Raw genomic sequence first — 70,697 nt, 5'->3', positions numbered from 1 at the left:
CTCGCCCTTGAGATGAGGATTTCTCAAGGGGCCTCCATAGTGGAAGATGAATGTGCACGATGGCTGTCTGTCTGCTGGGAGTTGCTGATTTACACAGGTTTGGTTGACTAATGAGACTCCCACAAATCATAATATTAAGAACATCATCAAAACACTGATGACTGCTTTTTTTCACATGATTGCAAGACATGGGTGCCTTGGAGAACATTTGGTTTTGCCCTTGCCTTTCATCAGTGGAGATTAGCCCTGAGGCCCAGAGAGGTTGGTTGACTTGCCCAAGGCCACACAGCATGTTAGTGGCAGAGAGAAGCCCAGAATCTAAGCACCTGTTACCCAGCCCAACACCACCAGTTTCTGTAGGAGCATTGTTCCAGTAGATATTTCCAACAGGAAGTGTATCTCTAAGCCTAGCTTCCCACCTTTTGGCAGTACCAGCTATCAGTTCATCATGGCTTGGAAAAAAAATGCTGGGATGGGAGTATGAAATCGGGCTTCTGTCCCAGCTGTGTGACTTTGGGTAATACTATCTCTCTCTGGACTTCAGTTTCCCCATGTCAGGTGAGGGACTGAAGAATCCTTGAAATCATATAAAAAGGCTAGAATGTTCCCCACCAATCACTGTTGATTTCAATGCATTTAAGTGCCACTCATCTTTTAAGAAAAGCAGGTGGACAGCCGGGTAGACATGGCCAACCCGGGATTGTACTGTCCTGTGGGTTAAGTTACAACCTCGTGGGCTTGGCTAGGTGTGGAAGAATGGAGGCCTGACGCGAATACTAGAGTGTCATTTGAAGACCCTAATGACTAACCGTGGATTTTAGTGTCAGCAATAACAATAAAGCATTTTGCAAACACTGGATGTCATTGTCCTTCTGGAGGCAGTGCTGGGAATGGTGACATTCCTAGCTTACCATGTTCTAGGACCAATGCTGGCTGCTTCACCTGGATCGTTAGACTTACCCTTCACAATATCCTGTACCAGGCAGGCACTCCTCTTACTTCCATTTTACAGACAGGGAAGGTGAGCCTTGTTGGGAACAGGTAATCTCTCCAGTCACACAGCTCCTTGGTGGTAGAGGCAGGATTGGACCCTGGGAGTGTGGCCTCAGGACCTCCCTCTCAGCCTTGGGCTCTGCTGCAGAGCAGACATGACCTGGAAACAGAAGCCCAGGTCAAGTGCATCAGGGCACCAGCTCCGCTGTCATCCAGGTAGGCTCAGTCTCCTCCTTCATGAGTCCCATCACGCTTCCCCATCTGTCAAATGAAGGGGATCAGGCACATTCCAGCATCAAGGAATGAATGAGTGAAGGAGTCCTTCACTTAGTCTCAGACGGTCCCCTAATTCGCTGCCCCCAGGTCTGACCCGTGAGTGCCTGTCACCCCACTCTGCATGCCCATGGCTTGCTTCTCATGAGCCTGTGCTCAGGAGACCCTTGCCTGTGTGGCAGGTGTGTGCCCCTTAGAACTAAGGTCAGAACCCCGAGCTTTGACCATCCCCTGAGGTAGGAGCACTTACTATGTGCCGGCCACACTTTGCATCTGTGATCTCTGATCCTTCGACAACCCTGCATGCCTATCAGAGTCCCCATCTCACAGAGGACAGCCTGAGCGCGTGCCCAGAGCCCTCCAGTGAGAGGCCCAGGCTCGGGGGCCCAGATGGCACGAGTATGGGCTGGCGGCAGGGCAGACGCTGCAAGCAGCACCAGGCGGCTTGTCCTCGCGTGTGCGCCTCGGGCTTGGGAAGCTGGGGAGGATGGGGCCTCTTCATGGGGCCTGACTCACTCCTGGGTGCCTTTTCCTTTCGTAACACCTGGTCTTTTTTTTTTTGGCAAATATTTCTCTCAGCGTTGACTCAGCCAGTCCAAGGTCAGGGGAGGCCCTGACTGTACCACGTGTGTCTGGCCAAGGTCCAGCGCTGTCTAAAGTTCACTCAGCAAATAGTCACTAAATGCCCCCATGTGGGGAACCAGCCCGGGCTCGGGGCAGCTGATTTGGGGGGGGGCCTGGAGGGAAACTCTGAGCTGGGAGTCAGCACCGCTCACGTGAGTCAATTGTCTCACCATCCTGGGATGAACAGATCGATAGAGCCACTCAGACAGAGAGAGAAGGAGGGTTACATTCTGAGGGAGCAGGTGAGATTTTTGCCAAAGAAGTGACCTAAAGTGAGCAGATAGGGCTTCATGGGCAGCAGATTTGGGTACAGGGCTGGGCCGTCTGGCCGGGGGAACAGCTGAAGCAGAGTGTGGCTGAGGAAGCTGCAGTGTGCACGGGAGATGGTGGTGGCTTCAGTGTGGGCCAGGGCCACGTGGGGAGGAGAGCAAGGAGGGAAGAGGGGGCGATGCTTGTGGTCCAGTGACAGGGACCCTGGACACTTCTCTCTCATCCTGAGCTTCAGCGTAGTTTGACCATCCTCACCACACCTAAGTCACTCCCTGGACCCCTTCCAGGCCCTCGCTCTTCCACCTGTGTGTCCGTAGATGCCTCACACAGCCCTTTAGCGGGGGCTTTCACACCCATCCACACCTGCTCCTCCATCGACCCCACCAGACCTGTCTTATAGGTGCCTGCATTATAGGCATGGCTGTCCCCATCCGGGGCCTTCCCAGCTGGCACTAGTGGTAAAGAACCCGCCTGCCAGTGCAGGAGATATAAGAGACACAGGTTCAATCCCTGGTTCAGGAAGATCCCTTGGAGGAGGGCATGGCAACCCACTCCAGTATTCTTGCCTGGAGAATCCCATGGACAGAGGAGCCTTTTGGGCTACAGTCCACAGGATCACAAAGAATCAGACACGAATGAAGCGACTAGGCATGCACACACACCCACCTCTGGACCTTCTTTCTTAGCCCTTATATTCATTTTCTAGGGTTGCCATAACGAAATTCCACAGATGGGGCAGCTTGACAACAGACATGTATTATCTCACAGTCCTGGAGGCTGGAAGTCTGAGATCAGGTGTCTCCAGGGCTGTTTCTCTCTGAGGGCTGTCTTTGGTGTCTGCAGATGGCAGTCGTCTCTCTGTGTCCTCACGTGGGCTTCCCTCTTGATCTTCTCCCTCTGGATCCCCTCCCCTTCCAATCTTCATCAGTCGAGTCGGATGGTAGTAGTGCTAGTCGCTCAGTTGTGTCCGACTCTTTGCAACCCCATGGTCTGTCCATGGGGCTCTCCAGGCAAGAATACTGGAGTGGATAGCCTTTCCCTTCTCCAGAGGATCTTCCTGACCCAGGGATTGAACCCAGGTCTCCTTCGCTGTAGGCATTTTCTTTACCATCTGAGCTACCAGGGAAGCCCATGTTGGATGGGGACCCACCTTAATTTTAACTTAATCACCCTTTTAAAGATGCCACCTTTGAATATAGCCACATTCTGAGGTACTGGGGTTAGGACTTTAACATATGGATTTGGTGAGGACATAGCTCAAAGTCACCCATCTTTGAGTTCCTTGGAAGCTATTACCAGATTCACTGCTGTTCTTAGGCACCCATCTTCGCTTCCCTCTCTGACTACATGCACTCTGAGGCCCTCCCCACTGTGGACTTCAGAGAGCAGAGGAATGGTTCAAGGGCCCAGGATTCCTTCCCCCACCATTCCCAGCAGAAACCCAGACCAGAAAGAATGACCTTGGTCTCCAGAGAAAGCGCTTCACACCCCATGGAACAACCTTGGCTAGCCTACCCTTGTTTATTTAACTCTATCATTTGAAGGCTACTGTTTAAGTGGTTCCTACAGGGAATCAGGCAGGGAGCTAGGACAAAGATGTAAACGGTGAGCCTAGCAGATGCAGGCTTAGGCAATAACCAGGCATGCACACAAATACACAAAATTACAGACTGTAATGAGGGCTATCCTTTTGTTCCCAGATGTTTATTAAATATCCCTTGGAACTGCTCCAGGTGCTGGAGATAAATGAAAAAATGAGCAAAGATCTCTGCTCTGGGCAAGCTATATTCTAGCATGGAAAGATAACAACAAAAAAGAGAGAAAAAAAATCAAAAAGTAAAATATGTCACATTGTCAGTTGATGATAAAGTGCTATGAAGTGTGAGTTTGACAGTCGAGCATAGGAAGTACAGAATACAGGACAGAGACTTGACATCCGTGAACTTGACTGTATGATCAAGGTCAGCTTCACCAGTGGTGTGGCATGTCATCATCTTGGGTTCTCTGATATGGAGTGACCAGAAAGGAGCATTGCCTCGGTGGGATCTTCCCCCAAACACGTCACCTCCTCACTCCGATCATGAGAAAACACCATATAGACCACAGCTGAGAGACCTTCAACAAAATACCTGGCCAGCCCTACTCTTCAAAAATGTCAAGGTCACACAAAGCAAGGAAAGCCTGATGCTATGGACCAAAGGTTTGTGTTCCTTCAAAATTCACATGTTGAGGTCCTCACCCTGCAATGTGATCGTGTTAGAAGGTGGTGCTATCGGGAGGTGACTAGGTCATGAGGGTGGAGCCCTCATGAATGGGATTAGTGCCCTTGAAAGAGACACAAGAGCTCGCTCTTGTCCTTCCTCACATGAGGACTTAAGCAGAAGAGAGTCCTCACCTGACTATGCTGGTTCCTGATCTCAGCCTGGATGTTCAGCCTCCCAAACTATGAAGAGTAAATTTCTACTGTGTATAAGTCACTAAGCCTGTGGTATTCTGTTATGGCAGCAGGACAGTTTCAGAGACCTAAAAACTGTCACAGGCCAGGTGAAACTAAGGAGACCTGGAAACAGTATAATGTGGTTTCCTGGATAGGATACTGGAGGAGAAAAAGGACATTAGTGGAAAAAGTGAAATCCAAAAGAGTCTATACCATGCCAAAGTTCGCTCCTTAGTTTTCAGAAATATGCCACGGCTACATAAGATGTTTATGTCTCAAGAGCTCTCTTCACTGTCATCACAACTTCTCTGTACATCTAAAATTGTTTCAAACTAGAAAATTGACTTTTTCCAGTGAGATGTTAAAACAAATGTAGAGAAGAGAGTAGGTATGGGGTTGGGTGGGGCAGAAGCAGGGGACTAGTTAAGGAGGAGAATGAGCACCAAGAGACAGGCAAGGACCTTCTACTGCTCAAGACAGAGAGCTGTAGGTGGTGGAATTGAAGCCAAGAGCTGAGGGGCAAGCAGGGATGAATGGGGAGACTGTTGCTTGTACAGAACGTGAGTGAAGGCCCAGCGATGGGAGAGTGTGTCCTGTTCATGGAACTGACAGGGGCCGAAAGATACAGGCGGCTGGAACCCAGGAGGCTCAGTCTTCACCAGCACCAGTTAGACTATGCAGGGTGCCAGGGCGGTGGTGGGGGTGGCAGCGCTCCTAACAGTGGGTGGCACTTGGATGCCACCTCCTGAGCACCTGCACCACTCAGAGTCCTCTGCATATATTGTCTCAGTTAATGAAGAGGCAGAGAGGCGCCTGCACAAGGGGTTGGGAGGGCAAGTGGGTGACATCAATGACATTCTCCCATTTTCTATAGAGCCCCACTCCAGAGCTGACCATCCACCACCTTTCCCCAAGGAATGAGGTGGGGATGAGATGACCCCCACCTGGCAACAGCTACAGACACAAAAGTGTTTTGCCCAACTGAGAGAATCCAGTGTGAGAGACCACATGCCATTCCTGATGATCATTTTCCATGAAGACATAAAGAGTACTGACAAAAAAAAAAAAATAATAATGCTCCTACACATGTCCAGATGTGCTTGCTACTTGCTCATATGTGCACACATAGGCATAGTCTTCTGGGGATATGTGGCTGCTAATTCTCTGGTTGAACTAGAAGCTGAGCATTCATTGTATACCTGGGGGGTTGGATGCGGGAGGTGGTCCCAGAGCCTTCCCCTATCTGGGTCCTTGCTTCTCCATCCCTCCCCCAGAGAGGCTGTGCTATGAACCACTCATGGCTCTGAGCAGGAGGTACGTGTTGCTTCTGATGTTATGGACCTGGGCTGGGTTGGGGTGGGGCAGGCTGGAGGTTTGGGAAGGCCAGTCCGGCAGGTCTGGTGGGTGTGTGGTGAAAGAGTATGAGACGGGCCCAGCCTCTGCTCCCAGGTACTCAGAGCCAAACACACAGTATGTCCATTTTCCCCACTGCCATGTAGGGTGATGGTAAGGAGGCTTGGAGGAAACCAGGCAGGGGCATATTGAAATTACCAGCAGACTAAAAATCAGGGACTTTACTTTTCCATCAAAGGTCTGTCTAGTCAAAGCTATGGTTTTTCCAGCAGTCATGTATGGATGTGAGAGTTGGACCATAAAGAAGGCTGAGCACTGAAGAATTAATGCCTTTGAACTGCGGTGTTGGAGAAGACTCTTGAGAGTCCCTTCGACAGCAAAGAGATCCAACCAGTCCACCCTAAAGGAAATCAGTCCTGAATATTCATTGGAAGGACTAATGCTGAAGCTGAAACTCCAATACTTTGGCCACCTGATGGGAAGAACTGACTCATTTGAAAAGACCCTGATGCTGGGAAAGATTGAAGGTGGGAGGAGAAGGGGACAACAGAGGATGAGATGGTTGGATGACATCACCGACTCAATGGGCATGAGTTTGAGTAAGCTCCAGGAGTTGATGATGGACAGGAAGGCGTAGCCTGGTGCACTCCATGGGGTCGCAAAAAGTCGGACACGACTGAGCCACTGAACTGAACTGACCCGAACTGAAGGCAGGGGCAGGGCCCTGACCTTACACCTGACACCGGTGTTTCTCAGTCTGTGATCAGTATCACCAGAGACTGGGGGGAGAGGTGGGTGTTTGTTAAAGAAGCCTCTTCCTGGCCCCTACGGGAGGAATCAGTCAGTGTGTTTAACAAGCCCCCCTCACCCTCGGGATTCTGATGCACAAGCAGAGCACAGAGTTATCCAGTTTGGCTCAGATCCCAGTGAATCCACACCCCCTCCTCTCTGCAGCTGCCACTACCAAGCTTCAGTGCCCGGGGACTCTCATACACTCACACTCTATGCCCCAAGGGCCTGGATACTCTTCAGTTTTAGCACTTTCTCAGAAGGCAATGGCACCCCACTCCAGTACTCTTGCCTGGAAAATCCCATGGATGGAGGAGCCTGGTAGGCTGCAGTCCATGGGGTTGCTAAGAGTCGGACTGAGCGACTTCCCTTTCACTTTTCACTTTCATGCATTGGAGAAGGAAATGGCAACCCACTCCAGTGTTCTTGCCTGGAGAATCCCAGGGACAGGGGAGCTTGATGGGCTGCCGTCTATGGGGTCGCACAGAGTCGGACATGACTGAAGTGACTTAGCAGCAGCAGCAGCAGCAGCAGCTAATCCTTGCAGAGCCACTGCTGGGTGATAAACACAAGCACCGGCACATCCTCAGGACTCTTCCCAGAGGCACCTTCCTGACTTCCCCAGATTCATCTCTGGACCCCCACCCTCCACCCCTTCCTCCATGACTTCCCACACTCTATACTGCCCATCTCTCTACATGTCTGTGTCTCTCACATACCAGGAAATCCCCGAGGGCTGGCCCCAGTGCCTGGCATGGTCCTTGGCCCAAAGTGGGCCCTCAACAAATGTTGGGTGAATGAATTAAGGAGCTACATAATGGAGATTCCAGAAGATTCCATGCCTCTGCCAGTCCTCAGTCCACTGCCTAAAACCCCTATTCCTTGAGCCCTGGATGCCTACCTGAGTGCACTGTGCAGATGGGGCTGCTGATAACACAGATAAATACGAATTCCAGATAATGAATCCCTTTTTAGCATAAATATGTCCCAGGGATTGTGGGGTGGGTCCCAGGAATTTGTTTGCCAAATCTGACAGCTCTGTCTGTAGAGAACAAGGGGGAGAGAGAAGCGGCCATCCCCACAGCCAAAAGCCAGCAGTGTTCCCTAAAGAGCTAAGGGGGAAGTCATATCACAGGGACAGCAGACAAAGGCTTTTCCTGTAAGAGGGCGGGAACAGGTTTCAAAGAGTCAGAGGAGGGTCTATTCCACCAGGAAGGACCAGGAAGGGCTCCCTGCCACATGTTGTGCAGCCCGAGATAACACAAAGGGGTGGACTTATGTGTGATTGCATCAAGCTGAAGCCCAAGACAGAACTTCTCAGAGGTCCCCTTGTTTGTGAAGGGAGTTGAAATTCTCCCTTGTCCTGGGATGAACTGAGAGATCTGAGGATTCCCAGGTGGTGCTAGTGGTAAAGAACCCGCCTGTCAACGTAAGAGATGCAGGTTTGACCCCTGGGTTGGGAAGATCCCCTGGAGAAGGGCATGCAACCCACGCCAGTATTCTTGCCTGGAGAATTCCATGGACAGAGGAGCCTGGCGTGCTAAAGTCCATGGGGTCTCAAAGAGTCGGACACGATTGAAGTGACTTAGCATGCATGCACACGAGGGTTCTATAGGGACAGCTGTGCTCTATGGAATATGCTTTGTGACCTGCAATGCTGGTATCCCAGCTGCAGAGGTGGGTGGGGCCAGACCATATGGCTGCTGATGGATCAGAGGATGGAAGGGAGGCCAAGGGGTGGATGTGGGAGCTTCAAACGCTAGTTCCCTGAATAATCTGTATCCTTAAAGATGTTCTGAGGACCTTTCAGAAAACAGACTGAGAGGGAGCAGGCAGGGAAGAGAGCAGGCAGCCCAGGGGCCAGTGACCCAGGGAGCAGTGCCAGCAGCTGGGACCAGAGTGTGGGCAGCAGAAACGGAGAGTAGGAAGTAGGTTCCCGGGAAGCAGAAGAGAATATCTTGCCCACACTGAAGGGGAGGCTGGAGGAGGGAGGGTGCCCCAGGTTCCTGGCTGAGCTGGGGAGTTAGTGGCACCGTCCACTGAGATGGGGAGCAGAGAACAGAGGGGTGGGGGTGGGGGTTACTTAGGGCATAATTGGTGGGATAGATCCCAAGGAGAGAAGCCAAGGAGGAGCAGTGTCAAAACCCTGATTGCCAGAAGTCTCTGAAGCATGGTGAGAGCTGCAGCATCCCAGGTAAGAGGTGGGAGGTGACCCATGCGACAGAAAACTCAGCAGGTGGAGATCACCCTGCTATGGAGAGTGGATGATCTAGGAGAGGGTCTCAGGTCAGACCAAGCTGCTGAGAGGGCACGGGAAGAAGTTGGAGAAGCACATGAGGGCTTGGTCAACAACACCCACATTAACCAAGGGCCCTGCAGCCTGCCGCATCTTTGTGCCCTGAAAGTGAAAGTGAAGTCACTCTGTCATGTTGGACCCTTTGCGACTCCAAGGATTGTGGCCTACCAGGCTCCTCCGTCCGTGGGGTTTTCCAGGCAAGAGTCCTGGAATGGGTTGCTATTTCCTGCTCTTGAACTTTCTTGTGATTGATTGGTGGTGAGGTAACTGGGAGTCAGCATCATCAGCTTTCTGGTTCCAAGTGGTCTGGGGTCTGTAGTGGGCAGCTTATAGTTAACTTCTCCCACCTGATGAGGGTTTCAGTATCTGCAAAATAGTTCAAAGGTTATGGTCCAGAATACTATCTATAGCCCTTAGGGAGGAAATAAAGGTCCTTGATTTTGTTTAATGGCTAAAGTATTTTTATTTTGTCTTGCTTGACTATTTTCCTTTGCTTCTGGATTTTCTCACTGCTATGGTTCAATTTATTCCTTGGAACTCAGGGAAGGCCCCATAGGATCCTGGTCCATTATGTACCTTACCTGTACCAGATCTTCCCACAGGCTGGCCCAGAGCAGAGTCAGGATGCCTCCTCCTTCCTGTGGGCTGCACTTGCTGTCTCTGTAACCAAGTTGAGAACAGGTCAGCCAGGAGTGGGGCTGTGTTTCTTGGAAATGACAAGGGTGTGGGCTCTAAAACCAGCTGGCCTGGTGCAAAATCCTCACTGGGCACTCACTGCCCTGCAACCATGGGGATTCGCTTCCTCTCTTTGTACTTCAGTTTCTTCATATGTGAAACTGAATAACCGAAACTGCCTTAGAAGGTATCTGTGAGAACTTGAGTTCTTAACATAAAGACTAGCTCACCTGTGGTTACATCCTCATTATGACTAGGCCTCTGTGCAGTGAAGGAGGAATTGATAATTTGTATAAAAACAGGGAAGGCAAAGGGAAAGCCCATTTACTGAGGCATCAAGTGTACGGCACACGCCGCGCTGTGAAGCTGGTCTGCTCTCTTCTGTAACGTTCAAATGGCCCGGTTTACGGTCTTCCCCTAGCCTGAGTCAAGTGGGCAGGTGATGTGGATTTGGGTTTATCTCCTGCTGTATAATAAATCATTCTAAAAGTTCACAGCTTGGAATGATAAAATTTTATTTATTATCTTACAGTTTCTGAGAGTCTGGAATCTGGGACGTATTAAACTGGGTGGTTCTGGCTCTCTCTTGTGAGCTTGGGCAGGAGGGCTACAGACCTGCCCAGAGCTAGAATTCCATGATCAGACTTACTCACATGGCTGGTGGCAAGAGGCCTCAGTTCTTTGCCTTTGGGTCTCTTCATAGGGCTGCTTCACACATGGCTCCCCCTCAAGTCTGTGTGTGTGTGTGTGCGTGTGTGTGTGTGTGCGTGCCTGTGTGTGTGAGTGAGAAAGAGAGAGAACCCAAGACAGAAGCAGCATCTTTTTACAACCCAAACACAGGAGTGATACCCCATCCCTTCTGCCATATTCCTTTCATTAGAACCAAATCACAAAGTCCCAGGTGGCACCAGTGGCAAAGAACCTGCCTGCCGATGCAGGAGACCAGGAGATGTGACAGAGGTGGGTTTGATCCCTGGGTTGGGAAGATCCCCTGGAGGAGGGCATGGCAGCCCACTTTAGTATTCTAGCCTAGAGAATCCCATGCACAGTGGAGCCTGGCAGGCTGCAGTCCATAGGATCCCAAAGAGTCGGACATAACTGAAGCGACTTAGCACACACACACGCCCACTAAGTCCACTCTAGCTCCAGGAGAAGGTAGTTAAACTCTGTCTCTTAAAGGCAGGATTATCAAAGAATGTGTGGACATACCTCTAAAATGACCTGCATATTGTAATTTCCAAATCCAGTGAAGTCACTGCCCTGGTAGTAGAGCCTTTATTAAAAATGAGTGGGAGGAATGAATGAGCAAGTGAATGGGTCACTGAGGAGGGTATTTCTGTCCTGTCTGACACCGAGGAAAGAGGCTGAGGCTTGGAGAGGCTGAATTGTGGTTACAGTTGTTAGGATGGGGGTGGCTGCTCTGATCTCAACAGTCCTTGTTACCCAGAAATTCTCAGATGTCACCCAGAGCCTGGAGGGCAGTGCTGAAAGGGAAAATGATGATGCAAAGTACAAAATTCCCTCCTCAAAGGCAAACAAGATACAGCAGGAGGAGGAATGGATGGCTAAGCATCAGGCAAATCAGAGACAGGAATTCTCCCTGATCCTGCTGAATGCTTCTGCAGTTGCCTCCAGATCTGATCTGTGTGGGGACCAGGCCAAGGGCCAGCTGGGTTGTGCTGAAGGGGATTTGCAAACGCACCTCCGATCTATAGTCAGTATCTCCCCTGCAACTGCAAGACTAGGTCCATGCAAACGCAGCCAGACAGCATAGGTGTCAAGCAATACAGATCTCCTCTCTCCATAGTTTTCCAGGGGAGAGCAGATTCCAGAGTCCCCTCGCTTATAACAGAGAAGGTGGAAACTGCTCTGCAGTTTGAGTAGCTGTCAATTCTCATTTCTTCCTTCTAAGAATTCCTTAAAGAGACACAATTGATGAAAGAGGTTCAGAGAGGTAAAGTAACTGCCTTAACTCAGCTAGTAGATAGGGGCAGAGACAGATGTCAAAGGAGCCTCACTGAGTGAGACCCTGCCCATGATCCCTGCCAGCTTGCCTCCCACTCAGGGAGCAAACAAGGGCATCTACTGCTTGTTTTTGCTCCCTCTTGTTGCAGTGTAAGTCCCAATAAAGCCTTGCCAAAATTTCTCATCTGGCCTCTTATTAATTTTTACTGATTAAAGAGTCCAAGAACTCAAGCCAGTAACAGACGCAGGTGGGCGGCCCTAGGGAAGCAAGAAAGCAAAATCAAGAATTAAATTCATGAAAAGGAATGAACTGACAAGGATGATTATACTTTGTATGACTTTTTGGTTTAAATATTGTCTATTTTTTTATGTTTTGTTCTTCCAGATTTAAGGAAACCTTTTGGTGGCGGAGAGGTTAAAGCATCTGCCTGCGATGTGGGAGACCCGGGTTCGATCCCTGGATCGGGAAGATCCCCTGGAGAAGGAAATGGCAACCCACTCCAGTATTCTTGCCTGGAGAATCCCATGGATGGAGGAGCCTGGTAGGCTACAGTCCATGGGGTCGCAAAGAGTAGGACACGACTGAGCGACTTCACTTTCACTTTCTTTCAAAGCATCTGTGACTTGCAGCAATTTGATATTGTTTAACTTTGTAAACAAATATAAAACATTTATGGATTCCTCCCCAACTGAACTCTCCAGGACTCAGAAACTTTTTAAGAGTGTGCTCATTTTCATGGCAATTTAGCCATTTGCATAAATTCAAAATAATCTACTCTCTTTAGAATAGGACACAACTGGAAAAACATAGAGTTATTACCAAGATTTTGTCTGGAATGTCATATTCAAGAGTATGCATAAACTCAAATTTTACCAGGCAGCTTTAAGGGACTAAGATTGACTTTATAGAGCAAAAAAAAACACACAAAAAAAACCCAGGAAAAATAGGCTGGTACCTTGCTTACAAGGTTGCCAGCTATCTAATTAGGTGAGTAAGGAAGGTAGGTACAAGAGCTCAAGATATTTGGGGGATCTATCTCAAGAAGGGAGGGAATTCACCTAAATCTACAGGCATTGCAGGTAAAATCTGATGGTAAGTATATGGGTTGGCTTTCCTGGACTTCAGAGGCCTTTAAAAGTTTAATCTGGGACTCCTGGTGAAAAGTTCCAGGAAAGCAGATTCAAAAGAGCTTATGCTTTCAATTGCTTTTTTGTTACACTTAGATAAATAATCAGGACAATTTTGCTGATACCAGACTTACTTTAATGAAAAAAATCAATCTTAATTTAGCAATATTTGGTGGGATGAGGGTGATTTTAGAGAGAAAAATTATGTTTCAGTAATGTGCCTCTGTGGATAGTAGATTCTAGTCCTGTTAACTGTCTTTGAGGTTTTGGTATTTACCTGTGAACTAAACTAGAACTGAATTTTAATTTCTTCCAATATCAGGCTCGGACTCTCAAAACAACTGTTTTCAGTTTTTCCTCTAATCTTTTTGACTTAGAATCACTGAGAACTAAAACTGCCCTTTTCCTGAGGCCATACAAGCTAAAATTGGACAACTTGATATAAACCTCATGGAAATTACCATAATAGCTCATGTATAGGCACGCTTTATGCCAATTGTAGTATGAGTGATTCAGAAAGTTTATATAAACACCAAAGGCCATCATCAGAGGCATTTCTGATGATGCAAAAAGAGGCTTCAACACCTTGGCATCTAGAAATCTTCTTCAACTGGCTCCCTTCTAGACTTGGTGCCTTATGATTATCAGAATTGCAGCTAGTTACACTAATCATTCTTCTAATTTGTTCTCTATCATTTTAAAATTTCATATGCTTTGTGTCTTCCATTGCTGTACTATGACAGCCTCCAAAAGAATAATGGTAGCTGACTTCTGGAGGTGATTGATTTATTCTAAAAGATTCTGCCTAATGAAGATCCATGAATTTCTCCTATAGTGAGTGCTGCCTAAGACTCACTTCCTAGATGGCTCCTCAAACGTGGCCATAAACTCTCTAAAAGCATATCTCCTGCATGACCATCTCTTTCCCTCCTTCATAAGACATGATTTTCTGGGAAGAAGTCTTCCCGGCACCAAAGAAGTCAATGCTAATGCCAAGCAAACAAGCAGTTGATCACCAATGCTTTTGTCAAAAAGATCTTGAGCAAAAGGTGTAAATTTGACTAGAAAATCAAAATGGAGTCAATATTGCCAAAAGACTTTGGCCACCTGATGTGAAGAACCAACTCATTGGAAAAGACCCTGATGCTGGGAAAGATTGAAGGCAGGAGGAGAAGGGGACGACAGAGAATGAGATGGTTGGATGGCATCACCAACTTGATGGACATGAGTTTGAGCAAGCTCTGGGAGTTGGCGATGGACAGGGAAGCCTGGTGTGCTGCAGTCCATGGTGTCACAAAGAGTCAGACACAACTTAGCGACTAAACTGAACTGATTGTTAAAAGACTCTCTAAAATGGAGTCTGGAGGGCACTTAAGAATTGTGACTAATACACATCTCAGCCCAAATGGAATCTGAGCTTTAACCAATTATTTTCTTAACATCAACGTCCAGAATATCTGCCCAGTCTTCAGATTCAAGATGCATACCAGATTCTTAACCTAAAATAATTCATGACTGCCTATCTACTTATTGGAACCTTATCTTTAAAAAATCTTGACAGCCTATCTCTTAAGGGCAATCATTTCCTTTCTCGTGTCAGAGTCAGTCATAATTCTTGCCAGATAACTTTAACAGCCTTATGGTTTTTGTCTTTATAAGCTCCAGACCTTTCTCTTCCTTGGAACACTCTTTTGATTTTACCTGAATAGATATCTTTCAAACTGCAATTCCAAAGACTCTATGTTGCAGGCTTCTGTGTTTTTTTTTTTTTTTTTTTTTAGCACATAGTCTGCTCTCCATCAACATCTTAGGTTACATGGCTGTGCCCCATCAACCTATAAGATGTATATGAATCACTTGGGGAGATTATCAGAAGACAGATTGTGTATTAGTAGGTCTGGTATGGGTCCCAAAAGTTTGCTTTTCTACAAGCTCTTGCAGTTGGTCCCCATGCCACATTTGAATACAGTAATGGTGTCAAAGCTTTTTCCTCATGGCCAAGAGTATCTTTTAAGACATCATCATTATGCCATTATTATTTTTTTTTCCTTTTGTGTGTTTCATAAATATTTATGGGATCTCCTGGACACAGAGGAGGGGATATTTAAAAAGGATTCCTGGCTCAGGAGGTAAACATGTTCCAATAATTCTGTAGCCTCAGTGGCCTATAGAGAGATGTCCTGGAGGGTATTGCTTCAAACATAGGAGCCATGAGATTCAGCAACAGTACAACTGACATTATCTTTGCTTACATTCTGTGTCGTAATTCCCTTATGTTCTGATCAGGCCCTAGTGACACTGTGCCATGACCATCCTTGCATAATCGATGCTGTGGAAATGAAAAAAAGAAGTCCTGTATGAACACTAGGGACCAAGCAGACCAATGAAGTTTCTAAAAGCTCAAAGAAGAGGCTGAAACATGGTCAGAGGTGACCAGAGGTACGTGTGGCCCTGGAGTATTAGCTTGGAACTCTAGGTGACTGGTGGCACCCAGGACATTTTAGACCTACACATCATCCTGCAAGTTAGTTGGAAAAAGTAGGGAACTTTTCTGCCTTTACATCGCCTGGAGGTCCAGACTAAGCCATTTTGGTCTTAAGGAAAATGATGGCTCTCCTGGAGTTAGATAATTCGAGAACACACAGGGAAAATGTTGGGACAATGTTAATAATGATACCTAATGTCTATTCTCATTGTCTCTCAAGGTAATTATCCCCTCCCCATTTTTTAGCTAGGGCATGGCACCCCGTGTGGAATATTGGCTACACCAAATAGCCTCCCTTGCAGCTAGGTGTGACCATAACACCAAACTCTGGCTGATGGGACAGAAGCGGAAATGATATAGGCAACATTTAGCACATTTCTTTCAAAGAAAAAGGTGTGTTTTTCCCTTTCCCTCTGGCCCTTACCTGGAATGTGGACTCAGCAATGATCCATCTGGGAAAGGGCAAATAAACATCAGAGATGGCAGAACAAGATAGAAGGAACCTGAGTCCTGACAAAGTAGGGGCCAACATGTCAACCCACTGTCGGCATCTGGACCTACATGGGAGGGAAATAAACGGCAGTTTTGTTTCATCCACTGTTTCGTTGGGATTCTGTGTAGCTTAAAAAATGCGTAGCTATTCTGGAAATATCTGGTGCCTGAAAGGATGTAAACTTTCATTTCCGGAAGGATGGGGCCAAAATCTTCTTAGTCATATCAATGCTTTACAGCCAACAAGTATTTACTCAGTACTTAGAGGCGGCAGCACTGTACACCCACCCCCAAACCCCCACCCCCACTATCAAATCCTACTAGAGCTTACGTTTAGTGCTATTTTACTTGGTGTTTGCAGAGACCTTGGTCAGGGAAATTTTGTTATCTTCATTTCAGAGGTGAGGAGATTAAGGATGAGGGATTTACAGTAAATTGCTTGAGGTCACTGGAGAAGGAAATGGCAACCCACTCCAGTCTTCTTGCCTAGAGAATCCTATGTACAGAGGAGCCCGGCAGGCTGCTGGGGTCGCATAGAGTCGGACACAACTGAGTGACTTAGCATGCATGCATGCACTGGAGAAGGAAATGGCAACCCACTCCAGTGTTCTTGCCTGGAGAATCCCAGGGACGGGGGAGCCTGGCGGGGTCGCACAGAGTTGGACACGACTGAAGCGGCTTAGCAGCAGCAGCAGCAGCTTGAGGTCACACCTGGTGAGGAGTACTCCTTTGATTGAGGTATTCAGTCCAAAGCCAGTGGTTTCCAAACTTCTTGGTGGAACTCCTACAGGTCACAAAGGTCTGTCAAGGGTTGTCATGGATGGAGGGTTGTGACTATGAGGGATAAAAGGGAAGGATTTTCCCATGAGCCCTAGAAAGACCTGGGATTAGCTCAAAGAGAAATCTAAGGGGACATCAAAGCCCAGAGATGAAGGTCAGCTAGCTATTTTAGGGTAAGCCAATAGTGAAGGGGTAAGGACAAAGGCTGAGACACAGCAGAACCCCAAAGACAGATGGTACCAGAGGACAGAGGCCACAGGCCCTCTCACGGCCCTCACACCCCCTCTCTGGGAAAGTCAGTCTTGCTGTAGTCAAAGCGCATTACCTGTTACAACATATCTGAGATTGTGTTTGGCGATTCCTATCACATACACACAGGTACACACATATACACAAATTAAAGAAAGGTGGTTTATAAAGGAAACACAACGCAATGCGAGGGGGGCAGTCCCAGAGTGACACAACTCTAGGGAATGTTTTCCAAAGTCCTTCCCTACAGTCTTTGGATTATTACACAGTCCTCAATGAGGATATCATAAACAGGAGGGAAACTAACAAGGCCAACATTGTTTTCAAAATCACAACAATCAGGGATATTTTTCAAGCTCCTTTTTTATATTTTCTGAATTTTCACATACTCTTCAATGAGTTTTCTTAAACAGGAGAAAACATTCTCAAGGGAAATTTTTTAAATGTATTTTCAGTTTTAACAGACAAAAAGTTAGTGGTTTCTGTAACTAGGTTGTTCAAATAGATTTAATCTGTTTAACAGACCAACCTGTTACCAGGAATGGTCATCTACCCATTCCAGTCAGAGGACAGAGTCCTGTGTTGTCCCCGCCAATGTTTCACAAGCCTGGGAGGAGGGCTTTGCAGGATAAATAGGCAGCAGCACCCGGGAAACTCCAGCATCCGGGCAGGCGGCGGCTCTGGATCCACTGCCCACATCCCGCTCTCGCAGGCAGGTAATCCGTGATGCTCTCACACTGGGAGCCAAGGGACCCCTTTCCCAGGGTGGTTCTGGCCTTGATCAGGGGTTGGTAGAACTTGAGGCATAAGGGAGGCGGGAGGACATGTGTCTGATGCTGGGAGGGTTCTGAGTCTTCTGAAAACCAGTCCTCTCTCTGGGTCTTAGTTTTCATCCTGCAGAGGGAGGGATGTGCCACCAGGGCTCCAGGGAACATTTCTGCTTTTGAGTCTTTGAGGTTGTGATTTGAGCCAGCTGTGCCACATACAGCTGTGCATCCACCATCAGGTCAGAGCTCTCTCGAGGGCCCTGAGGTGCGTCTCCTTGCCTGGCACAGGGTGCTGCTCTCAGAAAGCCCTGGAGATGGAATTAGTGCAATGCATCCCTCTGGGCAGAGGCTGCAGGGTATCCAGGGGGGTTTTCTGGGCTCCACTGTCCAGGGCCCCCAGCCAAGTGGACAGGAACTGAGTCTGTCCAGAGCCAGATAGGAACTGAACAGAGCCAGCCCTCCAACATGGCCAAATATACAGGAGCTACTTTTCCAAATATAATTTTAGAGGAAAATGTTTAACTCTTTTCTAAAGAAATGAAATGGTTGCATCAGCCCCAAGTTGGGGCAATTGCTTACCTCCGTGCCCAGGCTTGTTTGGGACCTTTCCCCTGGCCTCTGGGCAAGACTCGACTCAGACTCCTCTCTTCCAGTTCCTCTCCCTTCTCCCCTCCCCACCACATCACCCCAGCAGCCCTCTTTACTCTAAATCCTGAGACAAGAGGCCGAAGTTGAAGGGAAACTGCCCTCTTTGCTGAGGTCACCAGTTTGACCTCAGTCTCTCCTGAGGCTTCTGGGCAGTAGCTCGGTCCTCTGTCCCCAGGGATCACAGTCTGACTTGTAGAGTCCTAGAAGGGTGGCTAGTGCAGGGGGTGACACGTCTGGAACTCCTCTTAGGAGCCAAGCACCTTCTTCCTGTATGTCACCTGAGCCGTTCCACATGTTGGACGGAAGTGGGAACTGAGGATCAGAGAGGTGCAGTCACTGCTCGTCACCACACAGCACTCACAAGTGGTCCAAAAGACATCCTCGACCAGGTCCCTGAGACTCTGAGCTCACCCTGCTTCTCCCCACTAGGAGGCCTTTCCAGGTTCTTGATGGAAACACCCTCCACATGTCCCCATGGCAGGGGCTGAGCAGAACGCTCTGCCCTCCTTGTTCTTTACACCAGCCCTCCTCAGGGCAGCCAGGCTCTAGCATGGCTCCCACTGCCTCTGTAGGCCTCTCTCCTGAACCCTCACTGTGACCAGGCACCTCGATGGGAGAGCCTCCCTGAGGTCACACCCTTGTCCTCAGAGGTGGGGAGAGGTGCTGTGTCCTCTGATCAGTGCAGGGCTCCTTCCTGGGGGGACAGAGAGGGGACACGGTGGGAAAGGAGCCCTGCTTCCTAGGCCCCTCTGACAGTGTCAGCTCCCGGTAAGAGGGAGATGGGTTCTCGCTGGACAGGACCTCACACCCATCACCAGCTTCCTCGCCCTGGAGCCAGGCACCCCAGGCTCCTCACCCCCCTACTCCACTGCTTGCTGTGTGACCTTGGAAAAGCCCCTTCCCCTCTCTGTGTCCAGCTTCTCCACTGGGGAGATTGGTAACAATCACAGCACTTGATCAAAGGGTAAGAGGGAGCCCAGAGCCTCCTCATGTGTGTTGGGAGCCCAGGAAGGTTCCTACCTGTGGGAGGTCACAGAGCAGCAGGGCTGAGAGAACAGAGATGCGAGGGACAGTGTCGGGGGTTGGGACGTCATCTGACACATGGAGACTTAAGGAGCTTTGCTTTTCAGACATGAGGGCAGAGAGAACTTCCTTCCTCCTGGCCCTGGGGCTCCTGGTGGCTGGGATCCGCAGTGTCCACTGCCTCCCAGAAAATGTGGTGGTGAAGGACCAGCACAGAAGGGTGGATGGCCACACGTTAGCCTCCAGCAACACCGACTTCGCCTTCAGCCTCTACAAGCAGTTGGCTTTGAAGAACCCCAATAAGAATGTCATCTTATCCCCGCTGAGTGTCTCCATAGCCTTGGCCTTCCTGTCTCTGGGGGCCCGTGGCTCCACCCTGACAGAGATCCTGGAAGGTCTCAAGTTCAACCTCACAGAGATCCAGGAGAAAGAAATACACCATAGCTTTCAGCACCTCCTGCAGGCGCTCAATCAACCCAGCAACCAGCTGCAGCTGAGCGTGGGCAACGCCATGTTCGTGCAGGAGGAGCTGAAGCTGCTGGACAAGTTCATAGAAGATGCCCAGGTGCTGTACTCCTCTGAGGCCTTCCCGACCAACTTCAGGGATTCTGAAGCTGCCAGGAGTCTAATAAATGACTATGTGAAGAATAAAACCCAGGGGAAAATTGAAGAGCTGTTCAAGTACCTTTCCCCGAGAACAGAGTTGGTGCTAGTGAATTACATCTACTTTAAAGGTGGGTGCCTGTTTGATTCAGAAGGAAATGCACCTTTAGTTTTTGTTCTCAGGGTTATTTCCATTCCAGCTCAGCCAACTGTGTTTTTAGGTATCATAGAGGGAGCTGGCATCGGTGAGGGGGTCTTGGGCACTAAGACCCTGTCCTGACCATCAGTTCAGTAGCTCAGTCATGTCCGACTGTTTGTGACCCCATGGACTGCAGCACACCAGGCTGGCCGGTCCTCACCAACTCCCGGAGCTTGCTCAAACTCATGTCCGTTGAGTCGGTGGCACCATCCAACCATCTCATCCTCTGTCATCCCCTTCTCCTCCTGCCTTCAACCTTTCCCAGCATCAGGGTGTTTTTCAGTGAATCAGTTCTTCGCATCAGGTGGCCAAAGTATTGGAGTTTCAGCTTCAGCATCAGTCCTTCCAATGAATATTCAGGACTGATTTCCTCTAGGATTGACCGGTTGGATCCCCTTGCAGTCCAAGGGACTCTTAGGAGTCTTCTCCAATATGACAGTTCAAAAGCGTCAGTTCTTCGGTGCTCAGCCTTCTTTATAGTCCAACTCTCACATCCATACATGACTACTGGAAAAACCATAGCTGATGCTAAAGCGTCTGTCTACAATGTGAGAAACCTGGGTTCAGTCCCTGGGTTGGGAAGATTCCCTGGAGAAGGAAATGGCAACCCACTCCAGTATTCTTGCCTTGAAAATCCCACGGACGGAGGAGCTTGGTGCAGGCTACTATCTGTGGGGTCACAAAGAGTCAGGCACGACTGTGCGATTTCACTTTCACTTTCACCTCTGTCAGCAAAGTATTGTCTCTGCTTTTTAATACACTGTCTAGATTGGTCATAGCTTTTCTTCCAAAGAGCAAGCATCTTTTAATTTCATGGCTGCCGTCACCATCTGCAGTGATTTTGGATCCCAAGAAAAGAAAATCTGTCACTGTTTCCATTGTTTCCCCATTTATTTGCCATGAAGTGATGGGACTGGAAGCCATGATCTTAGTTTTTTGAAAGTTTAGTTTTAAGCTGTAATTTTCACCCTCCTCTTTTACTTTCATCAAGAGGCTCTTTAGTTTTCTTTGCTTTCTGCCATAAGGGTGGTGTCATTTGTATATCTGAGGTTATTGATATTTCTCCCAGCCATCTTGATTACAGCTTGTGCTTCATCCAGCTTGGCATTTCCCATGACATACTCTGCATAGAAGTTAAATAAGCAGGGTGAACAATATACAGCCTTAACATACTCCTTTCCCAATTTGGAACCAGTCTGTTGTTCTATGTCTGGTTCTAACTGTTGCTTCTTAATGGGTCTTTGTCTATCTGGAGGTTCTCTAAATCAGAGCTGTTATTGCAGCACACAAGGGCAAGGGGGCCATTAACCCTTTGCCTGAGCCATAGGGAGACTTTTTATTCGCAAACTTGCCTGGCTGCCTGGAGGAAGGGGCTTTCCTCTAAGGTCACTCTGGAGTGGCTGGGAACCCCAGCTTCTTTTAACACATGCAGGGAAGGCCACTGCTCCGCACACTGCAGAGTGGTCAGGTGCCTAAGCGACACCCACTGGGGGGACATATTCACCCTGAACTGGGAACTCCTGGCAGAGCCCTGGGTAGCCCTCCTGGATCTGTACTTTCCTCTGTAAATGAAGCCATAGATTCCCAGTTCTCTGGAAAATTGTTAATAATCCAGGCCAGATCTAATATGTTTCTTCCTTGACTTTTCTGTGTTCTAATTTCCTACCACCCTGACCTGCCCCAGGACTATCTCCTCCCCAGGGGTACCCCACCAGCCCAGCTTTCCCTCTCCTCCTGTCTCTAACCATGGGGATGCAGGCAGGGGTGGAGACAAAGCAGGAAGCAGGGGTGGGTATATCCTCCATGAAGCCCCAGGGCACCAATCTCCCCAAGAAGCCCACCCCCTGACATTAAGGTCTCCATCTTACATGGGGGACACCCAAGCCCCCTCTTCTGCCCTCCGGGTTCTTGTGTGGCTCCTGCTCCAGCCGGGCTTACGGCCATGGGGATGGGTGTCCTCCCTACAAAGCCAACGACTAATGCCTGGTCGCTAACATGTCCCCTTGAAGGACCAGGTGGTCCCATATCTCCCCAGGCCCAGCCTCATCCCCATCTCTCCCTTGCCCTCCACATTCCTGTTGACTTCACATGTAGCACAACTAACCAGCTTTGTTTAATGCTCCCCTTCTCAATCCTGACCTGTGGGGTTCACCCCCATCCCCAAGGACTTAACCACCTGCCCAGGTGTATGATCACACCCAGCAGGTCCATTCCCAGAGGCACGTGGTGGGAGGGGCTTCTGCCATGGGGAGGGTCTTCCCCAATAAAGGACCAGGGCCGAGGAGGGAGAGACTGCAGCTCTTGCACTCACAGACTCTTCACCTGTCCCCCCATCTCCAGCCCAATGGAAGACCCCCTTTGACCCCAAACACACTGAGCAGGCAGAGTTCCACGTGAGCGACAACAAGACGGTGGAGGTGCCCATGATGACCCTTGACCTGGAAACCCCTTACTTCCGGGACGAGGAGCTGGGCTGCACGCTGGTGGAGCTCACGTACACCAGCAACGACAGCGCCCTCTTCATCCTCCCCGACGAGGGCAAAATGCGGGACCTGGAAGCCAAGCTGACCCCGGAGACGCTGACGAGGTGGCGAAACTCCCTGCAGCCCAGGTGACTGTCCCCAGGACCCAGAGCTGTGGGTTCAGCTGCCTTCTTGGTCCTTCCCCCTCTCCCTGGACTCCTGACCCCCAGCAATAGGGCCTCAGGAATGTGCGGGGCAGGGGCAGGATGGGAGAGCCCACCACGATGACCTTGCCCTTTGCTGCCTGCCTGGCTCAGTGCTTAAATCCTTCTGTAAGCTGATGACATCTGAGAGGGCGGGAGCTGAAGGTTTGGCTCCCATTAACAAGGGCTGAGTCATGAGAACTCCACATGACCCTCAGTATTCACGAGCTTCTCCCCTGACTTCTCCTCTTGAAGGTAGAAGGATCGAATAGAATCGGGTGAGGGCCCGGGTGTGATGGGCTCTGAGGACCACACTGGCGCTGTCTTTCCACTGTAGTCACTCGTTTATCACTCACCCAGTCAGCACTGGTTGAATAGGTTAACTGAGGACATGCTACGCCTCAGGGACTGACTTAGACCCTGTGGTAGGTCAGCAAATAAACACTAAATTCTCTGTCCTCATGGCACTCTATAATTGTGGAAGACAGACTGGAAATAAATATAAATACTTTATTAGGTTGAGAGGGGACAAATGGGGAGGTGGGGAGAGTAAAGCACAGTAAAAAGGGAGAAGAAAATTGTATCCAGAGGTAGTTTGTGATCATAAATAGGGTGGCCCTTAGGTGACGTTGCAGTGAGAGACTGAGCCTTCTGGATGTGTTGGGAAAAAGCATTTCTGGCCAAGGGAATAACAGGGCAAAACCTCTGAGGCAGGAGCGAGCCTGGTGTGGTTGAGGATTATTGAGGCCAGAGCAGGAGAGCAGAGGGAGTGAGAGGGGAAGCTGGGCAAGGTCAGGGTCCCCCCCGAGGGTGGACTCAGGTCACTTGGGTCCTTGCAGACTCCTTAAGCTCCCCCTGCCCTGGTGCCTGCCTGGCATGTTAGACTCCTGCAGATTGGAATGGATAAGTAACAAAATAAGGGGATTTATCTCGAGGGATCTAGGAACTGAGAACAAGAGTCCTTATTCCAGGGAGAAGAGGGTGGGTTAAGAGGAATCGTTGGAAGACCATGCTGTGAGATGGGAAAAGGCAGACATCTTTTCAAGCAGGTGTTCAAATTTATTTTCCTTGTTTCCTAGACGAATACATGAACTCTACCTGCCAAAATTTTCCATCAAAAGCAACTATGAACTGAATGACATCCTCTCCCAGCTGGGCATTAGGAAAATATTTGCCAACGCTGACTTGTCAGGAATCACAGGGACCGCGGACCTGGTAGTCTCCCAGGTGAGTCTTTAAAGTGTGGACAGTTCATCCTCCTATCAGAGCGCAAAATGTGGAGGCCAGACAGATGACAGGTCACATTGAATTTGTAAAATATTGCTTTTCCTGCAACTCAGTCTCCCTCCCTGGGACTCCCCAAGCCCAGGAGAGCTGGGTTACCATCACAGTGACATCAGGTCCCACCTTCCCTGAATTATAAAGTGACACAGAAGCTTGTCATTGAGAAGGACCCGGAGTAGAAACAGCAGTGGACCCCATATCAGGCTCCATCTTTCCTGCCTTTTGGGGGAAACGATCACATTTCTGCATCCCCCAACTTTTCGTCTTTAAAAGGAGCGTATAGTTGTTGGTTCCTGTTTGGTGCCTAGCGGAGCAGGTAAGAGGTTATAGGTACTAACAAAGTCTCTAAAGCAACCATGACGAAAATGCACTAAGAGTAGGCGAGAAAACACCCAGTGTCCTGGTGCTGTGATCCTAGAGGCAGAGAAGCCAGAGTGAATGGTGGGGTGGGGGTGGCTGGGCAGCCCTGCAGGCTCCCCTGCACCCCACCTGCCATAGGACCTGGTAAAGGAGGCACAGATGCTATGGGGCTTCGTGGTCCAGGGCTGGGAAGCCAGTCCTAGGCAAGGGAGCTGAGGGTTCGGGGACATGTCAGCTGGGGCAGGAGAGGAGTAGCAAGCAGTGCTCACTCATCAGTTGCTTCGACACGGAGGGACTGTGGACAGTTGCCTGCAAGAAAAATGACTTGACCTGGCCCTTGCCCCTATACTAGGCGGTCTTCAGAGACAGCACAGTCTCTGGGTTAGGAGAGTGAGTCCCTGTTCTTTTCCTATCTGATGCTGGGCACATCGCTCACAGACGTTGCCTTCAGTTTGCACGTCTATGTATCACAACTATGCAAACCAGTTGACAGTTTGTTGGGAGGACAAATAAGTAGAACAGATGGACAGTGGAGTGACGGGCCAGCGGCAGGTGGGTGAATGTCAGCCCCCTTAGAGGGGCTAGTGACTGCTCACCTCCGCCCACCCCGTCTCCGGTGGGTACTGCTCTGGTGTCCCCACAGGTGGTCCACGGCGCTGCGCTGGACGTGGACGAGGAGGGCACGGAAGGAGCTGCTGCCACGGGAATCAGCATGGAAAGAACGATCTTGAGAATCATTGTGCGTGTCAACAGGCCCTTCCTGATTGCCATAGTTCTCAAAGACACCCAGAGCATCATCTTTTTGGGGAAAGTCACCAACCCCAGTGAAGCCTAGAGCTCCGCTCTGAGTTGTGGGTCCCCTCCCTAAGGAGCAGGGTGCGCAGGTCCTGGGTGCAGCCTGGCCCCTGGGCACTGAGGATCCACCCTGCCTGTCCCCACCTGCTCACCTCTGGGGAGGTGACAGGGACTCTGCTGGGAGCTCCCCATGCACAGGGAGTCTGTGTCCGGGTCACAGGGAGACTCTGAAACCTCTCACAGCAATAAAGCACTTTCCTCGGACTTGCCTCTTTTCCTGTGTGTCTCCATGCAGCTGCTGCCTGAGCCCTAAGGCCACCCCCACCCCCAACTTACCACATCTGCTCAGCCCACACCAGACTCTGAGCCCCTCCCTCTGCCCCAGCCTCACCAGCCATCCCAGGAGCAGGCTTCACACCCGTGACCAAGCCTGCTGGACCACAGGTCCAGGACTGAAAGGGGCCCTGCTGCCTGATGCCCACTTTCAGGGGCTCTGATCCCAGGTCCATGTTCACCCCTCCCTCCCCAGGGCATACAGTGTGCCCTTTTCTGGCACAGCCCCTGGACCCTGGCATCCTGCAGCTGAGCTTGGTCTTCCTCCCCCAGAACCTCCCCTCTGCCTTCCAGCAGCAAACCTGGGAGACTAACTGCTTCCTGGGTCCCAGCTGAGCTCCTCCACCTCGTGACCAGTTCCACCTCCTCCCCTGACAGACGATCCCCATCAGGCAGAAGAGGTGTGCCAGGAGGGAAAGAGCAGCAAACACACACCTGTGATAAGAGCAACAACCCAGCCCTGCCTCCTACTGACGTATGGACGGCTGTGTGATCTCCAGGGAGGACAGCTCCAATTGGTAATGATGGCGTCCCCCGCAACTGAAGGGTCGAGAGCTCTCTTTCAGGTAGCCCACTAAGACCTCTACCTGGAAGAACCCATTTTTAGTCCTCATGATGATCATAACAGATACATCCTGTTACTCATCCTACTTTACACATAAGGAAACTGAGGAACAGAGAGCCTCTGTAATTTCCCTCAAGTTCACACAGCTACTAATTATGGCTGGCAGAATTTATCCCAACCTCCTCGATCAGAATACTGTGAGCCGCAGAGCCATTCTGCCCCATAAATGCTTCCACAGTGATGGTTCTCTAGGAACTGCAGATCTGAAGGGCAGGATATAAGGAAGCAAGGCTCTGGATGCTGAGAGCAGAGGTCCAAACTTAGTTTGGGAGGTCAGGAAAAGTTTCCTGGAGGAGGTGTTTTCTGTGATGTCATCAGAGGGAGAATAAGAATGTTATGGTGTGAAGAGACAGCAGAGTGTTCTGAGCAGCAGGAAGAGTGAGGGTGACATTTTCAAGAAGCTGAAAAATGAGGGCAGATCTGAAGTAGGAAATGAAAGGCTTACAAAGACAGTGTGGCCATGATGGAGCCACTGGACCTCAAGTGGCCTGGCAATCAGTAGCCATGCTGGAAAGGTTCCAAAGAGTCCTAGGCAGCTTTAAAGGAATTTAAACAGAGCATTGATGTGAGCAGATGTGCATGGTAGAGAGATGACTCTGGCTTCTATGTGAGAAGTGATTCAGGATCCAGGTCAGGCATACAGGCTGGGTATTGTCGACTTAAAAAATACTCACAACCTAAAAGTTGAGAGTTATGTTTTATTTGGTGGAAATTTTTAGGACTTCAAACCTGAGGAAGAGCACCTCAAGTAACCCCGAGCAAACTGTTCCCAGAAGGTAGGGAGAGGAGTCAGGTCGTATAGAAGTCTGCAACAAAGGGCAGGTGGTCTGAACATCATAAGTATTTTTGTGAATTAAAGAAAACCAGATATCCCAAGGTAAGGAATCTAGAGCTTTTCTCTGTATGGGAAGATGTGGGAGTCTGGGCTCACTGCAATCACTCCTTTCTCATGCGTCTCAGCTATCTGGGGCCAGTATCCGGCGTTTTTCACATCCAACGTTCTTCAGTGCTCACTGTAGGGAGTGGCTGCAGCCTGAGTGCTGTGAGAGGAAGCAGGTATTCTCCTCCTGAGTGCCCTTAGGACTCAGGAATTCTCTTTTGGAGGAGTTGCTGATGACTGTGACATCCTTGTTTACGGATATGGCAGGACATACTCCATTTCTCAGTATTCGACAAGTTATGGCAGGAATTGGGGCCAAAGTGGGTCCAGGCTTGAGAGGGAGAATGGGGAGATTGGAGGCCTGTGAAGAGAGCATTAAAGGACTGTGGGTGGATGTGGGTAGAAGAAGGAAAAACAACCCACGTTCAGTTTGGCTCCTGGGTGATGACAAGGCAACCCCCGAGGAAGGACCCCCAGCAGGAGGAGCAGGTTGTGGGGGAGGGGACACCTCTGGGTTGGAACCCCAGGGGTGTGGTTCCCAGGAGGCAACCAAGGGACCTGCTCAGGGAGGTGTTCTGGAGAGAATCAGGCTGGAGAGAAGCATGAGGATTCGTGCCCACAGGAGGGGCAGGTGAGTGGTGATGGGAGGAGGCCCCGTAAGCTGGGTACCATAGGATGTGAAGAGGAGGAAACCTTAAAGGATGCAGCACCAAGGAGAGCGTGCATGGAGAAAAGCTGTCACTCGAGGACCACCGGAGAGATACTCGGGACGAGAGGGGCCTTAGGGGTAATGGAAGGATGAGTGGTCCATGGGATGCAGTGATCTAAAGCCACAGGGGGCAGGGCAAAGGCAGGGCCAGCCTAGTGAGCAGAGCCCTGCCTTGGCTGGAGGGGGAAAGAGATAGAGGTAGAGGGGGGCAGACGACCTTTCTAGAGTTTAGTCTTCAGCTTGGCAAGAGCTCGCCTGGAGTTGGCTTCTGTGCTTTAGCGACGCTGGGCCCATTTGTATGACCTCAGGAAAGAGTCAGAAGGTGGAGTGACCAGCACCAGGGCTACAGTGTGGCACAGTCCTAAGGGGAACTTAATAGTGGTGACTTGTTGTTCAGTCGCTAAGTTGTGTCCAACTCTACAACCCCATGGACTGCAGCACACCAGACTCCTCTGTCCGCCACTGTCTCCCGGAGTTTACTCAAATTCACATCCACTGAGTCAGTGAGGCTATCTAACCATCTCATCCTCTGCCATGCCCTTCTCCTTTTGCCTTTAATCTTTTCCAGAATCAGGGTCTTTTCCAATGAGTCGGCTCTTCACATCAGGTGGGCCAAAGTATCTGGGCTGTCCCTTATTACGTGTGACCCTGGGAGGCAAGGCCCATCACCACCCTGAGCTTCTGTCTCCTTGCTTGTAAAATGGAAGTGAATACTGTTACATTAGAATAAGAGTATCAGTTCAATTCACTTCAGTTCAGTCGCTCAGTCGTGTTCGACTCTTTGTGACCCCATGAATTGCAGCATGCCAGGCCTCCCTGTCCATCACCAACTCCCAGAATTCACTCAGATTCACATCCATTGAGTCAGTGATGCCATCCAGCCATCTCATCCTCTGTCGTCCCCTTCTCCTCCTGCCCCCAATCCCTCCCAGCATCAGAGTCTTTTCCAGTGAGTCAACTCTTTGCATGAGGTGGCCAAAGTACTGGAGTTTCAGCTTTAGCATCATTCCTTCCAAAGAAATCCCAGGGCTGATCTCCTTCAGAATGGACTGGTTGGATCTCCTTGCAGTGCAGGGGACTCTCAAGAGTCTTCTCCAGCACCAAAGTTCAAAAGCATCAATTCTTCGGTGCTCAGCCTCCTTCACAGTCCAACTCTCACATCCATACATGACCACTGGAAAAACCATAGCCTTGACTAGATGGACCTTTGTTGGCAAAGTAATGTCTCTGATTTTTATTATGCTATCTAGGTTGGTCATAACTTTTCTATCAAGGAGGAAGCGTCTTTTAATTTCATAGCTGCAGTCACCATCTGCAGTGATTATGGAGCCCAAAAAAATAAAGTCTGACACTGTTTCCACTGGTTTCCCATCTAATTCCCATCAAGTGATGGGACCGGATGCCATGATCTTCATTTTCTGAATGTTGAGCTTTAAGCCAACTTTTTCACTCTCCACTTTTACTAATAAGAATATAATGATATATAAATAGGAATGCCCTTCCTAGTCTCTTTAACCTCGCCAGAAATTCCTTAATTTTAGAGAAAAAATGTATCCTGTGGTGCCAACTGCTCTGAGGTAGGTGTGGATCTGAAGGTGAGGGTCTGCCTGGCTTTGAGATCTGGGGCATATACCTAACACTTGTGCCTCAGTTTTCCAGTCTCTCAAGTGGACATGAAACTATCTCCCTTGCTGAGATGCAAACAGATTTCAACAAAAACTAATCATGCACAACGCCTGGCATGATGATAAGGACTTCATATTTAGATTGCATGTGTGCATGTGTATAAAACACTTACATATAACACATGACAGCAATCCATAGGTGTGTATATGAATGCCACGATGCCTCAGGATAACAACTTTTCTTCTTTTAAGATACCAGTCTCTTCGTCTATAAAATGGGACCATCAGTCTTAGCCCCATCAGCTTCATGAAAGTGAGCAGGTCAAAGGAGATAATGGGTGTGAATACCCCTGGAGACCCAGAAAGCACTGTACAAATATGAGGAAGACTGAATTCATTTGCTGAATTAGGAGCATGGTTATGAGGGAGGCGTGTAACTTTACTGGCTCTTTTGGAAAAAATAAAAGACCTCCCTGCACTGGGATTTTTCTTGCATTAACCCATGCCTTTTGGGATCTTCCAGAGGAAGGGAACTCATGTTCCTTAATTCAGTACTTGCCTTCAGGGCTCCTCCGAGTGAAGATCAGAGTCCTCTTGCAGAAGAATCACTTGCTGAGAGAAGAAAGGAGAGGTTCTGAAATGCAGAGTCCATGACTTACTTTTGTCCTAAATCAGAATCTCCTCGGGGTGAGTTCAGGGCACCTCCATGTTAAATAAACTCCCCAGCGAGTTGTCATGAGCAGCAAAGCTAGAAAACCCTTCTTTGAAAGAAACTCAACAAGTAGCTCAGACGGTAAAGAATCTGCCTGCAATGCAGGAGACCTGGCTTCAATCCCTGGGTTGGGAAGATCTCCTGGAGAAGGGAATGGCAACTCATTCCAATATTCTTGCCTGGAGAATTCCACGGACAGAGGAGCTTGGTGGCTACAATCCATGATGGGGCATACAGATTGCCTAACACTTTCACTTTCAACAAGTAGCATTAAAACAGGACAGACAATTAGTTCTCCATCACTGGACGTATTCAAGCAGAAGCATCCAGGCTTCAGAGGGCAGACGCTGACTGAGTGCCTCCTATGTCAAGTCAGCAGGGGAGGCTTCCCAGATGCTGAGCAGAGTGGGTCTGGGAGTGATTGAAGCCATGATTCCCAGGTGGAGATTCCACACTGGATACATGCTGTCTCCCCTCTGAAGAGCATGTGATTCTCAAGACTGCTGTAGTGTCACCCTGAGCTCTTCCACCCAGGCCTCAAGCTTCCCCTGGGTCTGCTTTTCTACATACTCGTGGATGGTTTCAGGGTCTCTGGTGGTTCTTGGCTGGCTCCCAAGCCCAGGCCACTGATCTTCTGCTGCCCACAATCAGAAGGAGCTGGGGCTCCTGCTCAGGGAGACCGAGTGACAGATCTTGGAAGCCCTCCTGCATCCTGGGCTAGCCACCACGATGAGGTTGAACCAGGCGTTCCAGGAGAAAGGTGCTGCTGGGTGCTGGATCCCAAGAAAGAACATGCCCAAGGCCAAAGAGATGATTACTGGGGACAAGGGAATGTTCTATCCAGAGGCATCCACAGTTAAGATTCTATAGAAGCTGCAGGCAAAGCCTATGTTGCTCTTGGAGATTTTGTGGCTGTCCAGGGCTGTCCTGGGGGCTGAGGTTGGTATGATCAGAATTTCTTGGTTAACCAGGGCCAGTGAGCCATGCCAAGAGCACAGTGACCAGTGGCAACCACTGAGGGCCCTTCATGCTCAGGAGTCCTTGGCACGGAAGCAGAAGCAGGAAAGGAGACAACAGCAATGGTCATCAGTGATATTCCTGGAACGTCTGCTCTGTGCCACACTGTGCAAATGTCGCATGATCCTGACCTCTTTTCATTGTTACAGTCATTGGTGGTGAGCACTACTTTTACACCGCCATTTAATAGAGAAGAAAAGGGAGTCTCTGAAGGTGAGGGAGGTGCCCGAAGCCCAGCAGCTGGTAGGTGGTGGAGTCAGGACTGAGCCCAGTGTCCGGCCGGGACCGATTCCTGACCAGATGAGAGGATAACGGAGCAGACCAGCCGGTCTGAACAGAAGGCCAGGTACTTTGTGCACCTGCTGGAGTGCCCTGACCTCCCTGGGTATGTAAGCTCTCTTTCCCCAACCCGAGGTGGGGATCCGGCTTCCTCCACACTGGTCCCTGGAATCCAGAGGCATCACAGGACTCAAGTCAGCTGAGTCTCCTCCAGCTGCGTCCCCTGGCCTGGGAGGGGCTTTCTGCCCTCTCCAGATGGTGCACAAGCCCCCTCCCCACCCCACTGCTTCCCAGGCTCACATACACAGCATCAGTCTCATCAGGGACCCTCAGAGCCCCTCCTCCAGCTGACCCCTCCTCAAATCCTCTCATCCCAGAGCCTGACCTTGGGTGATTGACTTAGCCCATCTGAGACTGGTTTCCCATCCCTAGTATTGACCTTGCAGGAAGCTCCCGAGGGGTGGGGGAGGGGCGGGCGGGGGGCGGGGGGCAGGTGCAGAAAGAGTGTCCTGTGCAGGTGAGTCCTGGAGACCTGGGCTCAGCTCCAGGCTCTGCTGCTGCACAGGGGCCCCGCCACCTTCCTCAGATCACCCAACCACTCTGGGCTGCTTGGTCCTTTTTGTAGGGTGATATTAGAATCCCTCATCCCAGGGCTGTAGGAAATCACAGTGATCATGCACCAGGGACTCTGCCCAGGGCCTGGCTCAGGGCAGGCCCCCAGGAGGCAGCAGGCTTTATTCCCCTGGTGGACCTGAGGCCATGTCCTGCCTAGTGATTCTGACTCGGTAGGTCTCGGGGGGAACCAGAATCTATGTCAGTAAGGGCCTGAGCTGACCCTTCAGTTCATGGAACCAGCCTTTGTCACCCTCTGGTGATACTGTCTGGTGGGTCAGCCTCTATCACAAATCAGATTTTTTAATTTCTTACTGGAGACCCCTGTTGGCCCCCAGATCTCTGAGAAAAAATCCACACTCCTCACCACAACCTCAAGGCCCCACATGATCTGCTCTTGCCAACCTTCTGCCCTCTCCTCTGACCATCCTCCCCCTCCCTCCATCTACTTTAACCACCCTGGCTTTCCTGCTGTTCTAGAATGTAAGTGGCTTCCTGCCTCAGGACCTTTGCACTTGCTGTCAGCTGCTAGAGCTGCCTTTCCCCAGCCCGTTGCATGGCACACTCCCTCACTCCACTCATTCTCTGCTCACAGGTCACCTTCTCAGAGAGGCCCCACCTCGATCCTCACTGCCTCTGTCCTCACCACTCTCTACCCTTCTTCGTTTCCTTCTGCCCATCTGTCACCATATGACCATATGGCTTCCTCACTAGAGGGTAAGCTGTTTGAGGGCAGAGGCCTGCCTGTGTCCTTCACGGCTCAGGTCCTAGTGCTCTGCATGGAGAGGACATTCAAACACTATCTGTTCAAATTACTAGCGGTCCATGGGAATCCTTTGGAAAACTCCGTTCTAGGGTCTCAGCCCTTCTCCTGGAGCACAAGCACTTCCCTGCTCCTTTAAGACCCCTCCCCAACCCCTGGTCCCCTGTCACTGTCCTGCCTAGCCCCTCTGGAATTGGATTAATTACTGACAGAATGGATCATGATCACACCTCTCCACTGTGCCTCTGGTTTCCCAGGTGTCCTTGGCCAATCCTTAACTTTTCTAAACTTTAGTTCTCTTGTCTTTAAAGAGAAGAAAGAACTAAAACTTAGCCTCTAGGAAAGACTTTTCTGTCAATGTTTGTTTCCCTATCACTTATTTATGGGCAGAGATGAGACCGTTCTCTATATATACATTTGTCTGACAATCTGCTTTGCTGAATATCATAGCCAGATTGAAATTTTTATGATTTTATTCTCTTCTGCCTCCTGAAAAATCTGTATGCATGTCAAGAAGCAACAGTTAGAACAGGACGTGGATCAAAAGACTGGTTCCAAATTGGGAAAGGAGTACATCAAGGCTGTGTATTGTCACCCTGCTTATTTAACTTATACGCAGAATATACCATGTGAAATGCTGGGCTGGATGAAGCACAGCCATAATCAAGATTGCCGGGATATGCCGGGATAACCTCAGATATGGAGATGACACCACCCTTATGGCAGAAAGTGAAGAAAAACTGAAGAGTCTCTTGATGAAAGTGAAAGAGGAGAGTGAAAAAGTTGGCTTAAAAGTCAACATTCAAAAACTAAGATCATGGCACGTGGTCCCATCACTTCATGGCAAATAGATGGGGAAACAATGGAAACAGTGACAAACTTTATTATCTTGGGCTCCAAAATCACTGCAGATGGTGACTACAGCCATGAAATTAAAAAGTACTTACTCCTTGGAAGAAAAGCTATGACAAACCTAGACAGCATATTAAAAAGCAGAGAGATCACTTTGCCAAAAAAGGTCCGTCTAGTCAAGGCTATTGTTTTTCCAGTAGTCATGTATGGATGTGAAAGTTGGACTATAAAGAAAGCTGAGCACTGAAGAATTGATGCTTATGAACTGTGGTGTTGGAGAAGACTCTTGAGAGTCCCTCAGACTGCGAGGAGATCCAACCAGTCCATCCTAAAGGAGACCAGTCCTGGGGTGTTCATGGGAAGCACTGATGTTGAAGCTGAAACTCCAAATTTGGCTGATTCATTGGAAAAGACCCTGATGCTGGGAAAGATTGAGGGAAGGAGGAGAAGGGGATGACAGAGGATGAGATGGTTGGATGGCATCACCAACTCAATGGACATGGGTTTGGGTGGACTCCGGCAGTTGGTGATGGACACCTCCCGGCCTGGTGTGCTGTGGTTCATGGGGTCGCAAAGAGTCGGACATGACTGAGTGACTGAATTGAACTGAGTGTGTCTAGGGCCTAGGGCCCCCAAGCCACAGAGCTCTCCGAGCTTGGAGAGATGCTTATCCATTCCCCTGTTGACTCACTCCTTCAACAAATACTCGGCAATCAGGACACAAGGGACTGGCAGCCTGGATCCAGCCTGGAAAGAGCTCACCAGCTCCACCTGTGATGGAAATGCAAAGCCCTGATTACAGCTCCATGAGCACTGGCAGTCAGAGGAGGCCTAGACAGGAGAGCATGCATAAAGCAAGCAGGAAGGGAGTTTCTGGAAGGCTTTCTGAGCTGAGATGGGGAGATGGATCAGGAGTGCACCAGAGAGAGATATAATCAGAGAGAAGAGCATGGTCAAAGTCATGGAGGTAGGATGAGCTGGCACCACACAGCTTGTTGCCCACATGTGCAGCTCTTAGAGCACGAGGAACACGTGTTCTTGTGAGGAGACGACCTGTGGCCAACTCACCAAGCTGAGTGGGGACCAGGACTCCAGCCCCACCTGCAGTTCCACACTCACCTCAAGTTGAAATCTTTGCCTGAATCTTAGAGGAGCTGGGGATAGAAAGCAGATCACCAGAGCTGTTGGCACAGAAGCTTGTCCCTGTGGGGGGAAAGTGACAGACTAGACTCCTGAGACGATATGGACTGTTCCAAGGCTCCTTCCCATTACCCACCCTCAGAACCACCATCAGTGAGGAGAAAAACCCTCAGAGGGAAGTGTGTGGGTATCCACGCATGGAAGAGAAAGAGTTGTGGGCGTGGGAGGTGCTTTGACTGGGGTTGAGGTCCTGGGCTGAGGCTCAGGTGTTTTGGCCTGACTATCTGAGTCTCAGTTTCCTCCTTTGGCCCCATGCCACCCAAGGTTGCCACTGAGAAATAGAGAATTTTCTGCCGTATCAGTAAACAAGGATGTCACAGTTGTGACATCAGCTTTCCAGTATGAGCCCTAAGGGCACTCAGGAAGAAGAACACCTGCAGGATATGGCAGCCATCAGATGCAGATGCACCCACTCCCTGCGGTGAGCCACAAGGGAGCTGAGGATGTGAAAACACAGGATACTGGCCTCATATAGCTGAGATACATATGGGAAAGTGAACCCAGACTCTTGCCTCTTCCCATACACAGAAAACTGCTAGATTCCTTAACTTAGTATATCTGGTTTTCGTTAATTCACAAAACTGCCAAAATATTTTTGATGTTCAGAATACCTGCCTTTTGTTGCAAACTTCCATATAACCTGACACCCCCTTCAAGTCGATATCATGAAGCTGAAACCAGAGATGTTGATAGAGATTCATTACACCAAGGAAGCTGAGCTCATTGGAGCCATGCTCCAGCCTCTCCTGGGTCATTCTCTCCTCTGGGATACCTCCTGCTGTGACACTGTGCCTGTCACAGGAGCGCAGCCCAGGTCAACGATCTAGCCTCCAAGAAGCTTGAGTTATGCCTCTTTCAGATGTCACAATAGTTTATTTGTTTTGGCTGGAGTGGTTTTCCATGGTAAATACAAATCAATAGAACTTTCAACTTTAATGCAGCACGAACAGAAAAGTTAATATGTACTCAACAGAAAGCATGTTTGCAAAACTTTTGCAACTCAAAAGCCTGGTCCTTTCTGAGCAGGCTTGATGGCAGGGATGGCACACAAGTGGCCTCCAGACTGAGCACAGAGTCAGGGTGAACATGGGTTAATGCATTTGCAACAGACTTCATTTCCTCCCAGCTTCATTCTGACTTCTCATCTACTGTCTGGACATAAACACCCACAGTCTCACTTTTCCTTGACTTCTTAGGAATCTTCAATTTTTTCTCTTGATGTTCACTAAAGGGAGGGCACAGCAAAGGCTGTGATGAGATGTATGGTTTCATTCCTTCCCTCCTTCATCCTTCATTTGTTCACTATTGAGCACCCACTTCATGCTGAGGATGCATTAAATACTGAGAAACAAAGCACAATCTCTCCACAAATATTTTTTTGCTTTGCATTTTTATTATGGAGAAATTCAGATATATATAAAAATAGAGAGGATGACATAATGAATCTCACATACATTTCAGCAGCTTCAGTCATTATCAACATGGGGCAATATAATTTTTCCTGCCTCCCAAACCTTTTCCTCTTTTGGGTTGTCTGAAGAAAATTTTACATACTTTGTCATTTTGTTGTTGTTCAGTTGTTAAGACATGTTCAATTCTTTGAGACCCCAATGGACTGCAGCAGACCAGACCTCCCTGTCCATCACCTACTCCCTGAGTTTACTCAAACTCATGTCCATCAAGTCGGTAGTGCCATCCAACTAGCTCATCCTCTGTCATCCCCTTCTCCTCTTGCCTTCAGTCTTTCCCAGTATCAGGGTCTTTTCCAAAGAGTCAGGTCTTTGCATCAGGTGGCCAAAGTATTGGAGTTTCAGTTTCAGCATCAGTCCTTCCAATGAATATTCAGGACTGATTTCCTTTAGGATAGACTAGTTTGATCTCCTTGCAGTCCAAGGGACTCTCAAGAGTCTTCTCCAATACCATAGTTCAAAAGCATTAATTCTTCATGGCTCAGCTTTCTTTATAGTCCAACTATCACTTCAATACATGACTACTGGAAAAACCATAGCTTTGACTAGACAGACGTTTGTTGCCAAGGTAATGTCTCTGCTTTTTAATATGCTGTCTAGGTTGGTCATAACTTTTCTTCCAAGGAGCAAGTGTCTTTTATTTCATGGCTGCCGTCACTATCTGCAGTCGTTTTGGAGCCCAGAAAAATGAAGTCTGTCATGGTTTCCATTATTTCCCCATCTATTTGCCATGAAGTGATGGGACCAGCAAATTTGCAAAACTCAGCAGTGGCCACAGGACTGGAAAAGGTCAGTTTTCATTCCAATCCCAAAGAAAGGCAATGCCAAAAAATGCTCAAACTACCGCACAATTGCACTCATCTCACATGCTAGTAAAGTGATGCTCAAAATTCTCCAAGCCAGGCTTCAGCAATACGTGAACCATGAACTTCTAGATGTTCAAGCTGGTTTTAGAAAAGGCAGAGGAACCAGAGATCAAATTGCCAACATCCTCTGAATCATTGAAAAAGCAAGAGAGTTCCAGAAAAACTTCTATTTCTGCTTTATTGACTATGGCAAAGCCTTTGACTATGTGGATCACAATAAACTGTGGAAAATTCTGCAGGAGATGGGAATACCAGACCACCTGACTTGCCTCTTGAGAAACCTGTATGCAGGTCAGGAAGCAACAGTTAGAACTGGACATGGAACACAGACTGGTTCTAAATAGGAAAAGGAGTACGTCAAGGCTGTATATTGTCACCCTGCTTATTTAACTTCTGTGCAAAGTACATCATGAGAAACGCTGGGCTGGAAGAAGCACAAGCTGGAATCAAGATTGCCAGGAGAAGTATCAATAAGCTCAGATATGCAGATGACACCACCCTTATGGCAGAAAGTGAAGAGGAACTAAAAAGCCTCTTGATGAAAGTGAAAGAGGAGAGTGAAAAAGTTGGCTTAAAGCTCAACATTCAGAAAACGAAGATCATGGCATGTGGTCCCATCACTTCATGGCAAATAGATGGGGAAACATTGGTAACAGTGTCAGACTTTATTTTGGGGTGCATCAAAATCACTACAGATGGTTACTGCAGCCATGAAATTAAAAGACGCTTACTCCTTGGAAGGAAAGTTATGACCAACCTAGATAGCATATTAAAAAGCAGAGACATTACTTTGCCAACAAAGGTCTATCTAGTCAAGGCTATGGTTTTTCCAGTGGTCCTGTATGGATGTGAGAGTTGGACTGTGAAGAAGGCTGAGCACTGAAGAGTTGATGCTTTTGAACTGTGGTGTTCAAAATTGTCTTTAGAGTCCCTTGGCCTGCAAGGAGATCCAACCAGTCCATTCTAAAGGAGATCAGCCCTGGATGTTCTTTGGAAGGAATGATGCTAAAGCTGAAACTCCAGTACTTTGGCCACCTCATGCAAAGAGTTGACTCATTGGAAAAGACTCTGATGCTGGGAGGGATTGGGGGCAGGAGGAGAAGGGGACGACAGAGGATGAGATGGCTGGATGGCATCACTGACTCAATGGACGTGAGTCTGAGTGAACTCCAGGAGTCGGTGATGGACAGGGAGGCCTGGCGTGCAGCAATTCATGGGGTCGCAAAGAGTCGGACACAGCTGAGCGACTGAACTGAACTGATTGTTGCCACCTCTTCTTAATATTGTCTGCTTCTGTTAGGTCCATATCATTTCTGTCCTTTATTGAGCCCATCTTTGCATGAAATGTTCCCTTGGTATCTCTAATTTTCTTGACGAGAACGCTAGTCTTTCCCATTCTATTGTTTTCCTCTATTTCTTTGCATTGATCACTGAGGCAGGCTTTCTCATTCTTGCCATTCTTCGGAACTCTGCATTCAAATGGGTATATCTTTCCTTTTCTCCCTTGCCTTTCACGTTGTTTCTTTTCTCAGCTATTTGTAAGCCCTCCTTGGACAACCATTTTGCCTTCTTGCATTTCTTTCTTTTTTTTACACACACACACAACTTTATTATATATATATTAAATATATATATATATATTTTTTTTTTTTTTACTTTACAATATTGTATTGGTTTTGCATTTCTTTTTCTGGGGTTGGTCTTGTTGTCCTTCACTATCTCCCAGAGTTTGCTCAAATTCATGTCCATTGAGTCAGTGGTGCCATCCAACCATCTCATCCTCTGTTGACCCCTTGTCCTCCTACTCTCAATCTTTCCCAGCCTCAGGGCCTTTTCCAAAGAATTGACTCTTTGCATCAGGTGGCCAAAGTATTAGAGCTTCAGCATCAGTCCTTCCAATGAATTTTCAGGGTTGATTTCCCTTAGGATTGACTGCTTTCATCTCCTTGCCATCCAAGGGACTCTCAAGAGTCTTCTCCAGCACCACAGTTCAAAAGCATCAATTTTTCAGCCCTCAGCCTTCTGTATGGTCCAACTCACATCCATACATGACTACTGGAAAAAAATATAGTTTTGCCTATATTGACCTTTGTCAGCAAAGAGATGTTTCTGCTTTTTAATACACTGTCTAGGTTTGTCATAGCTTTCCTTCCAAGAAGCAAGCATCTGTTAATTTTATGGCTGCAGTCACCATGTGTTAGGCTAGAAATCACAAGGGGTCACTTTTCCTCCCCTAACCCTCACCCTCGGAGAAGGCAATGGCACCCCACTCCAGTACTCTTGCCTGGAAAATCCCATGGACAGAGGAGCCTGGTGGGCTGCAGTCCATGGGGTCGCTAAGAGTCGGACGCGACTGAGCGACTTCACTTTCACTTTTCACTTTCATGCGTTGGAGAAGGAAATGGCAACCCACTCCAGTGTTCTTGCCTGCAGAATCCCAGGGGTGGGGGAGCCTGGTGGGCTGCCGTCTATGGGGTCGCACAGAGTCGGACACCATTGAAGCGACTTAGCAGCAGCAGCAGCAGCAACCCTAACCCTAACCCACTACAGCAGTTGAGATGGTCATAAAGGCACAGCCAGGAATTGCCAAGGTCACATCATGAGATGAAAAAAGTTTTAGTTCTCTTTGCAAAATACATTCTACCAAGTATTCCTGATACCATAATTTAGGTTTTGGATGAACTGCTTTTTTGTTTACTTCTTTTTCTTCTCCTTATATTTCCTACTGTGACTAAAATTGTATTAATTTCTTTTGTGCCATTTCTTTCCAATTTGTTTCTCTTAATATTTATCTTCCTTTTCCCAAAGGTCTAAATGATGTGTAGGTTTCAAATGTCCTTGGAAATTAGATAACAACTCTTTTTTTCCAATCAAAATGTACTTATTTTTTTCCTACCAGGATGGGATATTATTCTCCCTGCTGCCTTAAATCCAATGTTTATTTCCCAGCCTAACAAGATGAGGCCATTAAAAATACTTTGGTTTTTCTGCTCACACTTTCTCTCTTCCTCTCTTTATGAAATATTTGAGAGTTCTTTATTTCCCCTATTTTTTTTCGTGATAAGGTGAAAAATAGGTCATTAAAATATATCCATGTTCAAATTCCTTAAAACTTATGAATGTCATCTTTATGCTGAAAAAAAGGTCAAAGGATGGTAGGATTATTATTTTTTTCTATTTTTAAAACTTAATTTTATTTAACGTTACAATATTGTATTGGTTTTGCCATATATTGAAATGAACCTGCCACAGGTATTCATGTGTTCCCCATCCTGAACCCTCCACCCTCCCCATACCACCCCTCTAGGTGGTCCCAGTGCACCAGCCCCAAGCATCCAGTATCGTGCATCGAACCTGGAGTGGCGACTCGTTTCATATATGATATTATACATATTTCAATGCCATTCTCCCAAATCATCCCACCCTCTCCCTCTCCCACAGAGTCCAAAGGACTGTTCTATACCTCAGTGTCTCTTTTGCTGTCTCGTATACAGGGTTATTGTTACCATCTTTCTAAATTCCATATATATGCATTAGTATACTGTATTGGTGTTTTCCTTTCTGGCTTACTTCCCTCTGTATAATAGGCTCCAGTTTCATCCACCTCATTAGAACTGATTCAAATGTATTCTTTTTAATGGCTGAGTAATACTCCATTGTGTATATGTACCACAGCTTTCTTATCCTTTCATCTGCTGATGGACATCTAGGTTGCTTCCATGTCCTGGCTATTATAAACAGTGCTGCGATGAACATTGGGGTACACGTGTCTCTTTCCCTTCTGGTTTCCTCAGTGTGTATGCCCAGCAGTGGGATTGCTGGATCATAAGGCAGTTCTATTTCCAGTTTTTTAAGGCATCTCCAGACTATTCTCCATAGTGGCTGTACTAGTTTGCATTCCCATCAACAGTGTAAGAGAGTTCCCTTTTCTCCACACCCTCTCCAGCATTTATTGCTTGTAGACTTTTGGATCGCAGCCATTCTGACTGGCGTGGAATGGTACCTCATAGTGGTTTTGATTTGCATTTCTCTGATAATGAGTGATGTTGAGCATCTTTTCATGTGTTTGTTAGCCATCTGTATGTCTTCTTTGGAGAAATGTCTATTTAGTTCTTTGGCCCATTTTTTGATTGGGTCATTTATTTTTCTGGAATTGAGCTGTAGGAGTTGCTTGTATATTTTTGAGATTAGTTGTTTGTCAGTTCCCTCATTTGCTATTATTTTCTCCCATTCTGAAGGCTGTCTTTACACCTTGCTTATAGTTTCCTTTGTTGTGCAGAAGCTTTAAAAGCTTTAAAAGTGGCTGAAACTTAAAGTTTAGTTAGGTCCCATTTGTTTATTTTTGCTTTTATTTCCAATATTCTGGGAATTGGGTCATAGAGGATCCTGCTGTGATGTATGTCAGAGAGTGTTTTGCCTATGTTCTCCTCTAGGAGTTTTATAGTTTCTGGTCTTACATTGAGATCTTTAATCCATTTTGAGTTTATTTTTGTGTATGGTGTTAGAAAGTGCTCTAGTTTCATTCCTTTACAAGTGGTTGACCAGTTTTCCTAGCACCACTTGTTAAAGAGGTTGTCTTTAATCCATTGTATATTCTTGCCTCCTTTGTCAAAGATAAGGTGTCCATACGTGCGTGGATTTATCTCTGGGCTTTCTATTTTGTTCCATTGATCAATATTTCTGTCTTTGTGCCAGTACCATACTGTCTTGATGGCTGTGGCTTTGTAGTAGAGCCTGAAGTCAGGCAGGTTGATTCCTCCAGTTCCATTCTTCTTTCTCAAGATAGCTTTGGCTATTCAAGGTTTTTTGTATTTCCATACAAATTGTGAAATTATTTGTTCTAGCTCTGTGAAGAATACCGTTGGGAGCTTGATAGGGATTGCATTGAATCTATAAATTGCTTTGGGTAATATACTCATTTTCACTATATTGATTCTCCCAATCCATGAACGTGGTATATTTCTCCATCTATTAGTGTCCTCTTTGATTTCTTTCACCAGTGTTTTATAGTTTTCTATATATAGGTCTTTAGTTTCTTTAGGTAGATATATTCCTAAGTATTTTATTCTTTCCGTTGCAATGGTGAATGGAATTGTTTCCTTAATTTCTCTTTCTGTTTTCTCATTATTAGTGTATAGGAATGCAAGGGATTTCTGTGTGTTGATTTTATATCCTGCAACTTTACTATATTCATTGATTAGTTCTAGTAATTTTCTGGTGGAGTCTTTAGGGTTTTCTATGTAGAGGATCATGTCATCTGCAAACAGTGAGAGTTTTACTTCTTCTTTTCCAATTTGGATTCCTTTTATTTCTTTTTCTGCTCTGATTGCTGGGGCCAAAACTTCCAAAACTATGTTGAATAGTAATGGTGAAAGTGGGCACCCTTGTCTTGTTCCTGACTTTAGAGGAAATGCTTTCAGTTTTTCACCTTTGAGGATAATGTTTGTTGTGGGTTTGTCATATATAGCTTTTATTATGTTGAGGTATGTTCCTTCTGTTCCTGATTTCTGGAGAGTTTTTATCATAAATGGATGTTGAATTTTGTCAAAGGCTTTCTCCGCATCTATTGAGATAATCATGGTTTTCATTTTTCAATTTATTAATGTGGTATATTACATTGATTGATTTGTGGGTATTGAAGAATCCTTGCATCCCTGGGATAAAGCCCACTTGGTCATGGTGTATGATCTTTTTAATGTGTTGTTGGATTCTGATTGCTAGAATTTTGTTAAGGATTTTTGCATCTATGTTCATCAGTGATATTGGCCTGTAGTTTTCTTTTTTTGTGGCATCTTTGTCAGGTTTTGGTATTAGGGTGATGGTGGCCTCATAGAATGAGTTTGGAAGTTTACCTTCCTCTGCAATTTTCTGGAAGAGTTTGAGTAGGATAGGTGTTAGCCTTGGAAAATTCAGAAAAATTGAAATCATTCCAAGCATCTTTTCTGACCACAATGCAGTAAGATTAGATCTCAATTACAGGAGAAAAACTGTTTAAAATTCCAACATATGGAGGCTGAACAACACGCTGCTGAATAACCAACAAATCCCAGAAGAAATCAAAAAAGAAATCAAAATTTGCATAGAAACGAATGAAAATGAAAACACAACAACCCAAAACCTGTGGGACACTGTAAAAGCAGTCCTACGGGGAAGTTCATAGCAATACAGGCATACCTCAAGAAACAAGAAAAAAGTCAAATAAGTAATCTAACTCTACACCTAAAGCAACTAGAAGAGGAAGAAATGAAGAACCCCAGGGTTAGTAGAAGGAGAGAAATCTTAAAAATTAGGGCAGAAATAAATGCAAAAGAAACAAAGAGACCATAGCAAAAATCAACAAAGCCAAAAGCTGGTTCTTTGAAAGGATGGTAGGATTATTGATTAACACTTTTGATTAACTGAAGGATATTGAAATGGAAGTTGAGGAGTTAATTCTGGATTATTCATGTGAACTCTAAGTGCCAAGAGTCCTGATAAGAGATTGTTACAGAGATTTAACACCAGAAAAAAAGGAAAATTGATATGATGGAAGGAGATTGGAGTGGTATACCACAAGAGAGCAAAATTATCTTTAAACACAACAGTAGGTCCCTAATTTCCTTTTTAACTCCTTTTGTGGGGTTCAGAAATATGTTTGGGGTCCCTTAGACTTAGAGGATGAAATATTGAAAAAGGATCGAAGACTGAGTAGGTAAACAGGCTCCAGTGGTCCTGTAGTCTTAGTGGCTATTGAGAGATTGTCTGGAGGGGTTCAATTCAGAGACGAGGAGCCAGTGGATTCTGGATCATTACAAATTATCCTCTCATCAGGCTACAGACTAGATAGTGACATGACCATCTTACCTGAACAGGGGTTGTTGAACTACAAAAATACCCTGTACCAATATTTGGGACCAGCAGACCAATTGGTACAGGACATTTTTGGAATCCAACAACCACCATTCATGTAGGGTAGTCAAGTCACTGTCTTCTCTATAGCCTAATGACAGCATTAAGAAAAATGATGGCTCCCCTGGGGCCAGAGGACTAGGGAACACTCAGGTAGAACGTGGTGGCAAGATTAGAAGTCATGATGCATGTCCATTCTCATTTTCTCTTGAGAAAGAAACCTCCCATTTTCAGCTGTGACATGGGTTATCCAATGTAGAATATTGACCTCACAGGACAGCCTCCTTGCAGCAAGATATAGCCCTAGGATCAAGCTCTGGGCAATGGAGCAGAAGTGGAAAGAAGGCAGGTGATATTTAGATAATTTCTCTCAAAGAGTAGGGTGCCTTTCCTTTTATCCCTTGGTTTAGTCACTAAGCCATGTCCAACTCTTGCAACCCCATGGACTATAGTCTGCCAGGCTCCTCTGTCCATGGAATCCTCCAGGCAAGAATACTGGAATGGCTTGCCGTTTTCTTCTCCAGGGGGTCTTCCTGACCTAGGAATCAAACCCAGGTCTACTGCATAGAAGGCAGATTCTTAAACACCTGAGCTATAATGGAAGCCCTAAAGTGACAGTGAAAGTTGCTCAGTCATGTCTGACTTTTTGCACCCCCGTGGGGTATACAGTCCATGGAATTCTCCAGGCCAGAGTACTGGAGTGGATAGCTTTTCCCTTCTTCAGATTTTCCTCACCCAGGGATTGAACCCAGGTCTCCCATAATGCAGGTGCATTCTTTACCAGCTGAACCACAAGGGAAGCCCAAGAATGCTGGAATGGGTGACCTATCCCTTCTCCAGAGGGTCTTTCCAACCCAGGAATCGAACCAGGGTTTTCTGCATTGCAGGCAGATTCTTTACGAACTGAGCTATGAGGAAAGCCCTATCCCTTGCTCTCCCGTTAAATAGAAAGTGGATGTGGCAATGAGCCATCTGGGACCTGGCAAAGATCACGAGGAATAAAAGCACCCTGAATCCCTTACAACATGAATTACCTTGTCAACCTGCTATTTACATCTGGACTTAAAACAGAAAAATAGACTGCAGCTTTGTTTTCATGTCTATGTTCCTTGTGATTTTCTGTAACTTAAAAATATACAGTCACTTCTGGAGATATTTGGAGACTGATAGGACATAGATCATGATCTCAGGAAGGACGAGCTCTTCTTGATCATCTCAGTGCCTTTCTGTCACTGAATATTTTTTAAGTTCTGTATGGATGCAGAGGCCCCTTGGACGTCATGGAGATCAAACCTTCAATCCTAAAGGAAATTAACCCTGAATATTCACTGGAGGGACTGATGCTGAAGCTCAGTCCCTCCAGTCCATCTCACCTGATGAGAAGAGCAGATTCATTGGAAAAGACCCTGATGCTGGGAAAGACTAAGAGCAGGAGGACAAAGGGATGACAGAATGAGATGGTTGGATGGCATCCCCAACTTGATGGACCTGAATTTGAGTAAACTCTGGGAGATAGTGAAGGTAAGGTAAGGTAAGTCACTTCAGTCATGTCCGACTCTGTGCGACCCCATAGACAGCAACCCACCAGGCTCCCCCGTCCCTGGGATTCTGCAGGCAAGAACACTGGAGTGGGTTGCCATTTCCTTCTCCAAAGCATGAAAGTGAAAAATGAAAGTGAAGTCGCTCAGTTGTGTCCAACTCTTAGCGACACCATGGACTGCAGCCTTCCAGGCTCCTCCGTTCATGGGATTTTCCAGGCAAGAGTACTGGAGTGGGGTGCCATTGTCTTCTCTGGGGAGATAGTGAAGGACAGGGAATTCTGGCGTGCTGCAGTCCATGGTGTCACAAAGAGTTGAACACAACTTAGCATCTGAACAACAAACGATGCCACACTATGCAAAGCAACAACAAAAAGTTGTTCTACTAGAGCTCAATTCAGTATTATTTGACTAAATCTTCACAGACATGTCCTCCCACGCCTTTCCAGTCAGGGAAGTGTTGTTATCCGCACGCATTTTGGAGTTGAAGAGTTTAAGGTTGATCGATTTCCAGCAAATTGCGTGGGTTCAAACAGCTGGTGAATAGTACTTTCACAATTGAAGGTTACTTCATGGAAAAGCCATATGCTCAGCACAAAGCCAGTGGTTTGCAAACTGTGCTTGATGGAACCCCCAGCGGTCCCCAAGGGTCTGTCAGGGGGTGTCATGGCTCGAGGGTGGTGACTATGAGGGATGAACGGGTAGGTTTATTCCCTGAGCCCATAAAATACCTGAGATTGGCTCAATGAGACATCTAAGATATCTCATTAGGGGTGGAGGACAACCGGCTCTTTCGTTGAACACATAGTGAAGGGCAGAAGGATGAAGGTCATGGCCGAGACCAGTGGCCCCAGACACTGGAGCTCCTGAGATTCTCTGGGGTCCTCAGGCTCACATCAGCCCTGTGGGAATGCAAAAGGAGTGTCTCAACTTGCAAATCAAGCTGCAAACAAATAGCTTATAGCATATTAACAACCATGTGTGAGGGCCTTCCTTGGAGGTCTGGGGGCTTAGGCTCAGCGCCCCCAATGCAGAGGGCCTGGGGTTGATCCCTGGTCAGGGAACTAGATCCCACATGCCCAAACTAAAGATCCCGCCTGCCTCAACTAAGACCTAGTGCAGCCAAATGAAAAACAAAACAAAGAAAAACATGTGTGAGTTTGTGTTTGGAGATTCCTATCACATAAAGGCGCGTGCACACATACACACTGCAAAGAAAACTCCCAACAAAGACACACAACACAGTGCTGACTTGGGATTTCCCTGGGGATAGAGTGCTAGGGAATATTTTCCAAGCTCTTTACATTTTCAGGGTTCTACATGATCTTCAATGAGGATATCAGAAACAGGAATAAAACACCAATAAGAGTCGATAACTCTTTAAAAAGAACAACAATTTGGAGAAGTTTTCAATGGTCCATTTGATGTTTTCTGAGTTGTCACATGTTCCTCAATGAGTATTTTATAAACAGAAGAAAACTCTAACACAGGATAGACTTTTTGTGTGTGCTAGTTTTATGGATATTTTTTAGGGGGAAAAAGCAATTTCGGTAACTAGATTGTTTGAGTAGATCTAATGAAACCTGTTACCAGGAATGGTCATCTGCCCATTTCCAGTCAGAGGACAGAGTCCTGTGTTGTCCCCGCCAATGTTTCACAAGCCTGGGAGGAGGGCTTTGCAGGATAAATAGGCAGCAGCACCTGGGAAACTCCAGCATCCGGGCAGGCGGCGGCTCTGGATCCACTGCCCACACCCCGCTCTCGCAGGCAGGTAATCCGTGATGCTCCCACACTGGGAGCCAAGGGACCCCTTTCCCAGGGTGGTTCTGGCCTTGATCAGGGGTCAGTAGAGCCTGAGGCAGGAGGGAGGCAGGAGGACATGTGTCCAAAGCTGGGAGGGTTCTGAGTCCTCTGAAGACCAGTCCTCTCTCTGGGTCTTAGCTTTCATCCTGCAAAGGGAGGGACGTGCCACCAGGGCTTCTGGGGACATTTCTGCTTCTGACTCTTTGGGATTGTTATTCGAGCCAGCTGCGCTCCATATAGCTGTGCATCCAGCATCAGGTCAGAGCTCCCCCAAGGGCCTGAGGTGCGTCTCCTTGCCTGGGACAGGGCACTGCTCTTAGAGAGCCCTGGGGACAGAATTAGTGCACCAGGTTCCGCTGGGCAGAGGGGTCTCCAGGGGGCTTTTCTGGGCTCCACTGCCCCTCTAGGGCCCCTGGACAAGCAGAAGAGAGGTGAATCTGCTTAGAAATAGAGCCTTAACCTGGCTAAATAAAAAAGCACCATTCCTTCAGGATAATTTCGGAAAAAAAAAATATTTAACTCTTTTTGAAAGAAACCACTGTATCAGCACTGAGCAAACTGAATTGTTGGGGAAGCTGATCGCCTCTGTCCTCAGGCTTGTGCGAAGGCCTTTCTCCTGGGCTCTGGCTGAGACTCAGCTCAGGCTTCTCCCCTCCTCAATCTCCCCACTTACCCGTCACCACCCAGCAGTGCTCTCTCCTCTGAATCCTGAGATGACAGGGCAGAGGCTGCAGGGAAAAGGTCACCAGTTTGACCTCAGTCTCTCCTGAGGCATCTGGGCAGTATCTCGGTCCTCTGTCCCCAGGGATCACAGTCTGGCTTGTAGAGTCCTAGAGAGGGTGGCCAGTGGAGGGGGTGACACATCTGGAACTCCTCTTAGGAGCCCAGCACCTTCTTCCTGTACGTTACCTGAGCCGTTCCACATGTTGGATGGAGGTGGGAACTGAGGATCAGGGAGGTGCAGTCACTGCTCGTCACCACACAGCACTCACAGTGGTCCAATAGACATCCTCGACCAGGTCCCTGAGACTCTGAGCTCACCCTGCTTCTCCCCACTAGGAGGCCTTTCCCGGTTCTTGTTGGGAGCACCCTTCATATGTCCACGTGGCAGGGGCTGAGCAGAACGCTCTGCCCTCCTTGTTCTTTGCACCAGCCCTCCTCAGGGCAGCCAGGCTCCAGCACGGCTCCCGCTGCCTCTGGCGGCCTCTCTCCTGAACCCTCACTGTGACCAGGCACCTCGATGGGAGAGCCTCCCTGAGGTCACACTCTTGTCCTCAGAGGTGGGGAGAGGTGCTGTGTCCTCTGATCAGTGCAGGGCTCCTTCCTGGGGGGACAGAGAGGGGGCACAGTGGGAAAGGAGCCCTGCTTCCTAGGCCCCTCTGACAGTGTCAGCTCCGGGGAAGAGGGAGATGGGTTCTCACTGGACAGCACCTCACACCCATCACCGGCTTCCTCGCCCTGGAGCCAGGCACCCCAGGCTCCTCACTCTCACTCTCTCCACTGCTTACTGTGTGACCTTGGAAAAGCCCCTTCCCCTCTCTGTGCCCAGTCTCTCCACTGGGGAGATTGCTAATGATCACAGCACTTGACCAAAGGGTGAGAGGGAGCCCAGAGCCTCCTCGTGTGTGTTGGGAGCCCAGCAGGGTGCCTACCCCTGGGAGGTCCCAGAGCAGCAGGGCTGAGAGAACAGCGACCACGGGGGACAGTGTCAGGGGTTGGGACATCATCTGACATGTGGACTGAAAGGAGCTTTGCTTTTCAGACATGAGGACAGAGAGAATGTCCCCCCTCCTGGCTCTGGGGCTCCTGGTGTCTGGGCTCTGCTCCAGGGTCCACTGCCTCCCAGAGAATGTGACCCCAGAAGAACAGCACAAAGTGACATCTGTGGATGGCCACTCATTAGCCTCCAGCAACACTGACTTCGCCTTCAGCCTCTACAAGCAGTTGGCTTTGAAGGACCCCAATAAGAACGTCATCTTCTCCCCTCTGAGCATCTCCATAGCCTTGGCCTTCTTGTCCCTGGGGGCTCATGGCCCCACTGTGACAGAGATCCTGGAAGGTCTCAAGTTCAACCTCACAGAGACCCCCGAGACAGAAATCCACCAGGGCTTCCAGCACCTCCTGCAGACGTTCAATCAGCCCAGCAACCAGCTGCAGCTGAGCGTGGGCAACGCCATATTTGTGCCAGAGGAGCTGAAGCTGCTGGACAAATTCAGGAAAGATGCCGAGGCTTTTTACGCCTCTGAGGTTTTATCCATCAACTTCAAGGATTCTGAAGCTGCCGTAAAGCTTATCAATGAATATGTGAAGAATAAAACGCATGGAAAAATTGAGAAGCTCTTAAATGATCTTGACGTGCTCACAAATTTAATCTTGTTGAATTATATCTTCTTTAAAGGTGGGTGCCTAGTTTGGGGTTCAGAGGAACAAATACTTATTTTCTGAGGTGTCAGGGCTATTTCCTGGCTTAGTCAACTGTCATTAGGTGAAACACTATAGAGAAGGCTGCTGCTGCTGCTGCTAAGTTGCTTCAGTCGTGTCTAACTCTGTGCGACCCCAGAGACCGCAGCCCACCAGGCTCCCCCTTCCCTGGGATTCTCCAGGCAAGAACACTGGAGTGGGTTGCCGTTGCCTTCTCCAATGCAGGAAAGTGAAAATTGAAAGTGAAGTCGCCGAGTCTTGTCTGACTCTTAGCGACCCCATGTACTGTGGCCAACCAGGCTCCTCTATCCATGGGATTTTCCAGGCAAGAGTACTGGAGTGGGGTGCCATTGCCTTCTCCAATAGAGAAGGCTGCCCTCAGCTTAAGGGGCTTCGGCACTGAGGCCCTGCCCCAACCATTGGCTTTGATCGTCTTGGGATTTCCCAAACTCCAATGCTCATTATAGGACGTTAGTGCACCGAAGCTGCTAACCCTTTGTCTGACACCGGGGGAGAGTTTTGTTGTGACTTAATCTTACCCCGCTGCTAGAGGAAGGGTTTTCCCATACTCATCACTCTTGTGTGTGTCCTTCCTGATGAGGTGGTGCTGGAGACCTCAGGACCCTTGGCCCTGCCCACCATGGGCTGGTTCTGACCTGCCTGGGGACTTGGTCTCTGGAGGCTCCCAGTGAGGCTGGTGGGCTTCACGGTGAGACAGACTCTGAGGAGCCTGCGCATCCCCAGGGTCTTCATCTGTGCTCTTCTATCAGCTTAGGGGGGAACAGGCCAGGCCACCATCCGGGGGCAGCCTCTACAGAAGGGAGCCTCCTAGACAGGATCCTATCCTGGCTGCAAGCTGGTCTGATGCCCGGTCCCGGTATCAGGAGGTCAGCATGGCAAACCTCAGCCTGGATATTCACAAGGGGCAGAGTAGAGGCAGATGGATTTTGCACAGGGAGCAAGAAGGGCCAATAGGGATCTAGAGATAGATTATCAAGTCAGGAAGTGGTCAGCTATGGAAGAGACACCAGCTCTTGGAGACAAGTTAGTCCAGAGCTGGGGGCTCCTGGCAGAGTCCAGAGCAGCCCTCTTGGGCCACTGTAGTTGTCTGTAAATAAAAGCTTAGAACTGAATTATTCTTAAAAACGAATCCAGGCCTGTCCTGCTATGTTTGGTTTTTGCGTTTTCTGTGCTTCCCTTTCCTTTTCCACCTCAGGACATTCTCCTTACAAGTCTCTTCCCCAGGGGCACCCGAGGCAGCCTCCCTTTCTGTCTACCCCCGCCTCTAACCTTGAGGACACAGGCAGGGGTGGAAACAAACAGGAGGTGGTGGGGATACACATTCCCTGAAGCCCCAGAGCCCTGAACTCCTCTAGAAGTCCTGGCCTCAGCGAGGATCCATCCTCCTGGGTGGAGACCCGAGTCCTCTCCTCTGTTGACCCCGCCCTGCCCTCTGGATCCCTGTGTGGCTCCTGCTCCAGCCGGGCTCGCAAGGCTGCGGGGATGTGTGTCCTCCCTGACCAGCCAATGACTAAGCCCTGGTCACTAACATGTCCCCTTGAAGGGCCAGGAGGTCCCGTATCTCCCCAGGCCCAGCCTCATCCCCATCTCTCCCTTGCCCTCCATATTTCCTGTTGACTTTGCATGTAGCACAACTAACCAGCTTTGCTTCATGCCCCCCTTCTCAAATGCTGACCTGCGGGGTTCACCCCATCCCCAAGGGCTTACCCATCTGCCCAGGCGCATGTGCACACCCTGGCAGGCCCACACAGAGGCACATGGTACGGGGGCACAGCTGGTGCAGGGAGGGTCTTCCCCACTGAGGGATCAGGGCAGAAGAGGGAGAGGACACAGTCCTTGTACTCACAGAGTCCTCATCTGTCACTTCTCCTCCAGCCCAGTGGAAGACGCCATTTAATCCTAACCATACTTACGAATCAGAGTTCCACGTGAGCAAGAACGAGAGGGTGAAGGTACCCATGATGACCCTTCGCCTGGAAACCCCTTACTTCCGGGACGAGGAGCTGGGCTGCACGCTGGTGGAGCTCACGTACACCAGCAATGACAGCGCCCTCTTCATCCTCCCCGATGAGGGCAAAATGCAGGACCTGGAAGCCAAGCTGACCCCGGAGACGCTGACGCGGTGGCGAAACTCCCTGCAGCCCAGGTGACTCCCCAGGACCCGGAGCTGTGGGTTCACTTGCCCTCTTGGTCCTTCCCCCTCTTCCTGGACTCCTGACTCCCAGCAGCAGGGCCTCAGGAATGTCAGGGGGCGGGACAGTGGTGGGAGAACCTGTACTGAGATGACTTTGCCCTTTGCTACCTTAGGGACTTTGGGGCAAAATTTTTCCTTCCATAGGATGATGACATCAGAGGAGGGGACGGCAAGGGGACTGAGGCTTCCTCTCACATCAACATGTATTGAGTCAGTAGGATCCTCAACAGAACACCCAACGCTCACGCAGTTCTTTCTTTGGCTCCGCCTTTCGACGGTGGAGAGGAAGGGATAGAATCGGGATGAGGTGAGGGCTCAGGTGAGACAGGCTCTGAGGACCAGCTTGACACTGTCTTTCCATCATAGCCACTCATTTATTCATTTATCCACTTGGCACTGGTTGAATTAATTAATGAAGATCGTGTTATGTCTAAGGGCATGATTTAGATCCCGAGTCGGCAAATAAAACACTAAATTCCCACCTTCATGGTGCTTAATTTGTGACTGGGGGAGACCGATAAGAAATAAATAACTAAATAAGTTTGTACTCAGAGAGATGGGAAATGGTGAGGTGAGGGAAAATAAAGGAAAAAGAGAAGGAAAATTGGATCCGGGGTAGTTTGTGATTATAATTAGGATGGCCCTTAGGTGATGTGTGAGGTGAGGGACTGAGTCATGTGGATGTTGTGGGGAAAAGCATTGCTGACCAAAGGAACAGTCAGTGCAAAGCCTCTGAGGCAGGAGCGAGCCTGGTGTCATTGAGGATTAGTGAGGCCAGAGCAGGAGAGCAGAGGGAGTGAGAGGAGAAGTTGGGAGAGGTCGGGGTCCTCAGGGAAGACTCAGGTCAGTTGGAGTCTTTCAGACCCCTTGACTCCCCCACCATCTAAGGGAAATGGAAACTCATCACAAGGTTTTGAGTCAAAGAGCAAAAGAGCTGAGTGATGTTTTAGAAGAACCACTCAGGGTGCTGAGTGGAGAGCAGATGGCAGAGGACATGAATGGAGGCAGGGAGGCCACCAGGAGCCCAGTAGGGTCACCCAGGGGAGGGCGCTGGGGGCTGGACCAGGAGGAGCCGGCAAGTATGGGGAGGGGTTGTGTTCTGGGTAAACCCAAGGGTAGACACAGACCAGGAGGTGGGATTCAGAAGACTGATCTCAGGGGGACAAGAAAAGGAGAGGCAGCTGGGCCAGAGTCTGCAGGGGCGGGTAGGGAGGGGGTGTGGGCAGCTGTGCGGGGCACCCCACAGTTTAAGGGGAACTCCTCATATTTGGCATCTAAGACCAGATAGCCTGACATGAGTCTTAAGGGAAATACAGAGAGAGAGGGAGGGAGGTCTCGGGGTGGGTTAGGCCTGGTGGGAGCTGCCAGCAGGTTCTTGCTCCAAGAACCTGCTGGTGGCTGCGCTCAGAGCTGAAGCTGTCCTGTCCTCAACTGGGAAGGCAAGATGGAGACTCTGAATTGGAAGATTCATGTCCCCAAGTCCCCTGACTGCAGCCCCCAGCCCCCCATGTCCCCTCCAAGCCCCTATTCAGCTCCTTCCTTCCCTGCTGCCCACACTCAGGCCACCCTTGTGCTGTGGAACAGCCCCTCTGGCTTCCCACATTCCTGCAAGTGCATCCACCTCCTCCTAGGCTCCTCTTCACCCAGTTAGATCCATCCCTTCCCCTGGGACTCAGGCTCCATGCCACCTCCTGCAGGAAGCCTTCCTGGTGCCTGTGGAACAGCCCCCCGGGCACAATCTCCTAGCTATTGTGAAATCCCTGTTGGAGGAGGGTGTTTTCCTTGCCTGCAACCATGCAGGGGAGAGGCGAGGACCTTTGTGGGCAACACCACAGCCCCAGCCCTAGGGACATTAGACTCTTTCAGTCAGGAATGCATAATTAGGAATTAAGGAGAGTTAGCCTGCAATGGCACCCCACTCCAGTACTCTTGCCTGGAAAATCCCATGGACAGAGGAGCCTGGTAGGCTGCAGTCCATGGGGTCGCTAAGGGTCGGACCTGACTGAGGGACTTCACTTTCACTTTTCACTTTCATGCATTGGAAAAGGAAATGGCAACCCACTCCAGTGTTCTTGCTTGGAGAATCCCAGGGACGGGGGAGCCTGGTGGGCTGCCGTCTATGGGGTCGCACAGAGTCGGACACGACTGAAGCGACTTAGCAGCAGCAGCAGCATCCTGAGGGGTCTAGACACTGAGGAAGGAAGTTCATGTTTCCAGTGTTAAGGAGGTGGTTGGAGATGAAACCACAGAAGATCAAACTGTGAGGTGGAAGAAAAGCAGACACTATGTCCAGTGTGAGTTCAAGTTTATCTTTCTAATTTCCTAGACATATAGATGAACTCAGCCTGCCAAGGTTTTCCATCTCCAGTGACTATCAGCTGAGAGACATCCTTTCCCAGCTGGGTATCAAGAAAATCTTCACCAGCGATGCGGACTTCTCAGGAATCACAAATGACCACAAGCTGGCAGTTTCCCAGGTAAGTCTAAACTTTGCACAATTCATCCTTTTTATAGGAGCTTGAATGGGGGCAGACAGGTAGATGTTTGGCTAATTGTGAATTTGCAAATTCATTGAATTTCCTATAAATCAATCACCCTCCCCAGGACTGAGTTACAATCATCTTGGGAGTTGTCCCCACCTTCCCTGAAATATAATGTGACCACGAGTCCATCATTGGGAAAGAATTCCCCTGGAGTGGAATCAGTGGACCCCGTTGCAAGCTCTACTTTTCATGCCTAAACAGGCAAATAAAATCCTGTGGCCCTTAGTTCTTTTCACCTACAAAATATGGTGATAGTTCTTACCCAGCATGAAGAAACTGGCAGAGCAGGTAAGAGGTACTAACAATGGCTCAGGGCCATCATGATGAATAAATACTAAGAGCGGGAGAGAAGGACCCCAGGGGTCCTGGTACTGCCATCCTAGAAGCAGAGAAGTTAGAATAAATGGGGGTGGCTGGAAAGCCCTGCAGTCTCCCCTGCACCCCACCTGCCAGAGGGCCTGGTAAAGGAGGCACAGAGGCCATGGGGCCTTGTAGTCCAGGGCTGGGAAGCCAATTCTAGGCAAGGTAGCTGAGGGCTCAGGGACACGTCAGCTGGGGCCACCGTGGCGCAGAAAGCAGTGCCGCGCATCTGCAACTTTGGTATGGAAGGACTGTGGACGGTTCCCTGCAAGAAAAGTGCCTCGATCTGGCCCCTCCCCCTACACTAGGGGGTGCTTGGGGGACAGCAGAGTCTGTGGACTCAGACAGAGAGGGATCCAGATCCAGGAGCCCCTGCTCTTTGCCTCTCTGACCCTGGGCCCAGGACTCTCAGCTTCCCTTTGCACATCCATGTATCACAACGGCAAAGCAGCTGATAGTTGGATGGGAAACAGACAGATTGAACAGGTTGACAGCACAGTGACTGACCAGGAGCAGGTGGATGAACGTCGGTCCTCAGAGGCGCTCAGGCCCCTGCTCACACCCTGCCTCCCCATCTCCAGTGGTAATGTTCCGGTGTCCCTACAGGTGATCCACAAGGCCGTGCTCGACGTGGGCGAGGAGGGCACGGAAGGAGCTGCTGTCACGGCTGTCATAATGTTTACTTCATTACCGTTGCACGCGCTAAATATCAGTTTCAACAGGCCCTTTCTGCTTTCCATATTCTGCAAAGAGACTCAGAGCATCATCTTTTTGGGCAAAGTCACCAACCCCAAGGAAGCCTAGAGCTCCCCTCCTCCCTAAGGAGCTGGGTGCCCAGGTCCCTGGAAGCAGCCTGGCCCCCTCTGCTCATCCCTGGAAGGTGACAGCGACAGTGCTAGGGGCTCCAGGTGCACGGGCGCTGTATGTCCTGGTGACAAGGAGGCTCTGGGCCACAGAACAGCAATAAAGCACCTTCCTTGGACTGGAGGCTTTCCTGTGCGTCTCCGCCCTGCTGCTGGGCCCCAAGGCCAAGCCTCTCGCCCTACCACACATGTTCAGCCCACCCCACCTCTGGGCCCCTCTGCCTCAGCCTCACCAGCCGGCCCAGGAGCAGGCTTTGCACCTGTGACCAAGCCCACTGGACCTCAGGACTAGAACTGGGAGGGGCCCTTGCTGCCGATGACCACTTCCAGGGGCTCTGGGTCCAGGTCAAGTCTCACTCCTTCCTCCCCAGGGCCTGGGATGTGCCGTGGTGCTCACTTGCATGGGCTCTGACCCTGACCTCTTCTGGCACATGCCCCTGGACCCCTCCTTCCTGTGGCTGAGTTAGGCCTCCTTCCCCAGGATCACCCCTCTGCTGCCCAGCACCCCAACCTGGGAGACCAGCTACTCCCAGGATCCCAGCTGAGCTCCTCCACCGCCTGGCCAATTCCACCTCCTCCCCTGACAGAGGATCCCCATCAGCCACCAATATGGCGCTCCTAGGAGTCAAAAAGCAATAGACACACAATGTGTAATAACAGCAACACACAGCCCTTCAGCCCCTGATGTACTGGGGCTGTGAGATCCCCGGGGAGAGCACACGGTAATGATGACGTCACCCAAACTGACGTCTCTTGGAAGAGATCTCTCTTCCAAGCAAGCTGCTAAGACCTCTACCTGGAATAACCCATTTATGTCACATGAGATACTTGCTGTTACTCATCCCATTTTACCAATGGGCAAACTGAGGAACAGAGAGGCTCAGTAATCCCCTCAAGGCGACAGTTCCCCACATCTAGAAATTACTGCCAGCAAGATGTTATCCCAACCAGATGGATGTCAGAGGAACACGCTAAATCACACAGCCACTCGGCCCATAAAGATTTTTGCAGCAATGGGCCTCATGGGACTTAGAATATATGGGGGAGATGGGTGATGAAGAAAGGGATTGGAGGCTGAGAGGGGAGGACCAGACTCAGTGGGCAGTCAGGGAAGGCTTCCTGGAGGAGGGGATTGCAGTGCTGCCAGCAGAGGAAAGGTAGAAGGTTGTGGGTGAACAGAGAGCAGAGTGTTGCCAGCAAGAGAACAAGCGAGGGGGGCATTTTCAAGAAAGGGAAAGAAATTGGGCACAACTGGAGCAGAAAGTGAGGGTCGGCAGGGAGCACGGGGCCGTGATGGAGCCGCTGGAGAACCGGGGACCTGGGACTCAGTGAGGGTTCTGGGAAAATTCCATGGGGTCCTAGGCAGCTTTAAAGGGATTTAAACAGAGGGTTGATGTGAGGAGATTTGCATGGTTCCCAGGAGGCAGCGAAGGCATCTGCTCAGGGGAAGTTCAGGAGAGAACCAGGCAGGAGGGAAGCATCAGGATTGATCCTCCCAGGATGGACAGGTGAGCACGGATGGAAGGAGGTCCCCTAAGCTGAGTGCCAAGGGGTGCAAAGAGGAGGACATCCAAAGGCAAGGCATCAGGGAGAGGAACAGAGTGGGGAGGAGCGGGGAGCCAGGGAGGAAAGCCGTCACCCCAGGACCACGGGAGAGGCAGACAGCGGACAGGGAAGGGGACTTAGGGGTAAAGGGAGAATGAGTGGTTCCTGGGATGCAGTGATCTAAAGCCACAGCGGGGCGGGGCAAGGACAAGATGAGCAGAATGAGGGAAGCCCCGCCCTGGCTGGAAGGCCAGAGAAGGAGAGCTAAGAGGAGGTGCAGTCAACTTATCTAGAGTTCAGCCATCAGCCTGGCAAGAGCTGGGCTGGAGTTGGCTTGTGTGTGATAAAGATGCTGCTAGTTCTTTGGGTCTGTTTGTGTGCCCTTAGGAGAGACTCAGGGGGTGGGGTGACCAGCCACAAGGCTGCAGCCTGGCACAGTCCTTAGGGATAGTTATCAGATGTGGCTTGACAGCATCGCTAACCCGGGGCTGCACAGGAACAACCCAGGGGGCTGGCGCCCAGAATCCCTGGTGAGAGCCGAGGGCCTGGGATGGAGGAGGCGGGAGGGGATCCTGAGCAGCGGAGGATGAGAGTTAAGGTCAAGACTTCCCCCGTGAGGGACAGGTGGGTTTCCTGATAGGATGCTCTGGTGTCTCCTTAGCTCTAAGGCCTCTACTGATTTCCAGCGTAGGAGCCAACATCACTTGCTGAGTGATATTTGCCCTGCAGGTGGGGTAAGGGGAAACCTGAGATGGGACAGAGGGGACCATGATGTCATGTAGATCTGCCAGGCTCCGCAAGGGGTTCCCTGACGTCTGATTCCAGGAATTCCTGGTGCTCACCCTTCCGAGTCATGGGCTCTCTGTATCCCTCCTTAGCAGCCTCCTTGTGGAGTTTGAGATGCCAACTGCATGGCTGAGGATGGAGGTGGAGAGGCCTGAAAACATGGCCCAGAGAGACATGCAGTCATTGGTCTGAGACTCAGTGTGGGCGGACACAGCCTAGGGCAGAAAGAGTTGAGGGTGAGAGATGTGGGGTCACTGGAATGGGCACAAACAGTCTGTTGGGTGTCGGTGAGATGGAGAAAGGCCACTCTGCCCCGTGGCACAGGGGTGGGCCTCCTTGGCCCTCAGTTTTCTCATTGACAGTGGGATAAACGGTAGAGTGTGTGTGTGAGAGAGTGTGCGTGTGTACATGTATGAACATGTGTGAGAAGACAGGAGGTCACTGAAATGGTTCTTCCCGAGTCGGATGGATCCAGAGGCAATACGAACATCCCGAGAGTCTTTCTCTTGAGAATTACGTCCTCTCCTGCCTGAATGCTGATGCTCATGGCTGTTTGCCCCTTGGCCGGGGCCACCTGGCATTGCCTGGAGGAGACTGTGAGCTGCCCCAGCTCAGGGCTGCGACCCTCCTGTCCTGGGTCCAGGTGTGCAAGGAGCTGGTTACAGCCCAGGGTGCATCTGCATCCAGGTCTGGGTGCTCCTGGAGGGAGATGAGCAGCTTTTTTTTTTTTTTAATGCAGCAGAAAAGTTAGTATGTACTCAACAGAGAGAGTGTTTGCAACACTTTTACAGCTCGAAGGCCTTCTGCTTCCCGAGCTGGCCTGGTGGCAGGGGTGACACTCAGGTGGCCTCCAGACTGAGTGCAGAAGCAGGGTGAACATGGGTTAATGGGTGTGAGCCAGACTCCATCTGCTCCCAGTTTTGTTTACTTCAGTTCAGTTGAGTCGCTCAGTCGTGTCTGACACTTTGCAATCCCATGGACTGCAGCACGTCAGACTTCCCTGTCCATCACCAACTCCCCGACTTTGCTCAAACTCACATCCATCAAGTCAGTGATGCCATCTGAACATCTCACCCTCTCTTGTCCCCTTCTCCTCCAGCCTTCAATCTTTCCCAGCATCAGGGGCTTTTCCAAGGAGTCCATCTTTGCATCAGATGGCCGAAGTATTGCAGTTTCAGCTTCAGCATCAGTGCTTCCAGTGACTGTTCAGGACTGATTTCCTTTAGCATGGACTGGTTTGATGTCCTTGCAGTCCAAGGGACTCTTAAGAGTCTTGTTTCCTATGACTTATTTTTATTCTGCTCATCTACTGCCTGGACATAAACACACACAGTCTCAGTTTTCCTTGACTTGTCAGCATCTTCAATTCTTTCTCTTGATGTTCGCTTGAGGTTGTAAAGGGAAGGAACACAAGGGTTATGATGATATGCACGGTATCCATGCCTTCCCTCCTTCCTTCACTCACTCATGAGCCCCCAGTTCATGCTGAGGATGCATTAAGCACTGGGAAACAAACCACAGTGTCTCCCTCAAGGACTTTTGGTTTCATGGAAAAATTCAGGCATTGCACAAATAGAGAGGATGACATAAACTCACATACATATCAGCAGCTTCAGTCATTATTAACATGGGGCCAATACAATTATTCCCTGCCTCCTAACCCTTTCCCTCTTTGGGATTTGTTTTGTAGCAAATCTTACACATCTTGTTATTTTAATCATAAGAATTTTAAAAATACTTAAAATGGCATATCACGCTTAAAAATAAGCATAAGTCCTTATTTTTATCAAATTTCAAGTTATCACTCCCCTGATGGGTGCGTAAACTTAAAAATCAAATTCTTTTAAAATTAGGATCCAAGCAATGTCTACACAATGCCTACACGAGGCATTTAATTATTCTGTCCTTAGATCTCTCTCTACTGAAGTGAAATTTACATAACATAAAACTAACCATTTTAAAGTATAAAATTTAATGATGATTATCACATTCACAATCCTGTGAAACTATTATTTCTTTTTAGTGTCTAACCATTTTAATCACCCCCAGAGCAAACCCTATACCTTTTAAGCTCTCACTCCCCATTCTACCCTTTCCCCAGGGCATGGTAACTCCTAATATGATTTTGGTGTCTCTGGATTTAACATCTGGATATTTTATATAAAAGGAATAATACGATATGTGACCTTTGGTGACCAGCATTTTTCACGCACCATAATGTTTTCAGGATTCATCCGCGTTGCGTGTGTATCGGTGTTTCGCTCCTTTCTGTGGCTGAAGCGTGTTCCTCTGTCTGCGTACACAGCACCGCGTTTATCCATTTGTCACCTTGCTGATCGTTTTCTGTTTTAGGTTTCTGGGGTTTTATAAATAAGCTGCTCTACACATTCACGTGCACACTGTTCTGTGGACGCATGTTTTCATTTTCCCTGGGTGTGTACATAGGCAGGGAATTGCTGGCTCACGTGCTCACTCTGCATTTAGCGCTTTGAAGAACCACCAAACCAATTTCTAGAGCAACGGCACCATTTTCACCAGCAGTGTACGATGGGTTCATTTCTCCATATCCTTGACAGCACATGTTGTTTAGTATCTATTATTATTATTAATATATCCCTCTTAGGTTTGAGGTAGTGTCTATTGTAGTTTTGATTCGCGTTTCCATAAGGGTGAATGATGGGTTTCTCAGGTAGCGCTAGTGGTGAAGAACTCGCCTGCCAATGCAGGAGACCTAAAAGAAGTGAGTTTGATGCCTGGGCCGGGAAGATCCACTGGAAGAGGGCGTGGCTCCAGTATTCTTGCCTGGAGAATCCCAAGGACACAGCAGCCTGGTGGGCTATAGTCCAGCTATAATTTTACTCACAAAAAGGGATTAGTGATATGACTGGGGTAGATCTTCTGACTTTCTATTTGTTTTGCCTTTGATCCATCTGTAGTTTGTGTTGTTTTGTGTTTCCTCTTGCTGTATTTTTGGGTTATTTGAGGAGTTTTCATGTTTTTGTTTCACTCAACTGTTGGATTAAAACCTATACTTCTTAGTTTGTGTATTTTTTCAGTGTATTGAGAATGTACAATACATCTTTAACTCATCAATACGTATCTGATAATACTGTATCACGTCAAGTAAAGCATAAAACCTTATCTCAGTATTCTTGTTTTTCTCCCTTTTGTCCCATGTGCTCTTGTTCCTTTTCTATAATTTACACGTGTTAAATCCCATAATACACTACAACTTTTATTTTCTATGCACAGTTAATTGCCCATCAAAGAGATTCACAATCAGGAAAAAAAACAACAACAACAACAAAAAACATGTTTATTATTTTTGGCACTCTTTATTCCTCTTTACAAATTTTTATTTGCCTATTTACTTTCTGTCCCAAGAACTTGCTTCAACACTTTTTGTAATGCAGGTCTACTGGTAATGGATTGTCTTAGATCTTGTTTGTCAAAAAAAATCACTACTTTGCCTTCATTAAAAAATATTTTTGCTGGTTATACAAATGTCATCTTATAAAACAACACGCATTTCTTGTTACTGTCTCTCACAATTTTGTCACTCAATTCTGTTGGGCTCAGTAAGGCTGTTTCCACTCTGGGTGTCTCCTGTGCTTACTCGCGGACCATGGCTGACTGAAGCCATCGGACGCCTCCTTACTCACATGCCTGGTGGTTGATGCTGCTGTGAGCAAAGATCTCAGCTGAGCTGTGGTCAGGACACGCACATGGCTTACTTCCATGTGGCTTGGCCTTCCTCACAGTGCTGGTCTAAACTCAGAAACCACAGGCATCACTTGCCTCCACCATAATAGTTGACAGTCATAACGGCCCAGCGAGGAACTGCCAAGATGACATCCCAAGATGGAAAGTATTGTTTTGGTTCTCTGCAAAATATTTCCTCCCAAGTATTCCCTATATTATCATTTAGATTTATGTTTTGCTTTCTTTTTACTCCTTTTTCTTCTCCTTAGGTTTCCTACTGTGACTAAAATTGTCTTACTTTCTTTTTTGCCATATCATAGTCGATTTGTTTGTTTAGTATGTCCTTCTTTTCTCTATGGGCTTTCCTTTCTCTGTGGTCGAAATTGGGTGTTGGGTACAAATGTTCTTGGAAATTAGATACAAGTCTTTCATCCAAAGTGTACTTTTAAAAAATTTTTTTAATTTATTTTAATCGAAGGCTAATTACTTTGCAATACTGTGGTGGTTTTGCCATATCTGACATGAATCAGCCATAGGTGTACAAGTGTCCCCTATCCTGAACCCCCCTCCCACCTCCCTCCCCATCCCATCCTTCTGGGTTATTCCACTGCACCGGCTTTGAGTGCCCTGTTTCATGCATCGAACTTGGACTGATGATCTATTTCACATAGGTAATATACATGTTTCAATGCTGTTCTCTCAAATCAACCCACCCTCACCTTCTCCCACAGAGTCCAAAAATCTGTTCTTTATATCTGTGTCTCTTTTGCTGTCTCACATATAGGGTCATCATTACCATCTTTCTAAATTCCATATATATGCGTTAATATACTGTATTGGTGTTTTTCTTTCTGATTTACTTGCCTCTGTATAATAGGCTCCAGTTTCATCCACCTCATTAGAACTGACTCAAATGCATTCTTTTTAATCAGTTCAGTTCAGTGTAGTTGCTCAGTCGTGTCCGACTCTTTGCAACCCCATGAATCGCGGCACGCCAGGTCTCCCTGTCCATCACCAACTCCCGGAGTTCACTCAAACTCACGTCCATCAAGTCGGTGATGCCATCCAGCCATCTCATCCTCTGTCGTTCCCTTTTCCTCCTGCCCTCAATCCTTCCCAGCATCAGAGTCTTTTCCAATGAGTCAACTCTTCACATGAGGTGGCCAAAGCACTGGAGTTTCAGCTTCAGCATCAGTCCTACCAATGAACACCCAGGACTGATCTCCTTTAGGACGGACTGATTGGATCTCCTTGCAGTCCAAGGGACTCTCAAGAGTCTTCTCCAACACCACAGTTCAAAAGCATCAATTCTTCAGCGCTCGGCTTTCTTCACAGTCCAACTCTCACATCCATACATGACCATAGCCTTAACTAGATGGACCTTTGTTGGCAAAGTAATGTCTCTGCTTTTTAATATGCTATCTAGGTTGGTCATAACTTTCCTTCCAAGGAGGAAGTGTCTTTTAATTTCATGGCTGCAATCACCATCTGCAGTGATTTTGGAGCCCCCCCAAAATGAAGTCTGACACTGTTTCCCCATCTATTTTCCATGAAGAGATAGAACCAGATGCCGTGATCTTCGTTTTCTGAATGTTGAGTTTTAAGCCAACTTTTTCCCTCTCCTCTTTCACTTTCATCAACAGGCTTTTGAGTTCCTCTTCACTTTCTGCCATAAGGGTGGTGTCATCTGCATATCTGAGGTTATTGATATTTCTCCCAGCAATCTTAATTCCAGCTTGTGCTTCTTCCAGACCAGCATTTCTCATGATGTACTCTGCATAGACGTTATATAAGCAGGGTGACAATATAGAGCCTTGACATACTCCTTTTCCTATTTGGAACCAGTCCGTTGTTCAATATCCAGTTCTAACTGTTGCTTTCTGACCTGCATACAGGTTTCTCAAGAGGCAGGTCAGGTGGTCTGGTATTCCCATCTCTCGAAGAATTTTCCACAGTTTGTTGTGATCCACACAGTCAAAGGCTTTGGCATAGTCAATAAAGCAGAAATAGAAGTTTTTCTGGAACTCTCTTGCTTTTTTGTTGATCTACAGATGCTGGCAATTCGATCTCTGGCTCTTCGGCCTTTTCTAAACCACCTCAAACATCTGGAAGTTCACGGTTCATGTATTGCTGAAGCATGGCTTGGAGAATTTGAGAGTAGAGGTTAGACTGTCAAAATAGGAATATTAAAAATACAAAAGAAAATCAATCACAAAAATTATAAAATATATATATATATGGAATTTGCTTTAAAAAATACGGTCTTTTTTGCAAGGTAATAGTGGATTATAAAAATGAAAATTAAAGGAGTAATAAATAACTTAAAAATTAAAAAAAATTAAAAGTGATAATAATAAAAATATATCTAAGAATTTCTCTGGAGCTTTTGTGGGCAGTGTGGAGTTAGTTCAGATTCAGATAGTTCCTTGCTCCAGCTTGTATTTCTTCTCAAGATCTATAGGCCCCTTCCAATGCTTAGTCAATGTTAACTACAGAGTTTTAATCTGGGCACCTGTCATTTCCAGAGCAGTTCCCTCTTGGCTTCCTCTCTTTCCAAGCCTCTTCAGTGCCTAATTTCTGCCCTGACACAAGGGGGCGAAGGTGGTCACTTTATTTAGGCTCACTTGTTCAGCTGTGTTGTGGGGAGGGAGGAACACTGCAAACATCACTGGCTTGTGTCAGGAGTGCTCGCAGTGTGTGGACCACACTGAGTTTGCCCCAGCTCACAGCGGCATGTGCTTTCCGGGTCTACACTGCTCAGGCTCCAGGTTGCTCTGCAGGGGCACTGTCCAAAGCAGGCCTGCATTCCATGCACTTTCCAGGTCTAAGCTGCTCAGGTTGAGTTTCTCGTGTACTCCACAAGGGCACAGATTCAGCTGGGCGTGTGATTTGTGCCCTTCCCAGATCCGAGCAGCTCAGGTGACCAGGTGCTTGGTGAGTGCACTGTCCCAGGTGGGCCGTGCATGTTAATCACCTCCCTGGTCCCAGCTGCTCTGTTTCTGCCCCCCGACCCCCACCCCGGAGAGCACCGTCTCAGGTGTGCCGTGTATCTCCTCTGGGGAGCTGATCTCAGGCTGTGACCCTCCTGGCAGATGTCAACCATCCAGGATCCCAGGAAGACATGGTTAGCAACTGAGGGCCTGCTCACATTTGGTGGAGGGTGCCATCTCTGGGGCCGAGATTGCCCCTTGCCTTCCAACTCTGGCTGTGGCTCGCCTGCCTCTCTGCCTCCGGTGGTGGGGGAGGGGCTTGTACGCAGGTGGCTAGCTTTCCTTTGGTGTTCCCTCAATCCTTTGTTCTGTGAGAGGGCCAGGTTGCACATTAGGTTAGAGCCTTTTGTTGGAAATTTCTCTCTCTCTCTCTTTTTTTCTCTCTGGCTATCCCACAGTTTGGGTTGCTGTCTCACCTAAGTTCCCACAGGTTGTCCTCAGGACATTCAGGCCAGGTCCTTATCCTAAGCATGCAGCCCGTGCCTCCCTGTCCAGCACCCACTTGCTGGTGGCAGAGGTGAGCATCTGGGCTACTTCTCTGTTGGCAGTTGTGGTTAGGTGCATATTCTGTGGTGTTTTTTTTTTTTTTTTTCCTCCCAGTTATGTTGCCCTCTGAGATTACAAAACTCTCCACTGAGCTGACGATGAGAGGGTTTCCTGCTGTGTGGAAATCTTTCCTTCACGATTCCCTCCCCAGGATGGGTCTCTGTAGTCCCTAACTCTTTTGTCTCTTTGTCTTTTATAAGTTGTTCTACCTCCTTTGGAAGAGAATGGGCTGCCTTTCTGGGTGCCTGGTGTTCTCTGCAAGCATTCAGAAGTTGTTTTGTGGAAGTCACTCAGCATTCAAATGATCTTTGGATGAATCTGTAGGGGAGAAAGTGGTCTCCCTGTCCTATTCCTCCGCCATCTTGGGACCACACTCGAAAGTACACTTTTTTTCCCCTCACCAAGATAGACTATTATCTTCCTCCTGCCTTACATCTAGGGTTTGTTTTCCAGCCTAAGATAAAACCATCAAAAATTGTTGTTGTTCAGTCTCTAAGTAATGTCCAACTCTTTGTGACCCCGTGGACTGCAGATTGCCAGGCTTCCTTGTCCTTCACCATCTCCCCTTTGCTCAGTCTCATGTCCACTGAGTCGGTGATGCCATCCAACTATCTCATCCTCTGCCTCTCACTTCTCTCCTCCTGTTCTCAATCTTTCCAAGCATCAGGGTCTTTTCCAGTGAGTTGGCTCTTTGCATCAGGTGGCCAAAGTCTTTGGAGCTTCAACTTCAGCATCGTTCCTTCCAATGAATATTCAGGCTTGATTTTCTTTACAATTGACTGTTTTGATCTCCTTGCAGTCCAAGGAAGTCTCAAGAGTCTTCTCTAGCACCACAATTCAAAAGTATCCATTCTTCAGCATTCAGCTTCTTTATGGTCCAACTCTCACATCTTTATGTGATTACTGGAAAAACCATAGTGTTGATTATACACACCTTTGTGAACAAAGTGATGTCCCTGTTTTTAATATGCTGTCTAGGTTTGTCAAAGCCTTCCTACCAAAGAAGGAGTATCTTTTAATTTCATGGATGCAGTCACTGTTCACAGTGATTTGGAGCCCAAGAAAATAATAATCCTTTGTTTCCATTATTTCTCCTTCTATTTGCCACAAAGTGATGAGACTGGATGCTATGATCTTAGTTTTTTGAATATTGAGTTTCAAGCCAGCTTCCCCTCTTGACTCCCATTAAATAGAAGGTGGATGTGGCAATGAGCCCTCTACGACCTGGCAAAAAACATGAAGAATACAAGCAGGCTGGGTCCCTGACAAATTGGAATCACCATTTCAACCCACCACTGCTTAAATCAGGACAAGAGAAAAATAAACTGTAGTCTTGTTTTAGCCACTATTTTCTTTGGGGTTCTCTGCAACTTCAAAATGTACAGTCAATTCTGGAAATCACTGGAGACTCAAAGGGCACAGATCATGAATTCAGGACAGATGAGGCCAAACTCTTCTTTACCGTCTCAGTGTCTTACTGTCAATGAACATCTATGAGATTCAGGAAGCATGCAGCACTATGAAAAAGAAACAAAATTCTGTCCTACCGGAGCTTACACCTAGAGTTATTTGATTAACTCTTCATAACATGCCTCCCCCACCTCTTTCCAGAAAGCAAAGTGATCTTATCTGCATTTTAGAGATAAAGAGATCAAAGTCCACGAATTTTCAATAAATATTGTGGGATCACACAGCTGGTAAGCAGTGCTATCTGGATTGACCCTTACCTCATTTCAAAGCCATACCCTCACCTCTAAGCCATCACTGTGCTGCTTCCTTCATAGTCATGTCCAATTCTTTGCAACCTCTTTGGACCTTAGCCTGCTGTGCTCCTTTATTCATGAGATTTTTCAGACAAGAATGCTGGAGCCCGTTGCCATTTCCTGCTCCAGGGATCCTTCCTGACCCAGGGGTCGAACCTGGGTGTCCTGTGTTACTGGCAGATTCTTTTCCTGCTGAGCCATCGGGGAAGCCCAACATCATTGTCAGTTGGTTGCAAACTATGCTTGGTAGAACCCCAGTGGTCCCCAGAAGTCTGGCAGGGATTGTCATGGCTGGAGGGATGTGACTATGATGGGTGAAGGGACAGGTTTTTCCCATGAGCACAGAAAATACCTGAAATTATCTCATTGAGACAGCTAAGGAGACCTCAAGGTCAAGAAAGGAGGACAATCCGCTCTTAGGGTGAACCAATAATGAAGGACAGCAGGGTGATGTCCAAGTCACAGCAGGTCCCCCAAACAGATGGTGCTGGAGACCAGAGGCCCCAGACACTGGTATTCCTGACACTCTTTGGGCACCTCAGACTCACAGCACTTCTGTGGGAGTGGGGGAGGAGTGCTTCAACTTACAAATCAAGCTGTAAAAAATAGTGTATTGCACACTCACACACACACTTCAAAGAAAAGTGACTAATAAATACAAAACAATGTTAACTTGGATTTCCCTGGGCGCTAGCGTTCTGGGAAATACTTTACAAGCCCTTCTCTACATTTTCAGGGTTTCTCCATGATCCTTAAAGAGGATATCAGACCAGGAATAAAACACTAATAAAACAGAGTCAATAACTCTTTAAAAAGAACAATAATTTGGAGTAGTTTTCAGTGATTCATTTGATGTTTTCTGAGTTGTCACATCTTCCTCAGTGAGTATTTCATAAACAGAAGAGAACTCTAACATGCAAAAGGTTTTTATGTGTGTTTATTTACTGTCTATTTTTTAAGGGGAAAAACATCTATTTCGTTAACTAGATTGTCTGAGTAGACATAATGAATCCTGTTACCAAAAATGTTCATCTGCCCATTTCCAGTCAGAGGCGTTGTTTCCTCCTACATTTCGCAAGCCAGAGAAGAGGTCTTTGCAGGATAAATAGACAAACGCAGTCATGAAACTCCTGCATCCAGGCAGATGGTGACTGCGGATCCATCCCCACCTCCCGCTCTCACAGGCAGGTAATCCGTGATGCTCCCACACGGGGAGCCAAGGGACCCCTTTCCCAGGTGGCTCTGGCCTCGGTCAGGGGTCGGTAGAACCTAAGGCAGGAGGGAGGTGGGAGGACGTGTGTCTGATGCTGGGAGGGTTCTGAGTCCTCTGAAGACCAGTCCTCTCTGGGTCTCAGTGTTCATCCTGCAAAGGGAGAGATGTGCCACCAGGGCTTCTGGGGGCATTTCTGCTTTTGAGTCTTTGGGGTTGTGATTCGAGCCAGCTGTGCCCCATCCAGCTGTGCATCCAGCGTCAGGTCAGAGGTCCTCCGAGGGCCCTGAGGTGCGTCTCCTTGCCTGGCACAGGGCGCTGCTCTCAGGTAGCTCTGGAGACAGAATCAGTGCACCAGGTCCCCCTGGGCAGAGGGGTCTCCAGGGTGATTCCTGCTCTTCACTATCCCTCCAGGGCCCCCGGCCAAGCTAACTGTCAGGTACGTCTATTCGGCATTGGAGACACAGGCTTCTCAGAGGCAGAGGCCACCCTCCAACCAGAACAGGTGAGAAAGCACAACTCCTCCAGGAATAAGTCTTGGAAGAAAATGGTTAACCTGTTTGGGAAAAAACCATTGTACCAACTTGAGTAAACTAACAGTTTAGGCAATCGATCGCCTCTCTCCCCAGGCTTGTGTGAAGGCCTTTCCCCTGGTCTCTGGACAAAAATTAGCTCAACTTCCTGCCCTACACCCCTCCTCCTCTCCCCTCCAATCTGCTCCCATCTCTGCCTCTTGTCTCTCTCACCTTCCCCCTCCCACCCCAGCAGCCCTCTCTCTTCTGAGATGAGGGGCAGAGGCTGCAGGGAAACAGCCCTCTTTGCTGAGGTCACAGCTTTGATCTCAGTCTCTCCTGAGGCTTCTGGGCAGTATCTCGGTCCTCTGTCTCCAGGGATCACAGTCTGGCTTGTAGAGTCCTGGAGAGGGTGGCCAGTGGAGGGGGTGACACGTCTGGAACTCCTCTTAGGAGCCCAGCACCTTCATCCTGTATGTCATCTGAGTCATTCCACATGTTGGACAGAGGTGGGAACTGAGGATCAGAGAGGTTCAGTCACTGCTCATCACCACACCGCACTCACAAATGGTCCAAACAAAATCCTCGAGCAAGTCTCTGAGACTCTGAGCTCACCCTGCTTCTCCCCACTAGGAGGCTTTTCCAGGTTCTTGACAGAAACACCCTCCATGTGTCCATGAGGCAGGGGCTGAACAGAACGCTCTGCCCTCCTTGTTCTTTGCACCAGCCCTCCTCAGGGCAGCCAGGCTCCAGCACGGCTCCCGCTGCCTGTGTAGGCCTCTCTCCTAAACCCTCACTGTGACCAGGCACCTCGATGGGAGAGCCTCCCTGAGGTCACACCCTTGTCCTCAGAGGTGGGGAGAGGTGTGTGTCCTCTGATCAGTGCAGGGCTCCTTCCTGGGGGACAGAGAAGGGACATGGTAAGAAAGGAGCCCTGCTTTCTAGGCCCGATGACAGAGTCTGTCCTGGGAGAGGGATGCCTTCTTGCTGGACAGCACCTCACACCCATCACCAGCTTCCCCACCCTGGAGCCAGGCATCCCAGGCTTGTCACTCTCACTCCTCAACGGCTTGCTGTGTGGCCCTGGAAAAGCCCCTTCCCCTCTCTGCGCCCAGTCTCTCCACTGGGGAAACTGTCACAGCACTTGACCAAAGGGTGAGAGGGAGCCCAGAGCCTCCTCGTGTGTGCTGGGAGCCCAGGAAGGTTCCTACCTGTGGGAGGTCACAGAGCAGCAGGGCTGAGAGAACAGAAAGCACGGGGGACAGTGGCAGGGGTTGGGACATCATCTGACACGTGGAGACTGAAAGGAGCTTTGCTTTTCAGACATGAGGGCAGAGAGACTGTCCCCCCTCCTGGCTCTGGGGCTCCTGGTGGCTGGGATCCGCAGTGTCCACTGCCTCCCAGAGAATGTGGTGGTGAAGGACCGGCACAGAAGGGTGGATGGCCACACGTTAGCCTCCAGCAACACCGACTTCGCCTTCAGCCTCTACAAGCAGTTGGCTTTGAAGAACCCCAATAAGAATGTCATGTTCTCCCCGCTGAGTGTCTCCATGGCCTTGGCCTTCCTGTCTCTGGGGGCCCGTGGCCCCACCCTGACAGAGATCCTGGAAGGCCTCAAGTTCAACCTCACGGAGATCCAGGAGACACAGATCCACCAGGGCTTCCAGCACCTCCTGCAGGCGCTCAATCGACCCAGCAACCAGCTGCAGCTGAGCGTGGGCAACGCCATGTTTGTGCAGGAGGAGCTGAAGCTGCTGGACAAGTTCATAGAAGATGCCCGTGTGCTGTACTCCTCCGAGGCCTTCCCGACCAACTTCGGGGATCCTGAAGCTGCCAAGAGTCTAATAAATGACTATGTGAAGAAAAAAACCCAGGGGAAAATTGAGGAGCTGTTCAAGGACCTTTCCCCAAGAACGG

At 48.6% G+C, this 70,697-nt stretch overlaps 3 protein-coding genes across 7 annotated transcripts in view; all 3 read left to right on the top strand.

Annotated features, from left to right (window-relative positions):
• Window positions 1-854, top strand: part of LOC338050 (plasma serine protease inhibitor) — a gene marked incomplete at its 5' end in the record, with an annotated part of 4,844 nt that extends 3,990 nt beyond the window's left edge. The window contains 1 exon segment of the mRNA NM_176646.3: window positions 1-854. This exon segment is cut by the window's left edge and continues 178 nt beyond it. Coding sequence (NP_788819.1) covers window positions 1-11 — 11 coding nt within the window. The 3' untranslated portion in view covers window positions 12-854.
• A 16,615-nt stretch (window positions 855-17,469) lies between these two features.
• LOC784932 (serpin A3-7-like) lies at window positions 17,470-55,845 on the top strand. 3 transcript variants are annotated; one of them, NM_001319893.1, is given in 6 exon segments: window positions 17,470-17,525; window positions 19,355-19,527; window positions 49,269-49,722; window positions 51,642-51,912; window positions 54,287-54,437; window positions 55,470-55,841. In NM_001319893.1, coding segments are annotated over 5 exon segments (1,245 nt in total). In that variant the 5' UTR covers window positions 17,470-17,525; window positions 19,355-19,356; the 3' UTR covers window positions 55,668-55,841.
• Window positions 55,846-68,175: 12,330 nt separating this feature from the next.
• Window positions 68,176-70,697, top strand: part of SERPINA3-3 (endopin 1b) — a 7,422-nt gene continuing 4,900 nt past the window's right edge. The window contains 3 exon segments of one of the 3 annotated variants that reach the window (NM_001038204.2): window positions 68,193-68,246; window positions 68,683-68,773; window positions 70,104-70,697. The exon segment at window positions 70,104-70,697 is cut by the window's right edge and continues 33 nt beyond it. In NM_001038204.2, coding sequence (NP_001033293.1) covers window positions 70,106-70,697 — 592 coding nt within the window. In that variant the 5' untranslated portion in view covers window positions 68,193-68,246; window positions 68,683-68,773; window positions 70,104-70,105. 3 annotated transcript variants of the gene reach the window in all.

Source organism: Bos taurus, chromosome 21 (assembly GCF_002263795.3).
Source record: "Bos taurus isolate L1 Dominette 01449 registration number 42190680 breed Hereford chromosome 21, ARS-UCD2.0, whole genome shotgun sequence".
NCBI classification, from domain to species: domain Eukaryota; kingdom Metazoa; phylum Chordata; class Mammalia; order Artiodactyla; family Bovidae; genus Bos; species Bos taurus.
Note: the sequence above shows the minus strand (reverse complement) of the source record. Positions and strands in the feature narration are given on the sequence as shown.

Bases quoted from the DNA above. Each gene is read 5' to 3' on its own strand.
- LOC784932 (XM_024982128.2), top strand. From the start codon at position 49,089: ATGAGGACAGAGAGAATGTCCCCCCTCCTGGCTCTGGGGCTCCTGGTG. The intron at 51,913-54,286 runs GTGACTCCCCAG...CTAATTTCCTAG, and splicing joins CGAAACTCCCTGCAGCCCAG to ACATATAGATGAACTCAGCC. The intron at 54,438-55,469 runs GTAAGTCTAAAC...GTGTCCCTACAG, and splicing joins ACAAGCTGGCAGTTTCCCAG to GTGATCCACAAGGCCGTGCT.